Source organism: Misgurnus anguillicaudatus, chromosome 7 (assembly GCF_027580225.2).
Source record: "Misgurnus anguillicaudatus chromosome 7, ASM2758022v2, whole genome shotgun sequence".
NCBI lineage: Eukaryota > Metazoa > Chordata > Actinopteri > Cypriniformes > Cobitidae > Misgurnus > Misgurnus anguillicaudatus.
The window spans coordinates 18,784,811-18,856,899 of NC_073343.2; the positions used below are offsets into that span (position 1 = coordinate 18,784,811).

The following is a 72,089-nucleotide window of genomic DNA, read 5'->3' on the forward strand; positions in this document are numbered from 1 at the left end:
CATGGTTATTTTGTGGTAACCATGGTTTTACTACAGTAAGCATGGTTTTTTGGTCTTAACTGTAGTAAAACCATGGTTTGCATTTATGGATTTCTTCATATAAAGTGATCGTATGGTTTCAGTTCGCAAGGTTTGCAAAATGAATTGCTTGTAATACGTTAATACTGTTGTTGTTTTTATGGTAAATTCATGCAATGAATACCTGTAACTGTACTTTTACTTGCATGTTGTGTTTTATTATCCCGAAGCAAATAATATAAATGTAATAGTTCACAAAAAATATGTCACCATTTACTTACACACAAGTTTGGTTCATTTACTTTTCACTTGGCTTTCTTTCCTCTATGGAACATAAAATGGACATAGGATAATGGGTGTATATACCATCAAGCAGTATATCATACATCATGCTGTAATGAAAGTATTATTATGAGAAAATGTTGATGTTGAACAAGAGTGCCACCTGTCTGTGTGTGATGTTTTAATAACTTATCAAGGAATGAGTTTTTGTGCTTCTGTAAGATCACTCTGCCACACTGTGTTGGCTTACCGCGCACAAATACAATGCATTGTCATTAGACTCCAGATTGTTCACGGTTAGAAATCCTTTATTATGAACCTTATGAATCACTGAATATTTATTGTTGTTGGGTTTTTCAAATTCTGGTGTACCCAAACTGGTTGTGTACACTATGAGTTCCATTGCTTTTCCATTGTGTTGTAGGAACCAGTACATGTTGTTGTAAGTAATATCTTTGTTGTGACTGCAGGTAAGTGTGGCATTTTTCTGAAGAGGTAACATAATGGTTGGAGACTGTGTGATATCATTTACATCTGCAAAACCTGACATAAAACAAAAGATAACATAGAGCAAAGAGGTATGTACTGAAATATATTGTATACATTGAATATTTATAATATACACTTAATAAATATTCTATGAAAAGTACATTGCCTGTTTTATCATTTAAATGTCAGAGTTTGTGAAATTGTCAAATACCTGCGGTCCACTGAAGCAGTACTATTAAGAAAACAAAAGTTAGATTCATGTCCGCTTTTGGTTTCCAGCCAAACTTCTAGTATGATTTCTTTCGGCTGTTTCAACACAACATGTGACATCACATTAAAATCACAGATCCTATTTGTTGTCAAATTAACAGAAGAGGAGTGACTTACAAAGTACATCTGGGGTTTTCTAAGAGGTATTGCTTAATGCTTGTAAATATGGTAGTTTAGGAGACAACTGGCGCCGTCCCATGAGATCTGCGTTTACTTCAATATTTCGCATAAAATTTTACATACAGTACTATATCCTAATGTCACTGTCCCCCAACCTTTACTTCAGTGTTTTGTGTATGAATTCTTCATTAATCAAGACAAACTATATCGATTGAAAGCTTGTAGTTTTAATTTCTCTTCAATTATATACAGTTTGTAAAGATTTTTTGGGTTTAGGGTTTCACAAGTTCACACTTACAAATAAGTTGGATAGATTAAATTTGTAAACGTATTTGGCGTGCTGTCCGGGGGCTCTGAGCTCGGAAATTGGCCCGAACACAGAATACCCCCAGGTTTAGGGAGTAACCTGGTGAGTGAGAGGAAATGGGGTGGTGGAGGGATTTTGAAGACTGTAGAGAATTCTTAGGTGAGTTCGACATTGGCTGCGGCTGGATGTAACCGATCAGCGAGATTAGCCACGTGCAGGCGGGGTGGAGCTGAAAACGGAGACGCGAAGTTGGACACGCTGTGGTTGCATTTACGTCAGGCATGGCTGATCACGTGGCGTTTGCTTGCTTTAATTAAACATGATTTGTAAGATGTTAACAACATAAAAAGTTAATGATACTGTTTTGAATGTTCGTGTATGAGCATGAGTGAAACTAAAGAGGCTTATGGCATCTGTTTTTACAGGAATAAAGTTTAACATAAGCATATATTAATTAAATACCAATGTAGTGGGGTCTAAGTTTTTTATCAATTTTTTTTTATGAACATGACACAATATAACAACACGACTACATGAAAAGTGCTTTAACTGTTATCAAAATACAGATTTGTGAGCACTCGTGGAACTGGGCGTGAAAATAAACACAAAACACATGCGATTGTTGTCATGAGGGGAATCCTGTGTTGTCATTACAGTCCGTGCAGCTCCTCTTCGCGAACTGCACTTGCTGACTCAGGCGGCTGATCTCGAATCGCTCTCGCGGTTCTTTAAAACCATATGAGACAGTCACCTGCCTGCAGCGCCAGCTTAAGTCGGACAAAATTAATAACCGGCATGCACTGCTTTAAGTCAGCCGCCAATCTGCACAGCGCCACATGAAGTCGAACACACCTTTTGAATGTGATTATATATGGGCTTGCATTCATGCTGATTGGGTAGATATGTTGATTGCTGATTGTAGACAGCTGATTACTGATTGTCCCGAACTACGTTAATAAAACATCTTAATGTGACAAAATATGTAATAACAATGCCTGTGACATTCTTTTCCAAAAATGGTTGGAGCATAAAAAGATATCTATGCAGTTTTTTCTTTTCAAATCATATAATGACAAAAAAATGATAAAAGTTTGATAATTTTCTGGCAGTATATAGGATAATTGTTATATATCATCAAGCAGTATAATACATCATGCAGTAATTAAAGTATTGTTTTGAGAAAATGTTGGTGTCGAACAAGAGTGCCACCTGTGTGTGTGATGTTTTAATTACTTATCAAGGAAAGAGTTTTTGTACATCTGTCAAATGACTCTGCCACACTGTGTTCGCTCACCGCGCACAAGTACAATGCATTGTCATTTGACTCCAGATTGTTCACAGTTAGAAATCCTTTATCGTGATTCTTATAAATCACTGAATATTTGTTGCTGTCAGGTTTTTCAAAATCTGGTTTACCATAAGTGGTTGCGTACACAATGAGCTCCATAGCTTTTCCATTGTGTTGTAGGAACCAATACATTCTGTTGTAAGTAGCACTTTTTCTGTGACTGCATGTAAGTGTGGCATTTTCCTGAAGAGGTAACATAATGGTTGGAGACTGTGTGATATCATTTACATCTGCAAAACCTGACATAAAAAAAGGAAAACACATAAAGATATACACTGAATATAAAAACATATTCAATCAAAAGTACATGGCTTATTTTATAATTTAATTGCCTCAACGTTTGTGAATTTGCAAAAATACCTGAGGTCCACTGAAGTGAAACTATTAGGAAAACAAAAACTGGATTCATGTTGGCTTTAGTTTCCAAAATGGCAACTAGCACAAATATGATTTCTTTCTCATGTTTTAACACAACATGTGACATCACAAGCCTTACATCGCCGATCCCTATTTGTCCAACAGAAGAGGCGTGACTGATAAAGTGCATCTGGGGTAAGTATTGCTTAATGGTTGTTCATACCATAGCTCAGGAGGCATAAAGTCCACCTGAAAGTTTTATTCAAAGATCACCTTTTTTTCAGATTGTATGATTCCCTGATAATGATAAATCCACTATAAATGTATATTGTATAAATGTTTGTTTGAACAGCAATACTTTAAAACCACTAATTCCACCAAACAATCCAACTTTTAACTATGAAAGTAGTTAAGAACTGTGTGCATTATTGGTACTAAAACACAGATCCAGGTGTCAAATGAAAGTTTATACTCTCACTTATAAGCCTTAATGTCAAAGGAGGGTTATTGTACAAGACAGAGATTAATCTGATCACTGTGTAATATGCTGCACAGAAATACACTGCACTGTCACTGGATGTGAGTTTTTTGATATTGAGAATACAGCTCGTTCTTCCATCTCCAGTAAGATTGATAGTGTGTTTAAATTCAGACTCGATGTTCTCATATTGAATATTAAGGTATCCCATCAACTGAAGGTCCATGATGTTCTTGTTTTGTTTATACCATTGTATGACATCATAGCCTTGTATATTATGTGAACACGTTATTTGAACCAATTCATCTTCTTTCTTCAGGAGGTCGGAGGGAGTCTGAAGAACAGTTTTACTGAGAACTGTGGCTGCTTTGAAAAAGATAAAATGGCTCTGTAAATTCTTTTTATAGCAGTGATGGGTTTGCATAATTGTTTAAAAAAATCTACGATTTTAATATATTAGCAAAATACTAATAAATATATTTACCTACAAGAAGCAGAACAAAAACAGAAACACTTAGCCAGGGGAAATGTATCATGTTGTCTGTTCTCTGCGTAGGGACTCATCTGTGAGTTTAATGCATAGAGGTGGAGTGATGTCATAAAGGGTGGCAGCAACTGCAGAGGTAAATCATTTGTATTTATACTCTCAGTCTATAAAGTATATAGAGAACCAACAATACGGTAAACAATGTTTCCCAGTTCATGCAAAAAAAATATACTTTAAAGACCTCTCTTTTGTCTTGATTTCTTTTTAATGACTTTAATGATATTTCTGTGAATGCTATGCTGTTTGTTTGAATGCTGGTCAATCAAAATATAACAAAGGCTGACATTTCATTTTCATTTTAATTATGTTTTTTCACGTTGTGAATATTTAGCATTTACCAATTCGCACAGGTGGTGCAACAGACCAGTTGTGGGTTATTCTGCAACAGAGCTTTTTGTATTGTGGTTATGACTGCACATCACACTGTGTAAACTAGCTGCACAGTAATACACTGCATTGTCATTAGGTAAAAGATCATTGATGGTTAAGAAACATTCCTTGGCTCCATCACCCTTAAATTCAAATTTCTTAGAAGTCGTATTCTCTGAAAAAGAATTTTTATTCCATGTATATCCCAGTAATGTTAATTCATGGCCATGTGTTTGTCTGTACCAGAACATCATGGTGTATGATGCTATATTGTGTAGGCACACAAGGTCAGTTTTATCCCCATTAGTTTTAATTAGATTTAAGGGCTTCTGTTGAACGCTACCACTGGCAGCAGAAACTGTAAAAAACAAAAAACACTCAGCATAACACTTCCTAAATCCTAAATACTGAATTATTCGCATATATAGTTCATTAACCTATGTATAAAAACATTTTTACCTGTGAGCCACATAAGAGAGATGAGGAGAAATCTCAACATGCTGATATACACTAGCCAATTCGCTCTGAGAAGAGACCCCTTACATTTGAGCATAGCAACAACACCGGCCTAAAGGATTTTCAACATTCTAGAATGTAACTTAAGCGCCCCCAACCCACACAATGTATTACTACAATTTCCTGCCTTTGATTTAAGTCTTTTTATTGATGGCTTTTAAAAATGTATTTGTTGCTTACACATTTATCCTGGAAAATTATGTTATTAGAGTCATTCAATGCTGTGTGCTGGGTAAGATAATCACAAATTTGGTGTGGGTTAGAAGAAGAACAATTAACAGGATTTATGAAACTCTGTAAACAAATGTATGTTAATGATCATTGCTTACATTTGGATTAAAAGAACACTTCACCCATTTGCATAAAGCTTTATATAGTTAGAACCCCAGTCATGTTTTTGAATGGTCGTGCAGTATTTCCTCAGTTGCCGCTGAGACAGGAGAAATACAGATTTCAGCGTTGCACTTCCATCTTTCAATGATGTAAAAACCATCATTTTGCATCATTGAAATAAGGAAGTCCAATATCTTTGTTGAGGTAGTGAGACTACAAACACCCATTTTCTCGGTCAAATAGGCACCAAATTCTAAATGTATGTTACATTTCGACTACAAATATGACACACTTTCAATAAAGATTAATGTTTCTACGGGTGAAATGCTCCTTTAAACAAACATAAAGGAACTATAACCATTATAAGCTTAAATATTGTAGTAAATACATTTTTATTTGTTTTATATTATATTATACTATATTGTTCTATATCATTCCTCGGTACAATGATGTTTGGTGCTTGCTGTTATTAGCATACTTCTGAGATAACGTTGCCCTTTTAAACAAATGTTAAAGTATTAAATATATCAGGGGCGGGTTATCATTTGGGGGCCCTAAGCAAAGTCAGAACCTAAGGACACCATGCAACAACATTGCATACATTTTACTTTATCATCATGGCTGCCCATGCGTTAACGTCATCTAACAGTAGATGAACAATAAACATAATATTCTTTAAGAGTAATTTTTGAGGGGGACAAAAATAATGCAGCCAAAATTTAACTTGTGTATGTTTACAAAGAGGAAACTCTTACTGCTTTATACACTCTAAAAAAAAAGGTTCCTTGAGGTTCTATATAGAACCGTGGGGTTCTATACTTGGCCAGTAGAACCTTTTACCAAAAAACGGGTTCCATATAGAACCCTTGGAAGGCAAAGAACCATTTTTATTAAAATGGTTCTATAATTCACGTTTTGTGACTGAAGTGTAAACTAAAGATTACACAATAATTGCAGACCTACACAACTCATTTACAAACCTACACAACTCATTCACACACCTTTTTGTGTCAATAGGTTGTGGTCAAATAAAGAGAGAGTCAACAAATAGGCTACTAATATTTAGTGTACACTGTAAAAAATCCAACTAATGAAATTTTGGACGGGCAAAAATATATAAGTTAAACCAATTTTTTTGTTTGAGCTAGTTGAGAAGATCTGTGTTTAAAATATTAAATGAATGGTTATTTTCAAATCCAGTCAAAATTCAGAATGGCTAGTGTTGACTGAACTGATTAAGACAAATCAGGTAAATATGTGGACAGCTATGTTTCCTGACAACAAAATGCTCATAATATTACTGTTATTTGGTCACAAAATGTAATTGTAAGAGTTGTTCAGGCGTGAATGTATGTGCTTAAAGTTTAAATATGCGGTCGGTTAATAAAGATAGCGTCTATTTAAAAATGTGCTCGGACACTTTCGGACGTAGATGAGCTCCATATGAGCTCCAGAAAATCACAGACACTTAAGCGCTCGCACCCCGCCCAGCGCAGCCTCGCCTCGGCAAGCCCATCAGACTGCTGGCTCTGATATCTCTGTGGCGTTTAAACATGTGATTTAATTTATTTTGATTTCTCATACTTAACAATGAAAGGGTTATGTTTAAATCATATTTTAGGATTGCACTTAATTGATATTGCTGTTGAGTGATGTTTCATATCTTTTACATTTGTTATAACCGGACTGCATGCGAATTTGAACTTCAGAGCTGAGGAAGCGGGTGGAGAAATAGTCCCAATATCATAACAATCTTAAATAAAACTTCTAAATATGCCCGTGTGTGTACCCGTGTGCGCGCGCGTGCGCGCGACCCGCTCACGCGCGCGTGTGTATGTACAGTATGTGCGTGAGTTTTTAATTTAAAATGTCTTAACTTAACTCGGAAGGATCTGAATGACAGGTCATTTCATCTGAGATCATTCCGCATGTAACAGCCGGAATCACTCACTGTTTCCCACAATGACACGAGTCATCAGCCGTTTCCTCAAGGTCATGTCAGGTAAGTGTTTGTAAATAAATGTTAATTTTAGACTATATTAATTGGCAAAGACGCAAATACTCGACGTTTTTGTAAACATATAAGTTATATAAAGGTGTGTTATGTTATGTGACCGACTTAAAGTGTGTGTTACGTTATGTGTCCGAGTTAAAGTGGAGCTATTTTAGACCCCCGTCAAGTGAGCCGTCATCTGCAAATGCATGGTCAAACCAGCCGCAGCCTAAACTGTGTTGCACGTCACTTAGTAAAATTACGGTACGGATACTTACAGCAGCCAAAAAACTGAAATAGACCAACGCGATTCGACTTCGCGCTCGCGCCGAAAGAATTGACGGCCGCATGACGTCAAAGTACCGCGAGAGCGGGTCGAGAAATAATACGGAGGCTAATTTCGACTCGCTCTCGCAGTGTTTGATGTCATCCGCCTGTCATTTTTTTTGCTATTTAATCGGTTCATTTACCCAATAACAAGATAAACGTATTAACAACTTCTTTTATATTACACATTACAAATAAATTGTCTAATCACAGTATGAGACATTTCACTTTCAATTCTTGACAAAAATATAGGTTTTTTTAAGTGTTTCCAAATGTATTGTAACATTAATTTCTTGTTCATTACTTTAATTACTTTGCCTACAGGATTTATCTATTAACAAGATCTTCTTCAGCATGACCCCACTCTGTTTGTTACTTATCAAAATAAATTACAGCAGATTAACAAAGAAAACTGTACACAAAGACTGTCCACATGAACATGCATTCATTTTTGCCCTGGTATTATTCAAAATTCATAACGTGTAACAAGAACATTTTAAGAATATCTTTTTTAGGATGACCCACACTCTGTTCATGTCACTTTTCAAACTGTTTCACTGGACATTTATAAAGAAAACTATAGGCAAAGTCTGTCAACTATACATCAACCATACATCAACATGCAGCATTTTTACATTGCTATGATTCAAAATCCTTAACGTGTAACAAGAGTATTTTACGAATATCTTATTTAGGATGACCCACACTCTGTTCATGTCAATTTTCAAACGGTTTCACTGGACATTTATAAAGAAATCTATAGGCAAAGTCTGTCAACCATACATCAACATGTTGCATTTTTACATTGCTATGATTCAAAATCCTTAACGTGTAACAACAACATTTTACGAATATCTTCTTTAGGATGACCCACACTCTGTTCATGTCACTTTTCAAACTGTTTCACTGGACATTTATAAAGAAATCTATAGGCAAAGTCTGTCAACCATACATCAACCATACATCAACATGCAGCGTTTTTACATTGCTATGATTCAAAATCCTTAACGTGTAACAAGAATATTTCAGGAATATCTTTTTTAGGATGACCCACACTCTGTTCATGTCACTTTTCAAACCGTTTCACTGGACATCCACAAAGAAAACCACAGGCAAAGTCCGCCAAATACACATCAACCATACATCAACATGCAGCATTTTTGCATTGCTATGATTCAAAATCCTTAACGTGTAACAAGAACATTTTAAGAATATCTTCTTTAGGATGACCCACACTCTGTTCATGTCACTTTTCAAACTGTTTCACTGGACATTTATAAAGAAATCTATAGGCAAAGTCTGTCAACCATACATCAACATGTTGCATTTTTACATTGCTATGATTCAAAATCCTTAACGTGTAACAACAACATTTTAAGAATAACTTCTTTAGGATGACCCACACTCTGTTCATGTCAATTTTCAAACTGTTTCACTGGACATTTATAAAGAAATCTATAGGCAAAGTCTGTCAACTATACATCAACATGTTGCATTTTTACATTGCTATGATTCAAAAACCTTAACGTGTAACAAGAATATTTTATGAATATCTTATTTAGGATGACCCACACTCTGTTCATGTCAATTTTCAAACGGTTTCACTGGACATTTATAAAGAAATCTATAGGCAAAGTCTGTCAACCATACATCAACATACAGCATTTTTACATTGCTATGATTCAAAATCCTTAACGTGTAACAAGAATATTTTATGAATATCTTATTTAGGATGACCCACACTCTGTTCATGTCACTTTTCAAACTGTTTCACTGGACATTTATAAAGAAATCTATAGGCAAAGTCTGTCAACCATACATCAACATACAGCATTTTTACATTGCTATGATTCAAAATCCTTAACGTGTAACAACAACATTTCAGGAATATCTTCTTTAGGATGACCCACACTCTGTTCATGTCAATTTTCAAACGGTTTCACTGGACATTTATAAAGAAATCTATAGGCAAAGTCTGTCAACCATACATCAACATACAGCATTTTTACATTGCTATGATTCAAAATCCTTAACGTGTAACAACAACATTTCAGGAATATCTTCTTTAGGATGACCCACATTCTGTTCATGTCAGTTTTCAAACTGTTTCACTGGACATTTATAAAGAAAACTATAGGCAAAGTCTGTCAAATATACATCAACCATACATCAACATGTTGCATTTTTACATTGCTATGATTCAAAATCCTTAACGTGTAACAAGAATATTTTATGAATATCTTATTTAGGATGACCCACACTCTGTTCATGTCAATTTTCAAACGGTTTCACTGGACATTTATAAAGAAATCTATAGGCAAAGTCTGTCAACCATACATCAACATACAGCATTTTTACATTGCTATGATTCAAAATCCTTAACGTGTAACAACAACATTTCAGGAATATCTTCTTTAGGATGACCCACATTCTGTTCATGTCACTTTTCAAACTGTTTCACTGGACATTTATAAAGAAAACTATAGGCAAAGTCTGTCAAATATACATCAACCATACATCAACATGCAGCATTTTTACATTGCTATGATTCAAAATCCTTAACGTGTAACAAGAATATTTTATGAATATCTTATTTAGGATGACCCACACTCTGTTCATGTCAATTTTCAAACGGTTTCACTGGACATTTATAAAGAAATCTATAGGCAAAGTCTGTCAACCATACATCAACATACAGCATTTTTACATTGCTATGATTCAAAATCCTTAACGTTTAACAACAACATTTCAGGAATATCTTCTTTAGGATGACCCACATTCTGTTCATGTCACTTTTCAAACTGTTTCACTGGACATTTATAAAGAAAACTATAGGCAAAGTCTGTCAAATATACATCAACCATACATCAACATGCAGCATTTTTACATTGCTATGATTCAAAATCCTTAACGTGTAACAAGAATATTTTATGAATATCTTATTTAGGATGACCCACACTCTGTTCATGTCAATTTTCAAGCGGTTTCACTGGACATTTATAAAGAAATCTATAGGCAAAGTCTGTCAACCATACATCAACATGCAGCATTTTTACATTGCTATGATTCAAAATCCTTAACGTGTAACAACAACATTTCAGGAATATCTTCTTTAGGATGACCCACACTCTGTTCATGTCACTTTTCAAACTGTTTCACTGGACATTTATAAAGAAATCTATAGGCAAAGTCTGTCAACCATACATCAACCATACATCAACATGTAGCATTTTTTGCCCTGATATTATTCAAAATTCTTAACGTGTAACAAGAACAGCAACTTGCTGTGTATCACTATGAAAATCCTGCGGACAGAGGCACCTAGATTTGATGCCAGGAGTAGGGACTCTCCAGGCCTACACATACAAGAATTTTACATACATACACACAGGGCCGCTGCTGGTCAAATGGTTGCCCTAAGCGGACTTTTACTGTTGTGCCCCTTTTAGTTAAAAAACAACAACAAAATTGCATGCAACTTTATTAGAATGCTATTGATATCATGTATACTTGCATTTTGACAGCAGCTCAAACTACATTTATACAAATATGCCATTAGATATATATTATAGTCTATATTTCTGCATCTTTACCTGTGTAGCTAATGGACTTTACCTTAATCTAATGTGACAACGCTAATCTTACATGTCCGCTATTTTTTGGGATTACTAAATGTCTTTCATGCAATTACCATTAAAGTCAGCTTTAAGAAAACAGCATATGTCTCTTACAGTTTTTCTCATTTGCTAAAACCCATTGGCTGAACAAAGTTCTCAGTTGCATGAACTGATGTATCTAATTGTACAATCTGTTGTCAATACCTTAAACCATTTCACATCATAAACCACATTTTGCAGATCTCACTTAGACTTTTTAGCAAGACCTCACACCCATATTCATTCTCAAAACACATTCTGCACTCTAATACACATATCATGCATACTGCTAAACACAAGCACACATGTCATTGATTACTGTAAACACAACCACTCAAAATGGATTGAACCAGTTTCAAATAAGGTGACACAACCAATATAAGCCAGTTCACTGTTGTATACTGTAGTAAGTATCATGGATGTCCTGCAAAAGTTTGTTCAAAATCATAATTTCATCTCACAAAAGTACATTTTTACATCATCAAATTTGCTAGTCTGTATGTATGTCATTGTTCATGAACAAGACATTCAAAATGTTTACCCATGTTGTCAATATAACTAGTGTACACAATTATATGTGTCAATATTTTTGGATGTAAACTGTAGATGAATTTACATTTTCACATTATTTCTGTACATTTTCACATTACAGTTCTTCTGAAATTCTAAAACACATTTTTTGAAACCATCACTCATTTTCTCAAAACCTTAAACACAAATCCCAATTTCAAACAAAATTTACAGAACCCTTGACTCTTCCAGCAAAATCAAACAATTCCTTCAAAACCATTTCACTTGTACTCAAAATCAAACTTAGCTTTCAAATCATACACACATAAATCTATAAAACACTACAAAGCAGCCATTAGACACTACCTTAAAAAATGGAAAAAACAACATCCAGGAGATCTGCTTACAGAAAAATACATGTTTATTGTACATTGTAACAACACACTTAAAAATCTATATTACTGTAATCACAAGTTTAGTTCAGTGAATATAGCGAATACTTTACTGTAAGTACTGCAAGTAATAGTAAGTTTTCAATATTACTGTAAGCAGCACTTGTGTTTTGTGAAAAGTCAGCAATCCAACTGCAAATTTTCGTCTCTGGTGTTCTGTTCTACCTCATACTCTTCATCTGCGCCTCAGACTGTTTCCAATCCACACAATTGGTAAAAAATACCATTAGATAAAAGTGTGTAGAATTTTGAGTTGTTGTGTTTGCTCGATGATAATGGCTGTGGTGTGGTGGTGTTCGGCTTTTGCCTGCCTGTGTTTGGCATTTGTAGAGCGGGTGCATTGCGGTGTGAAATGTGTGTTTCAGTGAGAAGTTTGTGTTTAGAATTTTGCAAAAAGAGTGCATGATTTGAAAGATGTGTTTAGGCCACTATGAATTTGGTTCAGAGATTGGGGTTTAGTGTTTTAGCAATTCAGAAAAACTGTATTTCTTCAAATTACAAACATTGTGATTTAGAAATATGTTTTAGAGTACAGTGTAAATGTCAAAATTTTTGTAAAATCCAAATTTCAGGATTCACTTGACAGGAACTTATTAATTCTTTTTACATAAAAAAAAAAAACAATAGAATACATGCTTCATGCTTAGAGTCAGTGGCGGTCCTGGCTAGATTTACGCCCTGGGCGAACCATCCCTTGGCCGCCCCCAGAAAAAAAAGAATTACCCTCAAATCCCGCCACCAACATGTATTATTTTATTATATATAATCTTAAATACAAAAAGGTAACAAGAACAGAGAAAAACAAGATAAATAAATGTAATACAGTATATAAACACACACACACTCCTCATCAGACTCCACAACCATGTCTGTGGCTGCTGTTGAAGTGTCTGACTCCTCATTTTTGTCAGTGGGTGCTCTAACTTCAAAATATTTCAGAAATGCCCCTGAATTTACAATTAAGATCCAATATGTAAGTTAGATACACTTACATCACACATGCATCAGTTACCCAATTAAAATGACCATAACTCACATTAGTTTATAGGATGTTAACAAATGCTAATCATACACTACAAATTATTTAAAAAGCTATATGACTGTGTAGCTTACAAAATGGCTTGTCAATTTATATTAGAAGTTATTTAAGTTCACATATAGCGTATAGCAATAAAAAATGACACAGTCAGGAGGTCTGTGTGAGCTTGCACTTGTTGTGTTGCAAACACAAACTAGACTGTGTGTTGCCTATGGGTGAATTTAGTTGCATGACATGGTGCCTCAATTCTAATAGTTGCTAGTTCAGCAAAACTAAAACAAAACAAAAAAACAGTCGTGTTCTGTGGCTAATAGCAACATATTAGCAAGAGAGCGAGGCTAATATAAATAACATTAGCTCGTAGAAATCGGCATACCTTTATCTTTTGCCCATTTTTCCTCATCTTCTTTTCTTATTTTTCTGATCTGGGCAACTTATGGCTTCTTTGGTCTTTTAATTTGATCCATGATGATGAAGACTCGACATCATTAACTTTGCATTACATTTTGCCAACAACAAAGTCCGTTCGCCCGTCAATCAACCGGTGTCACGTGACGTGAGTCACGTAGATGACTGACTCTACAGATTTTTTTTCTCACAAAATCCAATTGATAACATGTTCGTAGGTATATGGGTCTATGTTAATTTTAGGAATGAAAAATAAAATGATTTTGGAAGCAGACGCAGCAGTTTGTGTTGTATGGCCTCTGGTCTGGGATCAGTCTATCCCTCACTCGCCCCCCTTAAGGCGAGCGAGCGTTTTGCAGTCGCAAGCTGTTTCCCCGCCCCTTTCTCCCGTGCCTCTTCTGACACGCACACAACCTGTGTATGACTCTTAGCACTAACTTGAGATGGAAATGAGCGTTTGTCTAAAAAACCGCTTGGATTTTTTTTTTTTTTTTTTTGAGTGCGCTCGTGCGCCCTCACATAGATTGCGCACTGGGCGTTCGCCCACATTGCCCATAGCAAAAACCGGCCCTGCTTAGAGTAACAGATGGTCACCAATTTTGCATTACTTGCACAATGAACTAATTACTAAATGTTGATGTATAGTTGATGTATATTTGACAGATTTTGCCTATAGTTTTCTTTATAAATGTCCAGTGAAACAGCCTGAAAAGCGACATGAACAGAGCCCGGGTCATCCAAAAGAAGATATTCCTGAAATGTTGTTGTTACACGTTAAGGATTTTGAACCATAGCAATGTAAAAATGCTGCATGTTGATGTATGGTTGATGTATGGTTGACAGACTTTGCCTATAGTTTTCTTTATAAATGTCCAGTGAAACAGTTTGAAAAGTGACATGAACAGAGTGTGGGTCATCCTAAAGAAGATATTCCTGAAATGTTGTTGTTACACGTAAAGGATTTTGAATCATAGCGATGTAAAAATGCAACATGTTGATGTATAGTTGACAGACTTTGCCTATAGATTTCTTTATAAATGTCCAGTGAAACAGTTTGAAAAGTGACATGAACAGAGTGTGGGTCATCCTAAATAAGATATTCATAAAATATTCTTGTTACACGTTAAGGATTTTGAATCATAGCAATGTAAAAATGCTACATGTTGATGTATGGTTGACAGACTTTGCCTATAGATTTCTTTATAAATATCCAGTGAAACAGTTTGAAAAGTGACATGAACAGAGCGTGGGTCATCCTAAAAAAGATATTCTTAAAATGTTGTTGTTACATGTTAAGGATTTTGAATCATAGCAATGTAAAAATGCAACATGTTGATGTATAGTTGACAGACTTTGCCTATAGATTTCTTTATAAATATCCAGTGAAACAGTTTGAAAAGTGACATGAACAGAGTGTGGGTCATCCTAAATAAGATATTCATAAAATATTCTTGTTACACGTTAAGGATTTTGAATCATAGCAATGTAAAAATGCTACATGTTGATGTATGGTTGACAGACTTTGCCTATAGATTTCTTTATAAATATCCAGTGAAACAGCTCGAAAAGTGACATGAACAGAGCGTGGGTCATCCTAAAAAAGATATTCTTAAAATGTTGTTGTTACACGTTAAGGATTTTGAATCATAGCAATGTAAAAATGCTACATGTTGATGTATGGTTGACAGACTTTGCCTATAGATTTCTTTATAAATATCCAGTGAAACAGTTTGAAAAGTGACATGAACAGAGTGTGGGTCATCCTAAAAAAGATATTCTTAAAATGTTGTTGTTACATGTTAAGGATTTTGAATCATAGCAATGTAAAAATGCAACATGTTGATGTATAGTTGACAGACTTTGCCTATAGTTTTCTTTATAAATGTCCAGTGAAACAGTTTGAAAATTGACATGAACAGAGTGTGGGTCATCCTAAAAAAGATATTCTTAAAATGTTGTTGTTACACGTTAAGGATTTTGAATCATAGCAATGTAAAAATGCAACATGTTGATGTATAGTTGACATACTTTGCCTATATTTTCTTTATAAATGTCCAGTGAAACAGTTTGAAAAGTGACATGAACAGAGTTTGGGTCATCATGAAGAAGATATTCCTAAAATGTTGTTGTTACACGTTAAGGATTTTGAATCATAGCAATGTAAAAATGCTACATGTTGATGTATGGTTGACAGACTTTGCCTATAGATTTCTTTATAAATATCCAGTGAAACAGTTTGAAAAGTGACATGAACAGAGTGTGGGTCATTCTTAAAAAAGATGTTCTTAAAATGTTGTTGTTACATGTTAAGGATTTTGAATCATAGCAATGTAAAAATGCAACATGTTGATGTATGGTTGATGTATAGTTGACAGACTTTGCCTATAGTTTTCTTTATAAATGTCCAGTGAAACAGTTTGAAAAGTGACATGAACAGAGTGTGGGTCATCCAAAATAAGATATTATTAAAATGTTGTTGTTACACGTTAAGGATTTTGAATCATAGCAATGTAAAAATGCAACATGTTGATGTATAGTTGACAGACTTTGCCTATAGATTTCTTTATATATGTCCAGTGAAACAGTTTGAAAAGTGACATGAACAGAGTGTGGGTCATCCTAAATAAGATATTCATAAAATATTCTTGTTACACGTTAAGGATTTTGAATCATAGCAATGTAAAAATGCTGCATGTTGATGTATGGTTGACAGACTTTGCCTATAGATTTCTTTATAAATATCCAGTGAAACAGTTTGAAAAGTGACATGAACAGAGTGTGGGTCATCATGAAGAAGATCCTGTTAATAGATCAACTAAACCCTGTAGGCAAAGCAAGAAAGTAATGTTACAAGACATTTGGAAACATTTAAAAAAACTATATTTTTGTCAACAATTGAAAGTGAAATGTCTCATACTGTGATTAGACAATTTTTTGTAATGTGTAATATAAAATACGTTGTAAGTACGTTTATCTTGTTATTGGGTAAATGAACCGATTAAATAGCAAAAAATGACAGGCGGATGACGTCAAACACAGCGAGAGCGAGTCGAAATTAGCCTCCGTATTATTTCTCGAGCCGCCCTCGCGGTACTTTGACGTCATGCGTTCGTCAAATCTTTCAGCGCGCGCGCGCGAAGTCGAATCGCGTAGGTCTATGACAGTTTTCTGGCCGCTGCAAGTATCCGTACCGTAATGTTACAAAATGACGTGCATCACAATTTAGGCGCCGGCTGGCTTGACCATGCATTTGCAGATGACGGCTCACTTGACGGGGGTTATTTTAGTTACGATAATACCGGACAGGGTTTAGGACTCCGTCTTAATTATAATTGGGACATTTTTACAAACAAACCTTATAAAATACAATACTAGTGTGCATTTTGAGACAAAACAATAGCACTCATATGTTAACAGATGTCAGTATTTTAGTCAGTGATAAGTCCTGTCCGAGAAAACCGCCCAATAGTGTTTAATTCAATTATGTGTGATCTCTGAGGGAAACTTGGCAATTTTAGGGTATAAAATCTTTCACCGTCAAGCTTTATTATATTAAACATGTTATTTATGTATGTGTGTGTGTTTATATTCCTCTGTTTATTAAACCAGAGGGGTGGTGATGTGGAGAGGCAGACCAGACCACCACCATACGCGAAGATGAGCCTCGAGGCTTGACAGTTATTTTTTCAAACTGAGGAGTTCGGACTCCGGACCGTCATTTCCGCTTGTTTGTACCCTGAGGTAAGTAAACTTTCTACATTTTTTAAACGATATTACTGAAATATTTAGTATAATTAGTTAATTTATTTTGTTAGAGTAGGTCTTGTGCTAAATAGTGATACTAGAAGCTACATTTTTAATATTTACCTCAGTTAAAAAATACTGCTGGTAACGTTAAAGCACTGACGGGCTTCGTCAACCGTCAGTTATAAAAGCTCTGTTAAATACATTTTGTTCCTGGTTTTAATGAATTACGTTACAGTCCTGCTTTATTTCTTTGTCATTTTCAATTAAATTGCCAAGCACAATAAGACAGCTGTGTTGTAAGGAGACGAAATTCGAGACAGGGGTGTTATTTCAATGAAGCGCGTGGTCAAAGGAACCGGGTGGAAGACGGTGGAAGGGAAATTATATGTAAATGTTTGTCGCAGTTTTACACATATTCCGTGAGTATTTTTTGCTTGTTCACGAGTGTTTTATCAGGGTTGGAGCTAAACCTTGAAGGAAAGTGGAAACTGCTGGCCACAGTTAAGAACTTTCTGCTGGTCTTTATTATAAATGCACGATTGCAGTGCAGCGTTTGTATCCGCAAGTCTAGATATGCATGTTTTCTGTGATGCACACCATTAATTAATGTGATGGTAGCTGTTAAGACACTTACATTTAACATTCAAATGTTTTAAAAACCAAACGTGTTCAGGTTTTTATGTGTATTTGGTTTGTGAAGTGTAATTTTTTTTCCTCTCCCTCACAGATAACCATGGTTAATAAATGGTCAGACACGTCACTGGCTTTAAAATATAAACCCCATTGATGCAAAAAGGTAAGGTGCTTAAAAGGACCTTGTAAGACTTCGTCACTAATGTTCATTAAAGAGAAAATAAAAAGAAATCTGTGTTTTGTAGCTTTAATGATAATTCTTACTGTATGTATTTCATTTAGAATTTAACATTAAAGACTGTAAAGTGTTTGAGGATTTAATTTAAATTCTGTATATTTCACACTATTTTTTTATTGAACATTGTGTTTTGAAAAATACATCACTAGTCAATTGCAACCTCAAGTTAATGTAGACTTTAAGGAACTTGTTTGTCTGAAAGTGGATATATAAAGATTTTTTGTTTTAAGATGCTGCATGGAATGACAATGTGGTTTGGAACAGACTTGGTGAAGAACATGGAAACATCTCTTAATAAAATGGCCCCAAACATCATCAGGAGTGCAAAAGAAGGAAGTAAAAAACATCTCTACGTCAATCTCATTGGAGAGGAAACCACAGAAGGTGCTTGTTCTTTGTCCAGTGTAAAGTAGCCTTATATGCATAGTCAATGTAAAGGTTCTAGCACCTATAAATTGTATAAGTGAAAATATGAAAATAATGTTAGTATAAACTTTTTCCTTGCCATTGAAGAGTAAACTTGTTAATTAAGAGACGCTGGCTGAGAAAGAGTTAAAGTTTACCCACAAATTAAAATTGTCTTCACTTTCTTCAGCAGAACACAACAGAAGAAATTTTGAAAAAGTATGGTAATCGAACAACAATGGTGCCCATTGACCTGCATTGGTTTTGTGTCCAGTTGTTCGGTTACAGACATTCTTCAAAATCTTTTTGTGTTAGTGTTCTGCTGAAGAAAGAAAGCTGTGAATGTTTGAAATAACGAGTGAGTGAATGAGTTTTCTTTTTTGAGTAAAATGTCCCTGTAATTGATATCTGTACCTAATGTACAATAATTTGTATCTTTGTAGGTCTGGTGAGGAATGCTGCACTTATGTTATTGCAAGCATTATTTCAAGAAAATCCCAGCTTCCTTACTGTGTAAATAGTGTAAGTATAGTCTTCTGTAATTTAGTTAGCATTTGAGGCACTTTATTTAAAGTAACATTCAATGCAAATATAAAACTATTACTCTGTTTACCCTTAAATAGCATACAGCTCTACATCAATTATTATGAGTCTTCTTGGTTCGTGAGTGTCGCTTGCCTAGTTGTCATACTTTATTTGTGTTATTATGGGATAATTTTAAGTCTATTTGATGGCTTCTGTTAATTGGTAAAAAGCACTTAAAAGGTGAAATGTTTGTTTTACAGGAACCCAAAGGTCCCACACCAACCATAGTGTTCAACGGCTCTCCTGATCTTTTCAAATCTGAATATATCAACTTTATAATGGACAATGTGAACTTAATATGTGGAAGACATTGACATCACAGGCTGTGGAATGACTGTGTCACAGGTCGGAGAAGCGGACCGCCCCTGTCGCGGATCACGCTCCTCCTAGTTCCACCTTGAGGAGGTCCCAAAGCACCCCAATGACCAGACAAACCAGAGGTAAGTAAAATATAGAAATAGAAACTTTATTTAAATTATTTAAAACTAAAGTGGGGAATGGGAAAGGGAATCTAAAAATCTCGCTTCTCGCCCTCAGGGGGAGTATTACGGGGCCAGGGACGTTGGAGGGGTTTCCACGTGACTCCAGCTGGAACACCGCTACAGAGCGTATCTGGGTGGGTTGGGCAGCCCCTGATGGCATCCACAAAGGTCCAAGACCCTCCAAAGGTGAGTACGGACGACAAGGACACAGCACAACACTTCAAGAAAGCTTTGTGTATTTCCGTTTCAAGAGGTTCTTACTTGACTGTTGAACAGTGTTTCTTCTCTCTCCACAGCTCCTAGCCGTAGCAGAACTCAGCACCCGAAGGACTAACAACCCAGCCGGCATCTGCAGCGTATATCCAACGCGATCAAACTTCACTCTGACAAGTAACTTCCTATACACAACCATGCCGTCCTTTCGCCCGGACCAGCCCCGCACTCTTTCCGCCCGCTACCTAGCGGTCGCCGGATCAGCAGAGCCTGCGGACTCTTCGGAGGCTGGTCTTCGTTGTGCTGCCCAAGGCGGAAGTTGACTCGCCCGAAAATCGACCCTTCCAGTAACTTCTACCTTCTCTCTTTATATCCTCCTCCCAGGCGTGGCTCGCCCAACCATCGCTCGCCACGTCACTCACACAGCTGTGCCTTGTTTCAGCGAGTGCGGGGATTCCCGGGGAACCCTGAAGTGCCGGTGTCTGTACAAACCGGTCCGGGCGGAATCCTTTTGGTTCCGCCCCGCATAGTCACTCCGTGACAACTGTTTGCGTTTTTTTTCTCCTCAATGTTCAATACCCTTTTGCCATTAAGCACACAGTGACTTTAATTTATAAAATATATGCTTAAGTTTTAATACCTGTACAAAACAAATGTAAAATCAACTTGTGTAAATTGTCATTCTATTTAATAGATTGTTCATGAATTGTCTTTAAATGCATTGTGATTTCGGTAACACTTTACAATAAAGTTCATTAGTTAATGTATTAACTAACTTGAACAAACCATAAGCAATACATTTGTTACAGTATTTATTCATCTTTGTTAATGTTAGTTAATAAAAATTTAAGCTTTAATTGCTTGTTCATGTTAGTTCTGTAATGATACAATAAAGTGGAGGAGGCAAGCGCAGACGATCAACACAGTTTTATTAATAATGATGGTAAATATAATGAAACAACAGAGTGAATGACTGAGTCCAGAATGTTGGCAATGGTGAACGAAGGTCTACGGTGGTGTGAAGAGTGTTGAATGGTGAAGTCGGTGATGAGTGTGATGATGGCCAGTGGATAGAACCAGGAACAAACCAAACACTCACACGGAGACGACAACACGAACACAAATCCAACACGACGACGAGAGACGATAATCCAAGTGATGCAGCAACATGAAATGAGGATCTGACAACAGGGAGAGAACAGGGTGAGTATTTGTAGCTGATGGGTGATGAGGATCAGCTGGAGCGAGGCAATCATACACAGGTGACAACACTTAATCAAACGAGCACATGGCAGAGGTAAGTGAACAAACATACACACACACATGACACGGAGGAAACAGGATTTCCTACCGTGACAGTACCCCCTCCCCTAGGAACGCCCCTTGGCGTTCCCAGCCTGCTTTACCTGAAGATTGTAATCATCAATAAGGCGGTGATCCAGTATGTCCCGAGCAGGAACCCACCTTCTCTCCTCCGGACCGTAACCTTCCCAATCCACCAAGTACTGAAAACCGCGTCCCCTCCGTCTAGAGTCCAGAATACGATTGACCGAATACGTGGTTTCCCCATTAACGATACGAGGCGGGGGGGGAACCGGGGCAGGCGGATTAAGACGGGAAAAAAATCACCGGTTTAATTTTGGACACATGAAAGACGGGGTGAACCCTCCTGTACGCAGGAGGAAGGCTAAGACGCACTGTTACCGGATTAATGATTTTGGTAACAGAAAACGGGCCAATAAATTTGGGCGCAAGCTTATTCGAAACGGAACGCATCAGAATGTTCTGGGTTGAAAGCCACACTCTTTGACCGACGACGTAACGGGGAGGCTTCGACCGGTGGCGATCGGCCTTAGCCTTGGTGCGCGACCTTGCCTGGAGTAGAGCTCTACGAGCTCTGGTCCAGGTGCGGTGACACCTCTGGACTAGTGCGTTTGCGGAGGGGACCGACACCTCGGATTCAGTACTAACAAAATTATGTGGTTGGTACCCTAAACTACACTTAAATGGAGACATGCCCGTAGATGACACTGGCAGAGAATTGTGTGCGTACTCCACAATTGAGAGTTGTTGACACCAGGATGAAGGATTGTTGGATGCCAAACACCGCAATGTCCTTTCGACATCCTGATTGGCTCGCTCGGTTTGACCATTGCTCTGGGGATGGAACCCGGAAGAAAGACTAACAGTCGCTCCTAACAATTTACAAAACTCTCGCCAGAATTTGGACACAAATTGGGGACCCCTGTCAGAAACCACGTCTGTCGGAAGGCCATGTATACGGAAGACGTGGTCAATGACAGTTACCGCTGTTTCCTTGGCTGATGGCAATTTGGGCAAGGGGATGAAATGAGCCGCCTTCGAGAACCGGTCCACTACGGTTAAAATCACTGTATTACCCTTGGAGGGTGGGAGGGCGGTAATAAAATCTAACGAGATGTGGGACCAGGGTCTCGAAGGGACAGACAGCGGTAAGAGTAACCCATCTGGAGGTCGATTGGAAGTCTTACCAACAGCACAAACCGAGCAAGCCAAGACGAAGTCGTGGACATCATGAGCCATACCAGGCCACCAAAATCGTTGCTTGACTAGAAATCTAGTTCTACTAACCCCTGGGTGACAAGCAACACTGGAACAATGACCCCACTGGAGAACGTCTGACCGTAACCCCTCCGGCACAAATAAACGGTTCGGTGGGCAACGAGCCGGGGGCGTTACCCCTTCTAAGGCAGTCAACACCTTCGATTCGACCTCCCATCTGAGCGCGGAGATAATGATGGTCTCCGGTAAAATGGGCTCGGGAGTAGCAGTACAATCGGAACGCTCAAAAAGACGGGATAAAGCATCGGGTTTGATGTTTTTGGAACCCGGCCGGTAAGAAAGTGTAAAATCGAAACGACCAAAAAACAATGCCCACCGAGCCTGCCTGGAGTTAAGTCTTTTAGCAGTTCTAATGTATTCGAGATTCTTATGGTCCGTCCATACAATGAAGGGTACACCCGACCCTTCAAGCCAGTGACGCCACTCCTCCAGTGCTAATTTGACGGCCAACAACTCCCGATTGCCAATGTCATAGTTAACTTCCGCAGGAGATAAACGATGAGAATAATACGCGCAAGGATGAACCTTTCCGTCTGAGGATGCGCGCTGGGATAACACTGCTCCTACCCCCACCTCTGACGCGTCGACCTCCACTATGAATTGACGTGAGCGATCAGGGGTGACAAGAATAGGAGCTGAAACAAAGCAGCTTTTCAGTTTGGCAAACGCAGCCTCAGCTGCGTCTGACCACCTGAACGTCAAACTAGGGGAGGTCAAAGCGGTCAGAGGCGCGGCTAGTTGGCTGAAATTGCGAATAAAACGCCGATAAAAATTGGCGAACCCCAGAAATCTCTGCAGGGCCTTGCGAGACTCTGGGGATGGCCAATCTACCACAGCCTTAACCTTCTCAGGATCCATGCGAACACCCTCAGTCGAAATGATGTGTCCTAGAAAAGAAACAGACTGTGCATGAAAAACGCATTTCTCCGCCTTGACAAACAATCCATTCTCTAGCAACCGCAGAAGCACTCGTCGTACGTGTTGCACGTGTTCCTGGAGAGACGAAGAAAAAATCTATATGTCATCCAGGTAAACATATATGAACTGATCGACCATGTCTCGCAACACGTCATTAACGAGTGCTTGGAAGACTGCCGGCGAGTTAGATAGACCGAAAGGCATCACGCAGTACTCAAAATGGCCACGAGGGGTGTTAAAAGCAGTCTTCCATTCGTCCCCCTCCCTAATGCGGACCAAATGATAAGCGTTACGTAAGTCCAATTTAGTTAAAACGGCCGCTCCCTGCAACCTCTCAAAAGCTGAAGACATAAGCGGCAAAGGATAAGTATTCTTTACCGTTATGTTGTTCAACCCTCGGTAGTCAATACAAGGTCGCAGAGATCCGTCCTTCTTTCCCACAAAAAAGAACCCCGCCCCCGCTGGAGAAGAGGAAGGGCGAATGAACCCCGTTGCTAGAGAACTGGATATATATATTTCTCCATGGCCGCCGTCTCAGGAATAGACAAGGAATATAACTTGCCCTTAGGCGGAGAGGTACCTGGCAATAACTCTATCGCACAGTCATAGGGACGATGAGGAGGAAGAGAATCAGCCCGCGACTTACTGAACACCTCCTTCAGGTCGTGGTACTCCGCGGGCACGTTAGTCAAATCCACTGCTTCCCCCTGAAACACAGACTCAGAAACATTAACACCAGCAGACAAAAGACAAGACAAATGACACTCCTCGCTCCAGCTAACCACAGATCCGAGACGCCAATCGATCCTGGGGTTGTGTTTATGGAGCCAAGTGTGACCGAGAACAATGGGAGTCTGAGGTGAGTCTGTGATGAGGAATGAAATCTTCTCCGTATGGTTACCAGATGTGATGAGTGAAACAGGAATGGTGGTCTGAGTGATGACTGGAAACTTGTGTCCATCAAGTGCAAAAGGTGCAATGGGGTGTTTGAGAGAGGTGAGAGGAATCTTGGTCTTACATGCGAAATTAAAGTCCATGAAACTGCCCTCGGCCCCAGAATCCACCAAAGCGTGTTGATCCAGTGTGTGAGTAGACCACCGTAGTCTCACCGGAAGGAGTGTCGATGTAGATGAGGTCTTCCTGGCAGAGATCCCACCCGATAGTAGCCTCAGATTTACTATCGGGCTTGATCTTTTACTGGGCAGCGCTGGATGTGATGTTCTGGACTGCCACAGTATAAACACAGTCCATGGGATCTCCGCCTGTTCCTCTCCTCCCGGGAGAGCCGAGCTCGCCCCACCTGCATGGGTTCCAGATCTCCAGGTGGGCTGACCGCAACCTCTGGCCGCCGATGCTTAACCTCGGGACTGGTTGTGCGAGTGGTTCTCCCCCTCCGTCTGGCGGCTTGGTCTAGCTGGTTGTCAATACGGATAGTGAGATCGATTAATCCATTGAGTGAAGATGGAAGTTCCACTGCTCGAATCTCCTGTTGGATGCGGTCAGCCAACCCATGCAGGAAATGATCCCACTGCGCCTCTTCGTTCCACTTACACTCCGCCGCCAGGGTGCGGAACTCGATGGAGTAATCAGATACGGACCTCTCTTCCTGACGTAGGTCCGCTAACAGTCTGGCCACCTCTCTCCCGGCGACGGAGCGGTCGAAGACCCGTTTCATCTCCTCCGAGAGGGCGTGGAACGAAGAACAGCAGCTGTCGTGGTTCTCCCACACCGCCGTCCCCCAGAGGGCAGCCTTCCCCGTGAGCAAGGAGAGCACGAACGCCACTTTCACTTCCTCGGTGGTAAACGTGCGGGGCTGCAATGCGAAATGCAAAGAACAATGAGAGAGAAATGATCGACAAAATTTCGGCTCACCTGCATACTTCTCCGGAATCGGAAGGCGTGGTTCGGACTGGGGAATACCCCCGGTGGCGATCGGCGGTGTGGGTGGCGTGGGGGGCGCAATGGGTGGCGATGGATGTTGTTGTTGAGCCTGAAGGGCGAGCTCGGAAACCTTCGTCACCATTGCTTGGAAGGCTCGACCCATCTCATCTATCGCCTTGTCCTGGCGATCCATACGACCCACAGCTCTCTGTAAAAACTCTTCTAGATGAGATGGGGAGCGATCGCCTGCTGCCTCCATGATGGTCAGATCCTTCTGTAATGATACAATAAAGTGGAGGAGGCAAGCGCAGACGATCAACACAGTTTTATTAATAATGATGGTAAATATAATGAAACAACAGAGTGAATGACTGAGTCCAGAATGTTGGCAATGGTGAACGAAGGTCTACGGTGGTGTGAAGAGTGTTGAATGGTGAAGTCGGTGATGAGTGTGATGATGGCCAGTGGATAGAACCAGGAACAAACCAAACACTCACACGGAGACGACAACACGAACACAAATCCAACACGACGACGAGAGACGATAATCCAAGTGATGCAGCAACATGAAATGAGGATCTGACAACAGGGAGAGAACAGGGTGAGTATTTGTAGCTGATGGGTGATGAGGATCAGCTGGAGCGAGGCAATCATACACAGGTGACAACACTTAATCAAACGAGCACATGGCAGAGGTGAGTGAACAAACAAACATACACACACACATGACATGGAGGAAACAGAGGATTTCCTACCGTGACAAGTTCAGAGTGCATTAACTAATGTTAACAAGATTTTAATAAAGTAATTGTTGAAATTAACATTAACAAAGATTAATAAAGGCTGTATAAGTGCAGTTCATTATTAGTTCATGTTGACTAATGTAGCTGACTAGTGTTGACTAATGAACCTTATTGTAAAGTGTTACCGTGATTTCTTTTCATCATTTCAGACACATGTAAAAGTTACTAAAAATTAATACTGCATATACTGTACAGTATCTATGCGTAAGGGAAATAACTTAAACAAAATTTTTAATGTATAGTGTAATTAAGAGTTTAGCTGTTTAATACAGAGATGCAATTTATTTATATATATTATTTATATATAAACGTATGTATGTTTATTAAAAAGTGAAAATGCTTAATGGAAATAATGAAATAACTAAATGGTTGAATGTAATGAGACATTTTAAATGTAAACTAAAGTTTTGCTGTCTAATACAGAATAAAGAGATGTGATTTTAAGTAATTTTTATAGATTTATATTTCTGTATAATACAATTAATAAATAGTAAACTTTTATAATTTTCTAGATCGGTTATAATTTCTTATCAATAATAAATTACTCATAATAATAAAGAACCTTTAATGGTTCTAAATAGAACCATCTAACTTTGATTCAAAGAACCATTTGGGGTTCTTTTTAATGAACCTATTAAAGTGGTTCTATATTGAACCATTTAGGGGTTCCATATATGAAGCGGGTGATAGAACCATTTCTGGTTCGATATAGAACCATTTTTTTTAAGAGTGTACCGTATTTCCAAACTATAAGCTGCACCGGAGTATAAGCCGCATCATTCAAAAATGCGTCATGAAGACAAAATAACATAAGTCACAGTGGGCTATACGTCACGTTTATTTAGAAAAATATTTTAAAAAATCCAAGCCGAAAAACAGACATTTAGGGCCCTATTTTAACGATCTAAGCGCATTGTCTAAAGCGCACAGCGCAACGTCTAAATGGACGTGTCCGAATCCACTTTTGCTAATTTAACGACAGGAAAAATGGTCTGTGCGCCGAGTGCATGGTCGAAAAAGGTTCGTCCTATTGTAATGGGAGTATTTTGGGCGTAACGTGCAGTAAACCAATGAGAGTCTCAGCTCTCATCCCCTTTAAAAGCCTGTTGTGCTGGCGCTATGTCTAATCTCTATTTAGATGACGAACTTTGTAAACTGAAAAACTAAGCGGAGGAAGAAGATCCCCAGTTTAAGATTAATGTTAAATAATTGTGTTGTTTTTCACTTGTATTGAAATTGTAATTTTTTTATTAAAACCTTTAAAACCCGTTTTCTTTTAGTCATTGAAGTAAAAAAGCAGGCTTGTAATTGCTTTAAATGTATGGCTATCCAATATAATCACAAATAATTTACAAGTATGTAAGATAAGGTTTGTACTTGTAAAAATACTTTATTTGTAACAAACAGGAGATAAAGAATTTACAAACGTCTCTCCTCACGTTTCAGCACTTTGGAGAGCGTTTTTTTTTTAAGCATTACTTAAAAATGTTTCTCATCTCACCATATCCGCAGGTACAGAGTCATCATATACAATAAATCCGCAAGGTAGCATTTAAAAAAAAAAAAACATTAAAAAACAGATGCATTTGTTTAAAGCAAAGCATTTATTTACTTACCAGGCTACAGGTGAAAGCAGCTCTTTGTGCCTTTTAACGTCTCATAATTAGTCCTCATTTATGTCTAAGAGACTCAATAATAATCTTTTACTTTCAATCCTTTAATCTTTCATATTTAAAAGCATTTTTGTGCTGCTGCGCATTCATGTACTTTGTGATAAGAAACCCGCGTTGTCGTCCCGTTTATAGGCGCATATTACTAATGCGCTCTTTAAATAACATAAAACACATTAGCTGCCTCAAAATAGCAACGCGCCAACAATGCGCCTGAACACACCTCGTTTTCAGACCAGAACGCCCATGGGCGCAAAAGGGGGTGCAAATGCATTTGCTATTTAAACAACGCGGCGCTAAACGCTGCATTGCACCGGGTGTAAGATAGAGCCCTAATCTGGAAAGGCAAGTTATTTAAACGATAAACCATAGCATACAGAATTTACCTGGAAGCTTGATTAACCGAACAAGCCAACTAGTGTGAAGTTCGCATACTCGTCATTCCGCGTCACTGAATCCATTGAATTACATAAATACAGAAGCAGCATATGGCGGACTCTCACGGCTGTAGACGGTAATGTTGTCTCTTGCCTCATATATGTCAAGATTAATTCATATTGACTTACAAGGCGCACCTGACTATAAGACGCACCACCAGCCAAGAAAAAAACGCGGCTTATAGAACAAAAAATACGGTATAAACAAGATGGGGAAACAGGAGATCATAATTCACTGGCATATTTGCCCTTTCTAACTGATTTCAATTATTTATGATTTACATGATGTACAAATTTTTTTTTGCCTCTACTTATAATCTCAGTGGTAAAAAATTATTCAATATATAATTACATTTTTTGCTTAATGTAATTGTGCATTTTTAATTATTGTTACTGTATCAAACCCTACAGTTCCAGGTGCATAATAGATGTATCAGTTAATGAAAAGCTGTTTCACACAAAGGAGGGTTTTTGTAATAGACAGAGGTGATGGTGATCATTGTGTTATATGCTGCACAGAAATACATTGCACTGTCATTAGATAAGGTGTTATCGATAGTTATGGTCCCGTTTTTTCTTCCATCTCCCTTTAGTTTGATCTTGTCTTTAAATTCAGGTTCTGGGTTTTCATATTGAAGATTAAGGAATCACATAAAACTAAATCATGTAGTTTCCTGTTTATACCAAAGAATGCGATCATAATTTGGTACATTATGACTACACGTGATTACAGCGGTTTCATCTTGCTTCTTTAAGAGATCACCAGGAGTTTGGAAAACATCAGCAAGACAGGAAGCTGTAAGAGAAAAACTGTGTAAATGTAATGCATAAAACAATGCAGATGTTAGCTAAAATATTAAATTAGACAGAATTACCTGAAAGGTAAAACAGAGAAATTAAAAAACTTAAAGAAATGCCCGTCATGGTTGTTTTTTGTGCCGAGTGTCACTACTATGAGTGACACTACTATGAAAGGCAATCCGAGGGACATGTGCGGAAGGAAATGATGTGATATTTTGGAGCACTGGTTAGTTGTAATGTACAAACGGAAGGATTCGAGAGAGAAAGCAGAATGATGATTTGGTTTAGCATACCATTAATCTTTTTTTTCACATTTTTCATAGTTTGGATTTAATAATGATGGAGATATAGCTCCCTCTACTGTTTTGAAACGGAGTTCATCAGTTCATCAAATGCTGGGAGCAAATCAAACTTTGTACCCTTCTGCAGGTGATACATAGTGGATGTGTTGAACTGTGTAATAGTGTTAGAGAGCACAGACTATTTGTATTGATGTTTTGACTATATCTACCACTGTGCATACTAGCTGCACAGAAATACACTCCACTGTCATTATCAGACAGATCTTTTATGACTAGTTGACCATACTGGGATGCATCTCCTTTTATATCAATTTTGTTTTTAAAATCCTCCTCTGGTTGACTAGCCTTATATAGCAGATGTCCCAATAATGTTAACCCATGGCTGGGGGTTTGTTTGTACCAAAGTATCACATTGTAGCTCGATATGCTGTGTTTGCACTCAAGCTGGCCATCAGCTCCATTTGTTTTAAATAAATCTGAAGGACTCTGAGTGACTGTGTTACTACAGACAGAACCTGTAATAAAAGATAGAGTATGTAAATCATCACCACAACAAAATTGTTTATATAGGCTGAAAAATAGCATTAGCCATTTAGTTTGTACATAAATGAAATAATACCTGTTAGCCAGAGCACTGTAACAGCAACAATAAGACAAACTCTGATCATCTTGATTTGTGCTAGTCAGAGAAAGTCTACTACAAAGATGTCACACTACTAAACATCATTTGCTTTGTAAGGTGTTTCATGAACTGCCGCCACCTGGATGTGAAGTTAAAATGACACCTGCTTCTTAGCTTGATTTCAGGTTTTAGTGGTTAATGCGTAAGCTAACAGTTAACAGTGAACTTGGGTCATGTGACATTCTAAGCCTATAGTGTAATAGCCCTGTGTTTATTGACTTGCTAGATAACATGCTGCATCCCAATTTGCATACTTTCCATCCTAAATAGTCTTCAGAGTCTGAGTTAGGGGTTGTGCACACCAAAACGGAAAAACTGCCGAGTGCCGGTTTTCAGCATGGAAAAAACCCGCTAGCTGATGGCTTATTTGAAAAACGCCAAGCTTCTATTGGAAACAATTGAATATGCGCCTGCTGCGGGCGTAAAAGCTTTGGTGTGCACACCCCCTTAGTGTGTCTCAAATCCTCTTGTAGGCTACACTCTCAGAAAGGATGTGTTAATTTTTTACACATCTTTGTGCGTTAAGCTTTTAACACATTATGTGTCATTTTAACACATTATGTGTCATTTTATGTTGATTTTGTGTTAAAATATAACACATTTTGTGTTAAAAGTGTTGATTCAATAACACAGTGATGGGTGAAATCTGGGACAACGCATTTAGTGTGTCGTCCCACAATCAACACTAATGTGTCACATATGTTCTAACAGTGTACCTGCTACTGGTCTGCAATTTCCATTGAAATTTTGAAGTGCAAATTTATGTATACACTGCATTGGCTGATATTGCACACAACTCTTGATGAATGGCTGGAGCCTATAGTGTGCTGTAATGAATATATACATTTTATTATATAATAAAGTTGCATAAGAAATGTTACCAAAGGATAAAACATTCAATTTGATTAGTCAGTGTGATTGTTCATACAATGGTAACAATAAACAATTCTTTGCAACATTTATTATTCTAAATCTGTTTTAATTGGGATTATGATCCTGTCTCATTTTTTATCAGGCCTAGATATAGTGCGTTAATTTACTGGAACTGAATCAAAAACCACAGGTGTTGAGAGGGTAGTAAATATGCTTCAAACAAAACTTTTGAAAGAGACGTTTTTGTACAAGACAGAAACGATTTTGAGCACTGTGTAATATGCTGCACAGAAATACACTGCACTGTCTAACAGTTTGATAGATTTGATAGTCAGAGTGCCTTTATCCCTTGCATCTCCATCCAGTTTAATAGTTTTATCAAATTCAGGCTCTTTATTCTCATCCTTAAAATTGAGATATCCCATGAGTTTGAATCCCAGCATATCTTGACTTTGTTTATACCACAGCAGTCGGTTATAGTTCTGTATTTTGTGTTCACATTTGATTACAGCAGATTCATCTTGTTTCTTTATTAGGTCACCAGGACTCTGGTCAACAGTATTACCTAGACAGACAACTGCAGAAAAAGGAGTATATAGTAATGTTTAGGTTATAATAATCTGTATAAAATCTAATTATATTTAAAGTAAATCCAAATTTGTTTACCTGTTAATCCCAGCAGGTATGCAGATATGCTAAGGAAAGAGTTCATTGTTGGCTCTTTGTGCTATGTGTCTCTGCTATGAATTAAGAGCAGGAGGAAGTGATGTAATCTGAAGCAGTAAACAGGTGGGTCACAAGTCGGTTCTGATATGGTCAAGCATGGCAAAGAGAAAAGAAAACTAAGTTTTAGTTGAGATTCAAAATCTAAGTGCCTCTTACATTCTTGTAAATTAGCATTTTTATCAGACTCATAATTTCATTGTTATTTAACAAAGTGACTGTATTAATCTGCAAAACCCTCTACATCAGGGATGGGCAACTTTGATAATGACGAGGACCAGCATTTTTCTCCTTTATACCAAGGGGACCAGAACCACACGCAAAAATTAAATCATTCTTAATTTTCTTTATTAAGAAACCACAATACACAAAGAACTGGTCTTTAAAGATTTTAACTATAAAACTTAGCAATTATGCTAATTCTAAATCATAACTTTATTTTCAGTGCGCAAAGCATTTTTAGATAAAACTTCTTAACTGCATTGCTTTAACATCTGTAACAAGCAGGGCACTTCTATATTAGTATAGAGGAGTTTCTCCGGCCCTCAAAGAACAAAATTATTTAAAATAAATAATACATAAATTCAAAACAAAATATATAAAAAATGTATATTACAATGTATTTTACCTTTCAAATCTGAGAGCAATTATGGCCCGAGTCCGACCCGTCACCCAAACCAGTGGCATTGTTTTTAACCCGACTGGACTCAAATGTAAACTTACGTGTGCAGTCTGCAGCCCGGTGGCCTCGCAAGCAATTTGGCGAGCTGCTCCATTTGTTTACATGACGGTGACACCCAGGTAACTGCTAAAACGTACATTTAAAATAATCTGACATGTCTGTCTCAATGAAAATTTACCTATCGCCAGCCACACAATGTCCAAGCGCTCTTGGCAGAGGAGAGGTTTGAAAAGGACATTAACACATTGTTACATTCATTTTAAATAACCGAGACCCGATTACTGTACCCGACCCGTGTCCGAGGCACGCACGAAACTTTTAGACCCGAACCTGATCGGATCTCGGGTCGGACCTCGGGTTTTCGGACTAGTGATGAGCGAGTCACTCGAAACTCGGATCATTTAACCCGATCCCTAAAATGACTTGAGAACCATGAGTCCTTAGTGACCATTAACCCGAGTCAGTTGAGTCCTCTCAGATTTTGCTTTAAAAATGAGAAATTGGATCAAACACAAAGCTCTTCAAATGTTTACAACAGAATTACAACACATAACTCTACATAAGCTGCCATATGTTCTATAACTTGCAACAACGAGTTCATTTACATCACCAAATGTCGACTGGGGGTACCGAGTGAGCCAAAAGCTCACTCGTAATTTTCTGCAGCTCCGAGTCCGAGTACAAAGGGATGGGTGCGCGCGACAATGAGTTGGTCGGCGGCTCGGGGATTCACACAGAGAGTGACTCAACTCATAGAGCTTGAATCCGACGAGCCTTGCTCGTGTTATTAACCCACTGACTCATGTAGGCTAATCTGTTGCAATATTTGACTGGCACAATGTTTTGGGTAGAAGCTGCAAATGTTTAAACATTTTAAATACGAGGACTGTTGCAGCAGTGCTGCTGTAAAGACCCGCCACCGACGGACGTAATTCGGACCCGTGAAGACCTCTTCTTCACATAAGCACAAACACGGGACTATGCTTACTGTGACAATCCGCGGGACCTAGCGCCCTCTCCTGGTTGGGAGGTTTTACGTCCTAATACAAAAATCATCATTTTAAAAGTGTTTGATTAAGTATAATATGGTCCAGCGGGCCGTATTAAAATTTACCCCAGGCCAGTTGCCCATCCCTGCACTGAAAAAAATGGACTTGGTGGGTCTTTGAATTTAAATAAAATAAACATGTATATGCAAAACAAAATATTTATATTCCTTGTGTAAACATAATTTAATTGATTAGGATGAAAATGTTTTGTTTGAATGTAAAATGAACACATTATTCTCACATTGATTAAAATTGATTGAATTGAATAGTTAAAGCAATAAAATTGAGTAAGCAAATAAAACGGCACCTCCTGAGCAGAAGGTGGCAGTAACGCTCAATGAAAAGGATGTCAACTGCCATAAAAGAAGAATAAACATCGTTTGTTTTGGGCGCCAAAATGAAGACTCAGCAGCAGTCAGTCAGAAGAACTCTCTCAGACGGACACCACGTTATTAAAGTAAGTTCTATTATTTATTTATGTTCACTTTATACGTGATACATCTTCACTAGATAGACAGTTTTTTTTTACAAGATGTAGTCATTGCAATGACTTGTAGTAAAAATTAGTTTGGAGGAGGTTGGTGGAGTAAGTTAACGTTACAGTCAGTCAGTAAGTCAGTCAGTAAGTCAGTCAGTCAGTAAGTGTAAGGCTCATAAAGAAAAACAGCGTTTTAAAAATGTCAGCTGTATAACGTTATTTCTTGTTTGGTAGTTTTATCCGAGTTGAAAACTGTCAGCTTTGAGTTGACTTTTGAGGCACTTTTTACTCAGCTGTTCTATGGAAACGGTTCAGGACAAATAAAACCCTAACCAAACGTTTTTATTCTGTCCAGAGTAACGTTATCCATGTAAGTAATTTACCAGATGATGTAAATTGACTACATTAATAATGACATTGCGTATTAAAAAAACTGTCTGCTTAATCAGATTATCAGACCCGCGTCAGTTATTCATGACTTCGCTACGCCACGAGCAACACTTGATTCAATTAGAAAAAGCTTTTTTAAATGTCTCGCGTGAGGTCTGGTATATTAACTGAAAAAATTGCTTTATAGTGCCACACCTTAAAGCTGACATTTTCAGAAGAGAACCTTGTTGTTTTAAGATCTAATTTTGTCCAAAATTGCGTCCTATGACAGATATAATACTTATTTCATTATTGCTCTGTGTATGTGTGACCTTCATCATTTGAGGTTATGTGTTGATTTCACCTCTGAATATTTTCTCTTATAGGTCCATCATCCTTTCATACGCTACACACTCAAAAGCATTGGTAAGTCATCAAAAAAAATCTTTTTTTTGTAACTAATATACATGTATTATTTTTTGACTCGCAGTACTCAAATAAACAATGGTTGGTTAATTTGTTTTCAGATAAATGCTGAATTTAAAAGAATCACTACTGTCTAATGTTCCTGCGTGTCACCTGGACCTCCAATCCAAAAACCTGACGAAACTCTTCTATCAGAAAGGAGGACAGCTAGCAAAAAGACTTGGAACAATCAATGATAAAATGACAGAAGTAAGTAATATAGATTCATAGACATAAAAATGTGTAAACCTTGTTGGAAGTACAGAACATTTAGTATGTTTTAGTTACATCTTTTGGCACAAGGGTCATTAAAACACCTGGGAAGATTTAAATGGGTAGTTCACCCAAAAATAAAAATTCTCATCACTTACTCCCTATCATGTTGTTACAAACCTTTATAAATGTCTTTGTTCTGATGAACACTAAGGGGCCAGTCACACCAAAAGCGCTTTAAACGCTTGCAAACGCAAGGCGCGACGCACTGCCTTTTTTAAAAAAGAGCAGTGCGGCGCAGCTTTTCATATTGCTAAGCAACCACCGAGTCAGCTGTCTTGTCAATCAAATATTGAAGCGTGAGCGCTCTTTTGCTGTTAACTGTCATATTAGCAGAAACTTTAAAAAGAGGACGCTTGCTCTGACCTTGTTTGAGGGTGAGAGGTGCACAAACACGCAGGAGAGAGTGAGCGAGTGGAGTCCGGTTCTTTAAAGCAACTGTAAACTTCCCTCACCACAACGTAAGGCCCGCCTCTCCCCTCATTCGATTGGACAATGGAAGACGCAAATGACGTCAGGCGCTTCTCCACTCTCAGCGCTCCTTCAAAAACGCGTGCGCGGCAGGCGGCAGAAAACCGCAAGGCGCTCGGCGCGCAAACGTGCCCTGCCCATAGAATATCATTCAAAAAAGGCGCCTGCAACTGCCTGCAAACGCTTTTGATGTGACTGAGCCCTTAGGAAGATTTTTTTTAAGGAATGTTTGTACCCAAACCAATCATAAGCCCCATTCACTTCCATAGTGGGGAAATATAATACTATGGAAGTGAATGGGGCTCATGAACAGTTTGGTTGCAAACATTCCTCAAAATAAATGTCTTCCTTCGTGTTCATCAGAACAAAGACATTTATACAGGTCTGTAACAACATGAGAGTGAGAAAATGAGATAATTTTGCTGTGATTGTCAGGTATGGTAGCACACACTTGAAATGTGGCCTCTTTATTTAACACACACACACACACGTACACCTGGAGCAGTGGACAGTGCAGCTGCCTTGCTTTGTAACCCATATATTTGTAACCAATTGTAACATGCTGTGGCAATGCACATGGGTCTGTATACACTGTAAAAAGATTGACTGTAAATTCACAGTAAATTACTGGCAACCAGTTGCATTACTTTCACAGGAAGGTACAGTATGTAACTTCACAGTAAATTACTGTCATGCAGGTACTGTACTTTCACAGTATGTTACTGTGTCATTTTTACAGTAAATACTTGTGAAATGACAGCTGTATACCGTGATCTTACAGTAGTTAGTCCTCCATATTACTGTGATTTAGCAGTATGTTACTGTAATATTACGCTATTTTACTGTGAAATTACAAGTAATGTATTTTAGATTACTGTGATATAGCAGCATTATCCCATAGAATAAATGTATTTAGTCATTAAATTACAGTTCATGGACTGCTATTTAGCAGTAGTCTGCTGTAGAATTACAGTGTTCACTGTAATGTTACTGGCTATATCAATATATTAAAATTAAAAAGATGTTAAATTCAAATAAACACAAAAACAATCGATTTCATACTTTTATTTTGTACATAACATATTATTACATATTATTATTACATATTATTAATTGACTATCTCAGATAGTATAAATAACATCAGAATAATAACTACACAGAATAATATTTCCTTTCGTGCATTGGAACACTGCTTACACTCTACAGCAGGGGTGGTCATTCCTGGTCCTTGAAGGCCACTGTCCTGCAAAGTTTAGCTACAACCCTAATCAAACACACCTGAAAATCTCAATCAAAGGCTTCAGTATGACTTGGAAATGACATTGAGGTGTGTTTGATTAGGGTTGGAGCTAAACTTTGCAGGACAGTGGCCCTCAAAGACCAGGACTGCCCACCCCGCTATACACTGTAAAAAACGGAACTTACATTTTTAAATTTAATCAGCTTAAATTTATAATTCATTTAACTTTTTTGACTAATGAAGAGTTGCTATAAATGATAAAATTAAAGTAGTTAGCTTAAGTTATTTCAACTTTATTTTTTATAATTAATAGCAACTCCTCACTAGTCAAGAAAGTTGAAATAAATTGTAATTTAGAGTAAATTAAACTTAAAAAATAAGTGCAACAAATATTTTATTTTTACAATGTAGACTGACATTCACTAATTTCTTCATATTTCTTTATTTAACAGACACAATATAGAACAGGGGTCTCCAACCTTTTTGTGAGCAAGGGCTACCACAATGGATAAAACATTCTGGAGGGCTAACTTTTGATATAGTCTACTCAAAACTTTTTTTGTTTTACTTGTTGATTTTATTTCATTGTACTTTTTGATATGTTTTTGTATTGTTTAAAATTGTAACATATGTAAACCAAGCCAAGTCAATATAAAAAATATGTAATCAACAAATATTACAATTGAGACTATTAATAGAATATGATTTGGTGGGCACCTCACAGACTCTGTGCGGGCTACCTGCCGCCCATGGGCACCATGTTGGAGACTCCTGATATAGAACATTGTAAGAGTACAAAGTGTACAATCGCCTCTAGCTAAACAAAGAACTAGTATTTGTGACACACTAGACTGACTATTCAAGTCATAAGTTTTCTAATCAGTGTACAGACTTGCAGCTTGTTGTTTCTGTCCTTTCTGCCTGTCTGTCTCCGAATTAATGCCCAAGAAGCACCTATAAACAAAAAGGCAGAGAGAAAAGCTGTTAGTTTTTTTCAAGTGGGATGCAGTACAGAGCAAACTAAAGTTAGCTCAGTTTGGACAAGGTGGTCCAACAAAGCTGGTCAAAGACTTTTGCACAGTAGTGTGTATGTATGTATGTATATATACAGTATATTACAGCTGTTAACGGTGACAGTATTTTACCACCGCGATGGTAATGCACCAATTTACTGCGGTGCGGTGGTTATAGAATGTTTGTATGTTTGTCCACACGCGCATTGATAAATATAGGCTTATATATAATATAGGCTTTTAATATAAAAATGTAAATGAGGATCAGATATACGTTTCTTAACAAACATATGTGTTAATAGCCTATTTCTTTTTCAATCGGTGGGTGGTCTTCACAACGTCAAGTAATAGGGGATTATCATGCTTCCGTGTTTTTTGGGCGGGACTTGTCAACTTTGTGCATGTCCACTTTTGGTGCAGTTAGGATAGGTATCTAACATCCTGTTAGGCAGTGGTAAAATGTAAGGCCGCTGACACACTGGCGCGCTACAGCTGCAGTAGGTGACATAGAGGGATGTCGCCGACAGACCAGGCATAAATATAATGCCTACTGATAAAGGACACCGTTAACAGGTGCAATATTTGAAAATCGATATATATATATAAATTTAAATTACACTTATATCTGAATTTATGTCAATCTATAGACTTTCAAACATCAAAATGTCATTAATTATTATGTATTTGTGTACAAAATGAAATTTAAACATATTTTCCTATTCTATTTTGCCAGGAAACGCTTCCAACCGGCTTGCGTGTCACATGAAAAAAGGCGTCGGTTCTATTTCTAGCATGCACTCGTTTTCCGCGCAGCTCGAGCCGCGCCTGAGACGCACATCTCAAGCAGGCACTCTGCAAGCTCTAACCTGTTAACATGGGAGCCGAAATAAAAACGGATACGCCACGCAGCTGAGACGCTTATGCCACGCTTCCAGTGTGTCACCGGCCTAAGTTAATGAAGTACTGTATTTTAAGTAAATTTTCCATGTATTTGTACTTTACTTAAAGGAATAGTCTACTCATTTTCAATATTACAATATGTTATTACCTTAACTAAGAAGAGTTGATACATCCCTCTATCATCTTAGTGCGTGCACGTAAGCGCTGGAGCGCGCTGCGACGCTTCGATAGCATTTAGCTTAGCCCCATTCATTCAATGGTACCACTCAGAGATAAAGTTAGAAGTGACCAAACACATCAACGTTTTTCCTATTTAAGACGAGTAGTTATACGAGCAAGTTTGGTGGTACAAAATAAAATGTAGCGCTTTTCTAAGCGGATTTAAAAGAGGAACTATATTGTATGGCGTAATGGCACTTTTGTGAGTCCTTCGACTCGGCGCAGTAACACTCTCCCTCTCCCATTATGAGAGGGAGAAGGGGAGCGGATTTTTCAGGCGAGTTGAAGTACTCCCAAAAGTGCTATTACGCCATAAAATATAGTTACTCTTTTAAATCCGCTTAGAAAAGTGCTACATTTTATTTTGTACCACCAAACTTGCTCGTATAACTACTCGTCTTAAATAGGAAAAACGTTGATGTGTTTGGTCACTTCTAACTTTATCTCTAAATGGTACCATTGAATGAATGGGGCTAAGCTAAATGCTATCGAAGCGTCGCAGCGCGCTCCAGCGCTTACGTGCACGCACTAAGATTATAGAGGGATGTATCAACTCTTCTTAGTTAAGGTAATAACATATTTTAATATTGAAAATGAGTAGACTATTCCTTTAAGTATAATCTATAGTACATACTTTTGACTTTTACTTTGTTACATTTTGCAACAAATTATCTGTACTTTTACTTTACTACATTTCTACAACACCATCGTTTCTTTACGTACCTATTCTTGTTATAATGTTATGCGATCTGACGAGCGTAGGCTACGCGTCAGTTTTCATATGTACTTTTGCGTGCCAAAGAAGTAGCAGCTTGCTCAGTTAACCCACAAATGAAGAAGAAACAGCAGCTTGTTGTGTATGTTTTGAGAAGACTAGCAGTGATGGAAATAAAAAGCCAGTGACTTTTTTTGCAGTTTGAGTTAAATCACTCCTCAACTTGACCCTTCTTTGTTCTCACCATCGCAAACGGATATAGAATGTTTCAGCAGTAACAACATAAACAAGCGGCTGTCGCGGTCCGCACGTAACTTCCGGTAAACTCCGCTAAGAACAAATAACAACAAAGTTCTTTAAACGTAGTTTATTTATATTACAAGCAAAAAAACAACAACACATAGATTACATAGGAAACCAAAACATTTGTCATTTTTGACGAGGCATTTGTTCAAGAGATCAGTTTAGCAACTAGTCAGACCATTAAAAAAACAAAACCGGAAGTAAAGGTCGGATCCAGACGCGTATTTTGTGCGTCCGATGAAACCGTCTATACCTATGACGCACGATAAATCGCATGTGATTGTCACGCGCCTCTGTTCAGTGAAGCCGGTTCCTTGATTAGTAGTAAATCACTATTAGCTGCTTTTAGATGGAGCGATATTAACTACATAGAGCCGTAGTTCACTGAAAAGTTGACAATATTACATTCATAATCGCATGCAGTATATCGTGCAGCCCTAAATTTTTACCTCTAATACAACACTATACCCAAAGCAATACCCACATACATATCACCGTCTGATTCTTGTAATGTTTAATGGCGGGATGCGAAACAACTTCATAGGTGCATACCGCCACCTACTGTATTGGGTGCACGGCATGAGGGCCCATATACACTATACGGGGCTCCCGATACAGTAGGTGGGGGTATGCACCTATGAAGTTGTTTCGCAACCCGCCATTAAACATTACAGGAATCAGACAGTGATGTGTACGCACGTATTGCTTTGGGTATAGTGTTGTATTAGAGGTAAAAAATTATATAAATAGTGTTCGGTTTCTCGCACAAACCAATCATTTTGTGTCTTAGGACATCAATGTGTCTGCATGAGCCGCAGAGTTTAATTTGGATTTGTCTGTGTATGTTTTTTTTTCTCTCAGATTTTGTTACCATTCACTCGCATTATACAACTTACAGACTGAAACGATTGGAGTTAAAAATCTATATTTGTGTTCTACTGAAAAAACAAAGTCACCTTCATCTTGGATGGCCTGGGGGTATGCTTATAAACAAAAATTTTATTTTAAGATGAACTATCCATTTAAGCCCATGTTATAGCTATGCTGTAGGTTATCCGTAGCCTGAGCATAGCTTTGGGTAGCCTGACGTGCCCTCGCCAAATTATTAAAGGAATAGTCTACTCATTTTCAATATTAAAATATGTTATTACCTTAACTAAGAATTGTTGATACATCCCTCTATCATCTGTGTGCGTGCACGTAAGCGCTGGAGCGCGCTGCGACGCTTCGATAGCATTTAGCTTAGCCCCATTCATTCAATGGTACCATTTAGAGATAAAGATAGAAGTGACCAAACACATCAACGTTTTTCCTATTTAAGACGAGTAGTTATACAAGCAAGTTTGGTGGTACAAAATAAAACGTAGCGCTTTTCTAAGCGGATTTAAAAGAGGAACTATATTGTATGGCGTAATAGCACTTTTGGGAGTACTTCGACTCGCCTGAAAAGTCCGCTCCCCTTCTCACTCTCATAATGGGAGAGGGAGGGTGTTACTGAGGCGAGTCGAAGTACTCCCAAAAGTGCTATTACGCCATAAAATGTAGCTCCTCTTTTAAATCCGCTTAGAAAAGCGCTACGTTTTATTTTGTACCACCAAACTTGCTCGTATAACTACTCGTCTTAAATAGGAAAAACGTTGATGTGTTTTGTCACTTCTAACTTTATCTCTAAATGGTACCATTGAATGAATGGAGCTAAGCTAAATGCTATCGAAGCGTCGCAGCGCGCTCCAGCGCTTACGTGCACGCATACAGATGATAGAGGGATGTATCAACAATTCCTAGTCAAGGCAACAACACATTTCAACATTGAAAATGAGTAGACCACTCCTTTAACAGCACGTCAGTTCTACACGGACAGCAAGCACTGTGACTGGTCAACTAGAACCTTTCCTGTCTGGTAAAAAAACTGTGTCATAGGTATTTCTGTTAGCGCCAGTGAGAACAAAGATGGGCCAAGTTGAGGAGTGTTTATTTACTTCCATCATTGCTGGTCTTCTCAAAACATACACAAGTTGCTGTTCTTCTTCGTTTGTGGGTTAACTGGGCAAGCTGCTTATTCTTTGGCGGTTGAGCTTCTACTGTGGTTACACGCGTGGATACTGACTACCAGCGGTCTGCATGTGTATTTGCATGTTGACGCAGGCGACTACGCAGAAGTGCATACGAAAACCGACATGTTACCTATACCATTGCGGCTAAGCTGTAGGACCTACACACAACTATAATGAACCCTTTACGCACAACTATTACACTCTTATATTTTACGTCTAGCTGGTGCAACCGGACCCAGAAGACTAGAAAGGCAATATACAAGTACAGTGCATTTACCCAAAAATAATAGACTTAATGCTAATTTAAGGGTAAAATATATATATACATTAAAGGAACACGCTCACATTTTGGGAATTTAGCTTATTTACTGTATCCCCCAGGTGAAAAAGAAGTACACTTCCATAGTGTACTTAAAGTGCTCTATTTTCGTGCACTAATTTTGTACTTAATATACTAAAAGATTTTCTTTAGTACTTAAGATAATCTTAAGAACATCTAAGTGTACTTCACTGTGCTATTTTGAGACACCATAAATATGAACTAAAATGTATTTTAAAAATGTATTTAGGTACCACTTGTAGTAAACTTCAACAGATCTTTGTATGAAAGTTGGGTTCAAGTTTAATACAGGTGTTAAATAAATTCATTTTTAATACAGAGATAGTATGTTAAAAGTGCATTTTAGTTTAAATTCATGGTGTCTCAAAATAGCACAGTGAAGTACACTTAGATAATCTTAAGAACATCTTAAAAAGTAGTAAAAACGAACTTTTAGTAGGTACAAAATTAGTGTGCGAAAATAGAGCACTTTAAGTATATTATGAAAGTGTACTACTTTTTCACCTGGGCCAGAGTTAGATAAGTCCATACATATCTTTCCCGTCTCCGTGCGTGCTGTAACTATGTCTGACGCAGCCCCCGCTAGCTTAGCACAAAAACTGGAAGTAAATGGCTCCAGCTAGCAAACTGCTCCCAATAAGTGACAAAATAACGAGAACATTTTCCTATTTATATGTTGTGATTTGTATAGTAACACCGTGTACAAATAACGGGGTCATGTGAGACACAGCCGTCTTTGGCAGTGTACATACTGGGTACTGTGTTCTCGGAGGGCGAGGCGCTGCTACTTGGGCGGAGTGATTTGCTCGCAGCACCCGAGAAGCCCCCCGGTGAGGAGCAGAGAGTTTGGTCAGAGTTGTGCGGGTCACTCCGCCCGAGTGGCGGTGCTTCGCCTTCGGAGAGTGTAGTTCCCAGTATGTATACTGTTAAAAGATCGCTGTGTCTCATATGACCTTGTTATTTGTACACACTGCAAAATCCCTGGGGCCTGTACCATGAAAATGGTTAAACAAACTCAGGGTTACAGGATTAGTTTCAAGTTGACAAAACTAAGCCAATGTGCATGCCTTGTTGGTACAAGCTATTTTCATGGTACCCGAAACCCAGGATTTGCACAAACTAATCTTAAACAAACCTGGCTAACCAACTAAACCGGCTTCATGGTATAGGCCCAAGGTGTTAAATTAACACCGGCTCGGTGTTTATATGGGTACCACCAGCAGGGTGTTAAAAGTAACACTGAAGCAGTGTTAGAGTTAATTAGATACTTTAGCAATCATTTGAGTGATTATTTGATTATTGAAGACACCTGGTGACAATGAGCAGAACCACAACCACAACCCCCAGTCACCGCCTTAGATAAAATCAACTGAAAAGACATCTCTCTTATTCCAAACCAGACTGACTTTTGTCTACTTTGAAATTGTTTGGTCACCATTATGCTGATCTGTGGTGCCTTTAGTTGGGTGGGTTGACTCTTGTTTTCTTTTTGATGTCTTTGCAACAGTGTTTACTGAACACATTATTTGTTGTAAAGGTTGTTAAAGCAAAGTTTATATAGTTTTTTTATACCAGTGATTGTAGATTTAAGTAAGCTGTTCACACAGTCAAAAAATTCAGCGTTCATAGAAAATCAGATGTTGATCAAATATATATTCTCTATTGGACTTCAGTAACAGCTTTCCTCGGATCAAGTTTTTCAAATTTTATTGTTAAATACCTGCCGGAAATACTTTCTTGCCTCACGTGCAGACATCACGAATCACCCCACCAATCGAAACCATGGCGACAAACATAATGTTGCAAAGCATGCTGGGATCCACCATAGTATAAAACTCATGACTCCCATCATGCATCGCAACATAAATTATGTCACCCTTGTTGCGATTAATGGGGTGATTCATGATATCTGCACATGAGGAACAATATAAACTTTCCGGCAAGTATTGTAAACAATAAAATTTGAAAAGCTCTGTAAGTTAAAACCAATAGAGAATATATATTTGGTCAACATTTTATTTTCCATGAATACTGAATTTTTTGACTGTGTAAACAATTTACTTCAATCTACAATCTCTGTTATAAAAACTTAATTAACTTTGCTTTAACAACCTTTACAACAAATAATGTGTTCAGTAAACACTGTTGCAAAGACATCAAAAGGAAAACAAGAGTCAAACTGCCCAACTAAAGGAACCACTGATCACCATAATGGTGACCAAACAATTTCAAAGTATACAAAAGTCAGTCTGGTTTGTAATAAGAGAGATGTCTTTCAGTTGATTTTATCTAAGGCAGTGACTGGAAGTTGTAGTTGTAGTTCTGCTCATTATCACCAGGTGTCTTCAATAATCAAATAATCACTCAAATGATTGCTAAAGTATCTAATTAACTCTAACACTGCTTCGGTGTTACTTTTAACACCCTGCTGGTGGTACCCATATAAACACCGGGGATTTTGCAGTGCATGGTGTGATTATATAAATAAATAGGAAATTGTTCGCGTTAACTTATTTTGTCAATTATAGGGAGCAGTTTGCTAGCTGGGGCCATTCACTTCCAGTCTTTGTGCTAAGCTAAGCTAGCGTGGGCTGCGTTAGACAGAGTTACAGCACGCACGGAGAAGAGAAAGGTATGTATGGACTTCTCTTACTCTGGGGGATACGGTGAATAAGCTAAATTCCCAAAATGTGTGCATGCTCCTTTAACATTAAGCACAATGGTATCATTGGGCTCGTTGAAGTTTGCCATCAGAAAGAGAAGAATGAATGCAACCTAGACAAAACATCTTTACCCCATTGATGATAGTTGACTCCTTGGACGAACCTCAGAATGTTATTGTAGTTGTTATCCAGGGCTTCTCGAAACTTCACTCTTCTGAGTGATGTCCCCATCCTTGTGAAGTGTGGAAAAAATACCTGGAAACAATGAAGAAGGCTTCACTTTTCATGTTGTATATGTTAATGCAGGTTCACACACATGAAAGTTACTAAGCACTACTGAACAATGTATACAGATTAGTTAAAATGTGAAACTATAGGGCAGGACAACTAGGGTGTCAACCTTAAAATGAACTGTGTGTGTAGTTAGAAATCTCCCCACCATGTAGTCAGTTCTGCTCATAAATAAAAACAACATCACAAGATAATGATTAAAACGTATGAATTAACTACAGCTGGAAATCACATTAACGTTCGTGTAAGTTACTTGCAAAAACACAGATGACTCTGAAAAGTTGAAATGTTTTTAAATCAATGCGTTGCGGTCCGGACGCGCCGGAAAAAACGAGCAGATAGCAATGAGTCAGCGGACCACCGGCGGTGCTCTGGCGGCAGTAAGCGTCATCGTAATCGCAAACAGGTCTGACGGCGGACCGCCGCGGCAGCCGCTTTTGCATAAATTAAGCAGTCGGTCCGCCGGCTGCATGCTGGCGGCATCTCGCAACAAATGAGAGTGACGTATTCGGCGGCAAAAGTTTCATCCCCGCCAGCGGAACGCACCTATAGCCGACAGCTTGGGGCTGGCGGCATAAAGAAGCCATGCGGATATTTTTAGCTATCATGCGTCGCTTCGCCTATATTTGAAATAACGAACTTGAGCGCGCAAAAGACGCGATATGAATCACCCCTTAAAATGTCTTAAAACAGTGACATACGCACTTTATTTTTAAGGTAACGCGGCAGATAACCGCTGCTTCGTATCTCTCTCACACACCTCTATGTTAACGTTAAGTTATATTTTGAAATGAATTTACGTCTGCCCTAATCCACGACACCATGACCTGGTTTCACTGAAACCGGGCATATAAATTAAGTTAATTTTTCTATCTGATAATAACGGCCATAATGTTCGTATAAGCCACAGTTTACCTCATAACTTTACTCCCCAGTGGATACCGCAGAAAGATGCTGTGTAGGAAGAAAAAGAGAGAAAGCTGTTAGCTTAGCACTAAGAAAAGCTCAAGTTAACAAATAATGTTTTATTTTTAATAAAGCTCCTAAAAGGTCTCACAGTAACACTACCAACATCTGTTCATTGCTTTATTTTTAAATTCAGCGGTTCAACCCACGCGAAACCTACAAATAACGACATTTGGATAATACTCCATGCACTATGACATATATTTTGAAAATAAATCAATCATTTATTTGACAGAATTTGACATTTTAACACTTACCACAGAATCCGTTGGATGAGACCGCAGAGATGAGAGAACCCAAACAGATAGCGCGCGTCGGAACTTACAGCCGTTCCCTGTGATTTCGCCAATGGCATTGTTTTCACAATAAAAGTCTGAATACTGTACTATATTGTGAAATGTCACAGCTAAAGCCTGTGACATGCTAATAATGTAATTTACTGCGAAATATCACAGTTACATCTTGTGAAATCCCGGAAATTTTTTACAGTGTACTTAAATTTATATTTGTTTGCATTGTACTAATTTCCAATGACACTTTTATTGTAACAGTAACTTTTTTTCTGTTTCTTTAACTAAATTGGTCTGTTTTGTACAGGGCATGGATGAAGTCAGCATCAGTGTGGTCATTTGAAGACACCACTGTTGGGATTTGTGCTCTCAAACAACATGCTTCTTGTGATGAAGAAGAGGATCTTTGTATAGTCCTGGAAGGCATGAAGGTGCTGCAACATTGTGCCATGTTGTTTGAGCTGATGTATGCCTTAAACCCGAGCTATCCTGATCTCCGCTTTATTTTTGAGGAAATCCAAAAGATTTTAATGGAACTGCATTGAGAGTAACTTTAACGAACAGTTTCTTTCAGTGAAAGGATCAGAAAGACTGTGCTGCTCATTTATGTTCTTTTTATTTATCTGTTTTAAGTGTTTTCTCTTATTAAAACATTAACAGTTAGCTGCTCAGAGTTGATTTTGGAAATGGTTGTTGTATTTTGTTTTTGTTGAATCTTTGATTATCAGTTTATACAAATGCTGTAGCTCTGACTTTCTGAAGGAGTGATATTTTCCAGTTTGTAAATCCATTTAAAAAATAATAGTACTTACTCTTTTGCATGTCTCTTTGGAATGCAGTGTTTGTGTTTTAGCACTTCTAAATCTACTGTGATAGTAACTATTTTAAACATTTGGGTCAGTTTTACAGATGGGTCTTTTCCTAGTCCCACACTTTTGCAATGCCTTAATTTGAAAACATATTGCACTGACATATCTTGACATATATCAGTGCCATTGTTTTGTCTCAAGATGTATTCCAGTGTTGTTTTTGTAAGGTAGGTTTGTTTGTAAACTTTATTTTATTAAAAATATCCTAATAACTAGGGCCTAGTCATGGCTTAATCTACAACCTTTCTGGGAAATTGCCCCTTTATGTATGTACTGCATGTGCTGATTGTTGTAATAGTTATTGACTGTTAATGAATTAATGTGTAGTGATTTACTGTAAATGAATTGATGATCTGAAAGCAGTGGTTTGCCTAAATATCACTAAACATTTGTTCAAAACTCTTTGCTTTTTATGCCAATGCAAATGTATTTTGTATTTAAAAAAGAAATAAATAACATTTGGATAATTATGAGTGATTATTCTGGTGCCAGAGACATAATGAAGTTGCTTTAGAGTTACATAATCCCATAATATAAGCATTAAAAAAGCATGTTGGAATTAGAGATGAAAATCTAGTCCCCTTACATAATAAAATTACTTAAACATTGCAAAATAAATGTGTTATAGTAAAGAGAAATAGCACTTTGAGTCAATATATTTATATTAGACTACTTAAAACAATTAAAATGTTTTGGTCTGACACATAAAAATTATATGAGGAAAATTATTTTGGTTTTACACAATCGGATTATGTGGGACCGATGTACACATTAAAATTACGTAAATTGAAAGGATTTTTTTTTTCAGTGTGCTCTACATGCATGCAACGCTTTTTGGCAAAACCTGCACTTCTAAAAAATTCACTTGGACAAGACATGTTAAACAGTTGTGAAATTATTAAAGATGCCACTAGAAACATTGCAAATGATACAAGTCAGAGTGTAAAAATGAAGAAACTGAAGGACACATTGGGGGTGTGTGCTGTGATCCATGTCACTGCTACATTTAGGTCGCATTTAGGTCCAAGTTACGAGGGACATACATTTAAAGAGTAACTAAACCCTAAACCAACTTTTTTTTGTTAATGATCTGTAAGAATGGGGCTTCATTAGTGCTGTTAATTGATTTTAGTAACTTTTTTGACATTTGGATATAAAGTGTTTCAATACTACAATATGTAAAAACGTCTGAGTGCTGCCCTCTTCAGATTGAATGGTAGCTACTGCAGTTGAATTTTCCTATTGGATGTTGGGTCCAAAAAATATGTCATGACGTAAGCAGGTTCAAGCTCACCACGCCTTGTTACGATCTCACCACACACTTGGTTGTAAGAGCTTAGTTCGTCCCCTCTATCTCCATTGGGATCTGCCCACTTTTCTTGCATTTTTCAAATATTGCCAGTGGGTGGAGTCAGGCTAAAGGTAATCCACAATAGTTTCATGCACTGTCGTTCATCGACTTCATCTTTTGTGCACTTAAAGCTACAATATTGAAGTTGTTTGTAATAAAATATCCAAAAAAACACTTCACACTGTGATATATTTAATGCAGTTGTGTACTTTATCCAACAATTTCTTAATGATTTGTAAATTCAGAGAAATTCCTGTTTTAAACAATGTCTCGTCCATTGTCTCCCTTGTCAGTGTTGCCCTTTTATAGTTTTCGGTTGAAGAAAGAAACTATGGCAACATGAATGAACAAATGAGGTGAAGTGGTGGTTGTCTAACACGCAGCTGTTGTGCCTTGCAGCTACTTTATTATGATGGCATAAAACAAAGTGATCAAATGTGCAGGTTAAAAAAACATTAATTGATTACATCATGCATGAACATGATTAGCAAATTCCATACATCTCTGGATGCTGAAAACAACATATTTGCACTCTCCTTCATAACGTCATTAAGCTTCACCTTTGTTGTTGTTATTGTGTAGTAGTGCCCTCTGCAGGTAAAAATCCTATATAGTGTCCCTTTAATGACTTTGCTGAAAAATCAATGTAAGGTTAGCAGATTTTGGCAACAAAGCTGTATTTCTGAATGGCCTTAAATCGGGATTACAGTTTGTGTAATATTAGGTGTGTTCGACTTCATGCGGCGCTGCACAGACCGATCGGTGGCTGACTAGAAGCAGTGCATTCCGGTTAGTATTTTTGTCCGACTTCAGCTGGCGCTGCAGGCACGTAACAGTGTCATATGGTTTTAAAGTACCGCGAGAGCGTTTCGAGAGTAGCCGGCTAGCTCAGCCGGTGCAGCCTCTCCAGAGCGGCTGCACGGAGTTGTGATGACGACACAGCTTTTCGTGATTGGTCGCCTCACTGATGACAACGATCTCGTGCGTTTCAAGTTTAATCCAACCTTTAGTTCCACTAATAAACATTATAAATTCATGTTTTAAAACAGGAAAAAATACGTTAATATGCATAAATATGTTATATTGTGTTGTGTAATAAAATAAAAATGAAAATAACAAACTCTATTGGTATTTTAATAATATAGGCTTGTTTCCCAGTATTTTCGGGTATACAGTATAAGCAGCAATTAAAATATTCGATATAAAATGTTTCTGGTTGCAACTTTTTATTAAAAGGTTTGTTTTATCAAATTCAGCATCTAATTCACTTCATTCGCAATTAAAAACAAGAAAACACGGCGCACACGTCACTACGGCAAGCAGCAGGTGTCCGGCTTGACGGCTCCGTCTTCAGTTCCTCCCTCAACTGCAAGCGGCAAACCTCGAACCTGATCTCGAACACACCTAATCATTTCTTTTGGACTGAACAAAGAAAGACATCAACATTTTGGATGACATGGTGGTGAGTAAATTATCTGGATTTTTATTTTAAGAAAATGGACTATTCCTTTAATTAACAGGCTGCAAAAAATTTGGAATCAGAGTGCCCCATTGATCAGTGTTTTTTTGTAATTGTTTAAGGCAGTTCTATGCATAAGCATTAGTTAATACATTGGTAACAATGAACAACATCTTAACAGCATTTATTATTTTGAATCTGGTTTATTAATTAGTCTGGCTTATAATCCTTTCTCATTTTTTTTTATCAGGCCTAGACATACCGTATTAATTACTGGAACAAAACCCACAGGTGTTAAGAAGGTGGTAAATTTGCTTCAAAAGGTTTTTGTACTATAGACAGAAACGATTTTGAGCACTGTGCAGACTAGCTGCACAGAAATACACTCCACTGTCATTATCTGACAGATCTTTTATGACTAGATGACCGTACTGGGTTGCATCTCCTTTTAAATCAATTTTGTTTTTAAAATCTTCCTCTGGTTGTTTAGATCTAATTAAGAGATATCCCAATAATGTTAATCCATGGCTGGGGGTTTGTTTGTACCAAAGTATCACATTGTAGCTCGATATGCTGTGATTGCATTCAAGCTGGGCATCAGCTCCATTTGTTTTAAATAAATCTGAAGGACTTTGAGTGACTGTGTTACCACAGACAGAGCCTGTAATGAAAGATAAAGAGTACAGTATGTAAAAACAACAAATCATCAACAAAATTGTTTAGGGTGAAAAAATAGCATTAGCCATTTAGTTTGTTAGCCAGAGCACTGTGACAGCAACAATAAGACAATTTCTGATCATCTTGACTTGTGCTGGTCAGAGAAATTCTAAGAAAGATCTCACACCACTAAACATCCTGTGCTTTGTAAGGTGTCTCATGAACTGCCCCCAACTAAATGTGAAGTTAAAATGACACCTGCTTCTTAGTTTGATTTCAGGTTTTAGTGGTTAATGCGTCAGCTAACAGTTAACAGTCAGCTTGGGTCATGTGACCTTCTAAGCCTACAGTATAATGTAATGTGCCACTATGACTTGCTTATATGACGGTCATGCCGCATCACAATTTGCATACTTTTTATTCTAAATAGTCCAGAATATGAGTTAGTATATATCAAATCCTTATCTAGCCTACCTGCTACTAGTCGACTTACACTGCACATTTTTGATGTCTACCTTAACAGACATAAACAACTCAGATTTTGAAGCCTTAACTAATAGGCTGAGTAAGATGAGGGAGATATCCAAATATGCAGTGCTGGGGAATCCTCACTGACACAGGACTGGGCCAAAAACCTTTAATTAGGAAGGGTTTTTACCTAGGAAACTGTAGGTAACAGCATTACTTCATGAGAGATGGCGGCGAACATGTGGAAATAACATGGAATCAGATTGCCCCCTGTTGATCAGTTTTCTGTAACTGTTTAAGGCAGTTCTATATTTGTTAATGCAATGGTAACAATAAACAGGTGTTGAATAGGTGATAAACTTTAAACAAAACTTTTGAAAGAGACGTTTTTGTAATAGACAGAAACGATTTAGTGCACTGTGTAATAAGCTGCACAGAAATACACTGCACTGTCTAACAGTGTGATCGATTTGATAGTCAGAGTGCCTTTTTCCCTTGCATCTCCATCCAGTTTAATAGTTTTATCAAATTCAGGCTCTTTATTCTCAGCGTTATAATTTAGATATCCCATGAGTTTGAATCCCAACATATCTTGACTTTGTTTATACCACAGTAGTCGGTCACAGCTTGGTATTTTGTGTTCACATTTGATTACAGCAGATTCATCTTGTTTCTTTATCAGATCACCAGGGCTCTGGTCAACAGTATTACAAAGACAGACAACTGCAGAGAAAGGAGTATATAGTAATGTTTAGGTTACAATAATCTGTATAAAATCAAAGTAGCCTATATTTAAAGTAAATCAATTTTATTTGTTTACCTGTTAATCCCAGCAGATATGCAGATATGTTAAGGAAAGAGTTCATTGTTGGCTCTGTGTACTATGTCTCTGCTATGAATTACATAGGCACAAGCAGGAGGAAGTGATGTAACCTGAAGCAGTAAACAGGTGGGTCACAAGTCAGTCCTTATATGTCAAGCATGGCAAAGAAAAAAAATTTGTTTTATTTGTATTTAACAAATTTGATAGACTTTTCGCTGCAAAACCCTCTACATGCAAGTTTTTTGGGCACAATTTGAGTCAATTTGACATAACTTATAAAACACGTTGAAATTGTTTAACTTAATAATAATAATACGTTTTATTTATATAGCGCCTTTCCAGAGCTCAAGGACGCTTTACATAAAAAAATAAATAAATAACAAGATGACAATGATAAGGGACACTGAAGTACAGGGTGGCATATAGAGACAGAGACAAGTCCAAAAATATGAAACAGAAATTAAGAGACATAACATAACATTCAGGGAGATATTGGAATAAATACATCGTTATCAAATCAATAGGAATGGCATTCAGAAAACAGGTGGGTTTTGAGTAATGATTTAAATTCAGTTATATTATTTACACTGCAGAGAGAGCGAGGAAGAGAATTCCAATGTTTGGGTGCAAAAGTAGAGAAAGATGTGCCCCCATTGAAGAAAGGCGATACCGAGGGATAACAAGAAGACTAGAGTCAGAGGAACGTAGTGAGCGAGTTGGGGTGTAGGGAACGAGCATATTAAGGGGCAGCCAAACCATGCAAAGATTTAAAAGTAAGCAGTAGGATTTTGAATTTAATACGATAGACTACCGGAAGCCAGTGGAGATCTTTCAAAATTGGAGTGATGTGAGCAGAACGCTTAAGGTGATTGCACACCGGCCGCGCAGCTCAGCGCCGCGCAGCTCCGCGTTGCGTCGAGTCGCGTCTAGGACAACTCGGAGTTATTGTAAACCGGAAGTGCACATTAAATAGCGCGAGCTTCGTCAGATAGCATCTACTTCGAAATGCAAAATATACGTTAGCAGCCAATGTTAATCGTTAATGATTTGGGACAAATATGATGTTATTTAATGTTAAACTATGTGAGTGGCGCTCTGGCGCAACAGGGATTTTAACAACTTCCTGAGTCACAGCTGGGTGGCGCGGACAGGCGCCACCTGGCGGCGCCGGTGTGCGTATACTCATAGAAAACAATGTGTTACATTTTTTTAGAACGGCGCGGCACTGAGCTGCGCGGACGGTGTGCTATCCCCTTTAGTGTGAGTGAGTAGTCTAGCAGCTGAGTTTTGGATATATTGTAACCTGGAGATGGAACTGACAATTAGACCAATGAAAAGGGCATGGCAGTAATCGAAACGTGATGATACAAATGCATGGATGACAGTTTCATTGTCTTTAGTACTGATGAATGGGGGGAGTTGGGCAATGTGACGGAGGTGAAAAAATGCTGATTTTGCAATGGAATTAATATGGGACTGAAAGGAAAGTGTTGAGTCAATGATTACATCTAGGGTTTTAACAGTATTGGATATTGTTGCACCACAACAATACAGATACATGATATATTGAGAACCAGTAATTTCACAGGTGAAATTTGAAGAAATATTGGTGGTTAGTGACGGAGTTCCAATAAAAATTATCTCAGTTTTATCCATGTTAAGTTTAAGAAAATTTGAATTAAGCCAATCTTTTATGTCCTTTACACAAGCGGAAATTTTGTCAATTTGGGGAGGTAGGGTGGGTGTGCAGATAGAGTATAATTGAATATCATCAGCGTAAAAGTGATAGTTGAGACCATGGCGTTGTAAAATCTGACCAAGTGGTATGTATGATATAGATTACGAATAATAGGGGCCCAAGAACGGATCCCTGGGGAACGCCTCGCTTCAGGGGGACAGTAGGTGACTAGGAGTCAATCTTTTATGTCCTTTACACAAGCTGAAATTTTGTCAATTTGGGGAGGTAGGGTGGGTGTGCAGATAGAGTATAATTGAATATCATCAGCGTAAAAGTGATAGTTGAGACCATGGCGTTGTAAAATCTGACCAAGTGGTATGTATGATATAGATTACGAATAATAGGGGCCCAAGAACGGATCCCTGGGGAACGCCTCGCTTCAGGGGGACAGTAGGTGACTAGGAGTCCTTAACTGAGATGAAAAACTGTCTGTCTGTGAGATAGGAAGAAAACCAGGAAAGAGCAGAACCAGAAATACCCAAATTAGAGAGACGAGTAATGAGTAATTCATGAGAGACGGTGTCGAAGGCAGAGCTAAGATCAAGTAGCAGAAGTATGGATAGAGAGCCAGAATCAGCGGACAGCAGTAGATCAGTTATCAGACATTGATGTACAAATCAGATCAAGAGTATGGCCACGAGTATGTGTAGGAAAATTAACATGCTGAGTCAAATTAAAACATTCAAAAACTGACATTAATTGATTAGTGTTAGAACAAACAGTATCAACATGAATATTAAAGTCACCAAGCAGGACAATGGGAAATGACAATGAACACACAAGGGTTAATAGTTCACTGAGTTCAGAAAAGAAGCTCGACAGAGTTTTAGGAGGACGATAGAGCAGGATAATTATAAGAGAGTGAGCCTTCAACACCATATATTCAAATGAATTAATGTCGTAAAAATAGAGTTGCGTTAGTTGGAGATTGCCAGAAGTTAAGCCACCGCCCTATGCACCGCCCACTGCCCAGGCCTCCCTCAATCCATGCCCTCCCTCTACCATGCACACAATCATCCCTCCCTTCACCACTCTCTCTGAAAGTCACCCTCCCTTCACTGCTCTCACTCCAGCCCCAACCACCCCTGTTGCTTCACCAAATGCTAGTACACTGTATCCAGTTATTAAAGGAACTATGCAGCTTAAAGGGGAATTAGAAGTTGAGGGAAATTTGGAACTGTATGATGAGATAAATAGAGGAAAGGAAGAATCAATCAGTGAACAAAGTCAGGCAGCAGGAGGAGCTAGTCAGTATACCAGGACTCAGCTAGAACATCTGGATCGACTAATTGAACAGAGAGCAAAGGAAATAACAGAATTATCTAAAGATGTGAAGTATTTGGGTTTAGCAGGGCTATCGCAGGACAGAGAGCTGGGTAAAAGATTACAAGAGGAAGAAAGGATGATTTTGGAGCAAGAAAGGCAGGATAGAGAGAGAGCAAAAGAAAGGGTGCTTAAACAACAAAAGGTTAGGGCAGTGCATGCTATGGAACAGAGAAAGCGAGAAACTGACGAATGGCTAAATATGAAAATGACACAAGAGTACCCAGCCTCTAAAGGTGGTATAGATATGACAAAAATGTCAGGACCTGATGGATTAAGAACTTACAGAGCTAAGATGTTGGTAGAGGAGAGAAACAGAGATTTGGAGTATAGGGACATATTAGCTTTAGACTTTGACCCAATGGAGGACAGATCCCCATTATTGAAAAGTACCCATAGAGGTGAAATGAATGAGCCAGGTGTAAGTGTATTTCCATTGCGTATTGAAGGAAAAACAGCTGTGTATGTTCCATGGGCTCATAGGGATTTAGAGACTATAATAAATTTGTTGCCAAGTTTAAGAGACGGTGCTGGTCCCTGGATTGCTGCGTTGGAGAAAGAGACGCAAGGTACAAGATTGGCGGTGGGTGACATAAAAGCATTACTGGCAAAAATTACTACGTAGTTTAAGAGAAATGGAGGATGTGTTGTGGTTAGCAGGTATGGGACAGAGTGTGGTTTCGTCTGATTTTGGCGGCCAGGCTATTGACTGTTACAGAGGCAGACTTTGGGGTGCCTTGAGAACTGAGTTTCCTGTCAAGTTTGACAGCACCAAACTGACCCCCGCTGCACTGGGTCAGGAGGACTGTGCACTGTGGATTGCTAAAAACATGCAAATTTGGAGAGGGCAGGGGCTGAGAAAAGATCCTACTGACCCAAGAGACTTTGAAACCAGACTTTTCAGAAAGGAACTGCTGGACGCACTGCCAGTGTCTGTGCAAAACAAACTGAGTGACACCCCAGGGCTAGATGCAATGCCACACAGCCAGTGGGTGGAGACCCTGAAACACCATGCTTCCAAACACCAGAAATACGAAAGAGACTTAGAGCAACAAGCTAAAGAGACAGAACGAAAGCTGGCTCAAGTTAGTCTGGAGGAAAAGAAAAGAAACAAAGACATTAGTAAGGCCCCCAGGGGAACCTATGTAGTGGGATGGGCAGGGTCATATGAGTCAGCGAGCCACTCTCAGGACGAAAAGGTTGCAACACACCCTCCTAACAAGTCTGAACATGTAGCTGATCTGCCAAAACAAGCTGCGGATCAAACCCAAAATCGGAACCCATGGAAGCATCCCCATGGCGCAGCCCCGTCTCAACCAGTAGTTGTGAATGTGATGGCACCTAATGGACAGAGTAGAGGATTTAGTGTTCGAAAATGGTCAAGAGGTAGAGGAAGGGGATATTTTCAGAACAGGGCATCCGCTGATCTGGGTCCATATTTCGGGCAAAACAATGTTTGCTGGGGATGTGGGGAGAATACTCATGCTAGGCGTGACTGTCCAACAAACCCATGGAAGCAATAGGGGTGTTTGGAGGGTCCCATTAACCAACAGGTAGCATTATCCGAAAATGATTGGGAAGAACCTAAATTAACATGCATAATTAATGGAGTAAAAATTGAATGTTTAATTGACACCGGAGCTACATGCAGCTCAATTGATCCAAAATTGGTACCTGGGGTTGTTGCATCACAATCATCTATTAGAACAATGGGATTCTCTGGAAAACCTATGGAAATGTGTCTGTCAGAACCAATTAAGGTTCAGATAGAAGGAAAAACTGTTGTAAATCAATTTCTGATGGCACCTCAGGTTCCGATCACATTAATTGGAAGGGACATTTTGTGTAAATTAGATGCTACCATCAAAACCACACCACAGGGATTAACATTGCAGTGTCTAACCAAAATAACTAAACAGGAGTTAACCCCTTTAATTAGACCAGAAGTATATTGGATTGGGAAATTGGATGAAATGATGGCGGCTGCCAGGAAAAAAACTAAAGATTTCCAGGGACGAAAGCCAAGATTTGAGGGTCACTGTACAATGAAATATTGCCTCAAAGGAGAGGATTTACAGTTTGAACAAAGATTCAAATTAGGAGAAGAAATTGAGTTGAGAAGTGAAGGAGTGCTGGTTTGCGAGGCTGGAGTAGCAGTGAGGATCAGCGGTTGTAAGTTAGATAATTTTGCTGTGGAAGGAAGTCACCCCCATCTGACTGTGTGGGTGTGGGGAAATCATAGGGCTAGGGACCTAGGACCTTATGTGAAAAAGTCATATTCCATTGAATGGGAAGAAGGAGAGGAAGGCTGGATGGAGAACAGGGAGCTAGGCTGGTATCTAATTCCATTAGAAATGACTGAGACAGGAATACAGCAGAAGCAAATAATTTTACAGGACAGCAGCACAAAGGAGCAGGTAATTGAGATGTTACCTCAGGAGTTATGGGCGACAGGTGAGTTTGATGTGGGTGAGATGACCAATGTTGAACCAGTAGTAATTGACATTAAAGCAGGAAGCAGAAGACCATTCAAACGACAGTACAGGTTGTCAGATGAGGCCAGAGAAGGGATCAGGCCAGTAATTGAGGGAATGTTGCATGCAGGAGTCCTGGTTGAAAGTAAGTCAGAGTGTAATACACCGATTCTTCCAGTTAGGAAGCAAAATGGGAAATGGAGATTAGTACATGATTTACGAGCAGTAAATGAGATCACTAAGCCTATTGAGGCTGTAGTACCAAATCCATATGTTATTTTAAACAACATTGACCCAAGCAAAAAATGGTTTAGCACCATTGATCTGACTTCTGCATTTTTTACTGTTCCATTGAGCAACGCGAGCAGGGATCTGTTTGCATTCACATTTGAGGGTAGAAAATACTCTTTTAAACGTCTTCCCATGGGCTTTGTCCATTCGCCTCATTTGTTTAACCAATTGCTAAAAGATAACCTAGTTATCCCCAGAGATGAGAGAGGAGTGTGTTTGCAATATGTAGATGACATCCTAATTGCACATGACACAAAAGAGGGTTGTATAGAGCTAACAAAAGCAGTTCTGGAAGAACTGAACCGGATAGGGATGAAAGTATCAAAAGAAAAGCTAATGGTTGCCGAAACTAGTGTACAATACCTAGGAAGAGTAATCTCAGAAGGGCAAAAAGAAATTTGTGACAAACACCACAGAACCATGCTTGACTATCCAAAGCCGAACACAGTGAAGCAAATGATGGCATTTTTGGGAGCTACAGGGTACTGTAGTGAGTTCATACCAGAATATGCCAGTAAGGCAAAGTCATTGAGAGAAATGATGAAGGCTACTGGTGTAAAAAACCTGTCAGGATTGTTGAATTGGACAGAAACAGAACATAGAGACTTTGTGGAATTGAAAAAGGCGGTAGCTCTTGTAGGAAAATTAGGGATGCCTGATTACAAACAGCCATTTTTGGTAGATGTGGCAGTATTCAAAGATGGCCTAGCCATGGCAGTAATGCATCAAAAGCAGGGAACAGTAGACAGGCCTTTAGCATGGTACTCAACCTATTTAGAAGACATGCCTGATGCCAGTGTGTGTGAGAAGGGGCTAGAGGCATTACACTGGGCATACAAAAAAGCTTCACAGATAGCACTAAGTGCTGAAATAGAGTTAAGATCAACACATGAAGTGGTGGGAATCCTAGAGCAGGAAAGGTTTAATTTGTCTCCAAACAGGAGAATGAGATATTGGATGCTACTGGAAAAAGGAAACTTAAAGGTAAGAACACTGAAAACCAAAAATGAGGCTGAAGCATTATTGTACTGTAGAGAGGGTTTGCCACACAGTTGTATGACAGAAGGCCTTAAAGACATGAAACTGAGAGCAGACTTGGGTTACGAAGGGGATCCAGGTTACAAGCATTTGTTTGTAAATGGTTCATGCTATAAAAATGAGATAGGTCAGAGTTGCATGGGATATAGTGTGATCCTAGGAGATCCAGCGACTGACAAATTTAAAGTATTGAGGCGTGAGAGGGTGTGTCATGGGCACATGTCTGCCCAGCGAGCAGAGTTAATGGCTTTAATTGAAGCATGTGAAATTGGAAATGTTCAGGAAATCAATGTACATACTGACTCCGCCTACGGGCATGGTGTGGTGCATTATTTTGGGGGAATATGGCGTGAAATGGGTTTAAGCGAAGTAACGGCCACCCAATTAAACATCTTACAGAGATCACACAACTATTTGAGGCAATACAAAAACCAGCTAAAGTAAATGTAATTAAGTGTGCAGCGCACACAAAAGGAGATTCATTCATAGACAAAGGAAATGAAAAAGCAGATGAGGAAGCAAAATTAGGCGCGGCAAAACCAGAGCAAGCTGAAACCATGACCATGGTAGTGACAAGGTCAGGTAAAAAGACTGACAGTGAACAGGTGAGCATTTTTGCAGATGTATCTGTAGATGAAATCAGAGACATGCAAAATACAGCGTCACAAATTGAAAAGATGGAGTGGCAAAGTAGAGGTGTTGTCAATGTACAAGGTTTGTGGAGAACAGAGCAACAACAATTAGTAATACCATCTAGAATGGAGAAAATGGTAATGATGAACGCGCATGGTAGTGAACATTGCGCGAGGGGGGAGATGGTAGATACGATTTTGAGACAACAGGGTTTCTGGTTTATCAATATGCAAAACAAGATAAGCCAATTTTTGTCAGAGTGCAACATATGTATGAAAAGAAATGTCAAACCAGCAGTACACCCAATGCGTCTGTTTCCAAGTGTGGAAGGACCATTTGTGCATCTAGTGATGGATTTTGTAGACATGATCCAACCAATTGAAGGGAAACATTATCTTCTAGTTATCACAGATAAGTTTTCTCGTTGGACTGAGGCTTTTCCAGTAAGAAAGCAGAGTGCGGAAGCAGTGGCTGGAGCACTTATGAGGGAAGTGGTCCCAAGATTTGGGCTTCCCAAGGTATTACAGTCAGATAATGGACCAGGATTTCAGGCCAACCTGTTGAGAAAAGCACTTGCTAGGGTAGGAATAACCCAAAAATTTGGATCAGTGTATCATCCACAGTCTCAAGGGGCGGTTGAGAGGTGTAACGGTATACTTAAATCAAAAATAGCCAAAATCTGTGCACAGACTAAACTAAATTGGGTTCAGGCCTTACCAATAGCGCTCATGGCCATAAGATCTAGTACTAACAGGGAAACGCGTTTATCTCCTCATGAAATGGTAACCGGGAGACCAATGTTTAAAGCCAATCAAAAAGAAATTAATTTGGAGCATGTGGAAGATTTAAAAAATGAAATGAATGAATATATTGCTGCACTGATGAGAAACCATAAAGCTATTTTACAGATTGAAAGCAGGCCCAGAGAGACACCTGGTGACGAGGAGACTGCAACACCATTTCCTGTGGGAACGTGGGTGTACATCAAAGTCTACCAGCGTAAGTGGAGTGACCCCAGAAGGGAGGGGCCCTATGAGGTGACTGCTGCTAGTCCAACAGCTGTACAGGTAAAAGGCTCAAAGCTGTGGTACCACAACACTCATTGCATATCTGCACAATCTCAAAGGCCACCTGAAACTGTATCTCATAACTGAACTGATGAATATCATATAAATGAATTCTGAAGCTTTTTCCTTAGATCCAGACGTGTGGATAGTGCCAACAAACCAATACGAAATTGAGGCACTCTGCGGGACATTACCTGTGGGTAAACGTAAGAATTGTGAAAAAGTATTAAAAGAAGACTCGAGTATAATTGCTGTAGGATGTACAATCATACAAAAGTATATGTTTTCTGAGAGAATAAGAGTATTTTTTCATTGTGTAAAAGAATTCTATCCAAGCATCCAAAAAGGGAAAAATAAATATCAACAGGTAATTTTTAAAGAAACACCAAAATCATGGAGCCAAACAGAGATGCAGGAATGGTGGGTAATAGAAACTCATCCCAGGTTATTAATTGCAGAGTAAAAGAAACAGGATGGTCAGTACAGGAGCTATGTGAAATCATGTAAAAAAAATAAGAATGACTGTGGTTGTAATTCTGGGGTTGTGTGTGTAAGGAATGATGGTGTTAATGATTACAGAAGATACAATTGAGAGAGCAAGAAATGGTAAGTTGGTGATTATCAAAGGTGAGAACCCAGGGAAGACATACAGACCTGTTACTTCAGTATATCAAGACAATGATACCTGGTGGAAAAGGGTAGATGAAGGAGATAGAACCAGACGTAGACGATCAGTGGCTAGACATTCAAGTGGAACACCAATCTTAAGGTTTCAGGTAGGGGAAACTAAAACTTACAAAGTGGATTTTTGTCATGTGGCACATTGCACAGGGGATCATAAGAGTTATCAAGGGAGTGACAAATATATTTGTGTTACTGTTGAGGGAATTTCTTACTTGCAGTGGTGTCCAGAATGGAAGTATGTAGGTTGGAACACTAGCCCACAATCATGGGGTTACACTCCTTGGGCGGCACAGAAAAGAATTACAGAAACTGGGAACTTGCTAGAAAGATTGAGCATTATTAAAGGAAGCAGCCCAGAAAATTGTAGGGAAGGGGAATGTAATCCATTAATAATCACGCTAAAAGATGCGGGTGCATCAGATGGAGGACTGTTTGTGTTAGGAGCAGATATGTCTGGAAAAGACCCAAAGGGTCAGTTTCTTATAGATATTTGGCAGAATTCAGAGCCAATGCCAGAAGAAACAGAAAAATCGGAGGAGGCAGATCCATCAACCGATTATGTATTGACCCCAATTGTTATTAATGTTACAACTGTAGAAGAGAAATTAGCAATAGAAACTGGGTTTGGAGATCATAATGAATGGTTTGAATGGGTAATGTATACAGCAAGGCAAGTGGGTGTGTCTGATTGCATTGCATGTGCTACGGCAAGACCAAGTCTGGCCACCACACCATTTCGGTTGAATGAAGAAAATGATAAACAAGGTTTAATGTGTATGATCAAAGCATTTAAGGGTGTAGAGGATGAAGAGTGCATGACTGTTTCTTATTTGTTTCCAAAGATGAAAATGTATATTCCACCAAATATACAGGCTTATAAGGGTAATTATACATGTTTTAAAAGAACCATGGGACACGACAATGTTAAACATTTTACAGATGGGTGGTGCTACAGTGAAATTGATGTTACAAATGACAAGGAGGGATACAAGGCAAGCTGGTTTATAGGCCAGACCACCGGAAGGGCAGACGTATGGTGGATGTGTGGTGACATGAAGTTAAGGCCAAGTTTGAGAGTAAATTGGAAGGGAACCTGTACCCTTGTACAATTAATAATGCCATTTCAAATGTTTTCATTACCTGATTTTGGGAACCTACATGATAAAATAAGTGGTAAGAGTATTAACAGGGAGAAAAGAAACTTGCCTGGTGGGTCTTATGATAATAGAGTGTATATTGATGCCATTGGGGTTCCGAGGGGGGTGCCAGATGAATACAAAGCAAGAAATCAAATCGCTGCGGGTTTTGAGTCCATCATTTTCTGGTGGTCAACGTTGAACAAAAATGTAGATTGGATTAATTACTTATACTATAACCAACAAAGATTTGTAAATTATACCCGTTATGCCGTTAAGGGGATAGCTGAACAATTGGGACCAACTTCACTAATGGCACAACAAAACAGGTTAGCGCTAGATATGTTGTTAGCGGAAAGGGGCGGAGTTTGCCGGATGATATCGGCCGCGTGGTGTTGTACATTCGTTACTAACAATACTGCCCCCGATGGCAGCATTACCAGGGCATTAGAAGGTTTGACCACCTTGTCAAATGAATTGGCTGAGAATGCTGGAATCGATGACCCATTTACAAAAATGATGGAAAAGTGGTTTCGGAAGTGGAGTACACTGATAACTTCTATACTGATGTCAGCTGCTGTAGCTGTTGCTATCATTGCATTGTGTGGTTGTTGTTGCATACCATGTATCAGGGGTTTGATTGAGAAAACTATTGATAAAGGAATGGGTAAGATAATGTACCAACGGGTACAAATTAGAGAGGACGACGAGGGAGATAAATTTGAGGACCATATCCATGTGTGATGGGGAAACAACGAGGCTCTAGTACCCTCCTCCCTCACACGGCCCTCTACGCGTGCAAAGCGCATGGGTTGAAGACCGTCGAAAGCTGGAAGATGCACCCTACACATATACATATAGAATTCATGTTTCTTAGAAAGACTCTGTGTGGACTGCCCACCAGAGCAAAACACACTCATGTGAGAATCATTATGTTACTGGTCATGTTAAACTGGACATAGTGTGTCACTTATATTAATGCATTTATTATTTTTTATTAACATTTATAATTTTTTGCATGTGTTATCATTTATTAACAAGGTATTATTGTTTGCATTTATTATTTTTATTATAAGTTATAATCTTTTATTAGTAATGCAAGTTGCAAACCTGAAGTGTGTGTAAAATAGGGAAAGGGATGGTTTTAAGCATCACTGTCCACGGTGTGATGACAGTGTAACAAGCCTGGTAAGTGACTGATGGTCCAGGAATCTCCTGGGGGTGGAGGTAAAACATCCACCTAGCACGGCTTACCAGAAAGTGAAAATAATTTTTTGGAAAGATGATATGCTTGCTTTTGATCTAAAATTAAATGTTATGTTATTTTTTACATGTTGTTAATCGTTACTCTTTTTTACGGGTGGTTCATTATCATTTAAAGGATGACCCATGTAAAATGAATGTTGAAATTAGAAAAGTGACTGAGGGTCTGGCCCGAACTGTCAGGGGTATTTTATTATTTTATATGTTTTCTTTCTTTAAAGTACCTAGCCCGGCTTCTCTGGTATCAGCAGTCGTATTTGCAGGGTGGTTATCGAAAACGTTTAGTTTCCGAAGGGGGGATATATGGTGGAGAAATTTTGAGTGTTTTATCTTACAGATTAGTATTATGTTTTATATGGTATGCTTTTAATGTGTTTCATGGTTAAGGTCTACATGAATTAAGTTTTAAGTTGTCTCTCTGTTGCTTGAACATGAATGTGTAGGTCCACAGCTGGGCCTGGAGGAGATAAGGGTGTCCATGGTAAGGATAGCAAACAGTTGTATGATGTGTTAGAGAACAAAGACACTGAGCTTTACCACCCATGGGAGGATTTATGTACTTGGAATGTTATAGAGATAAAGCCACAGCATCACCAAGTTGTCATGAGTTATGAGAAGGAGCTAAGGGGCCTAAAGGTTTTGAGTGCTGGGCATTGGGACAGTACAGAGTGAAAGAAAGGCAGGACTACTGGACCACTATATAATATACTGAAAAACTCAGAACGGGGTCATTGTCATTATCATTTTACCAGGTGTACACCCTATGACCAGTATTGTGTTTCAAGCTGTCTGATACAATTCTTTAATAAAATACTTTGAAGAGAATTTTACATCTCAACCGTCTCTGATTCTCCTGAAAAAATCCACAACACCCCTTTACCATGGAGACGAGGTCTGGACAGATATTTATATCCAACAGGTGTAAGGAGATTCAACTGCAGAAAATCATCCGGGGCTTGCCAAGTTTCAGTGAGAAGAAAAATGTCAACCTTTTTGTCAGTGATAATTTTGTTAAGATAAGAGGCTTTGTCCGTTATTGCCCGACAGCTCAGTAGCGCAAAGTGACGATGCAGGGAATTGAAATTGGTGATACGTTGCTCGGCATCAGTGAGATTAATTAAACAGCGATGTAAAGTATTGACGGTGGGTTCTTGTCTGCTCATGGACAAAAATCTACAATTAGTCCAGAAGCATGGCGGGGTATCAGGCTTAGAGCAAAAGGTACTACTGAAGACACGCCGAGAGCAGTGTATGTACCAAGGGTGACAGAGAATCCCTAGACTCCAGCAGCATTCATACATCACTGAATCGAGACGCGGGTGGCGGTTCAAGGCCCTTAACTGAGATGGTAAGTATCTAAAATCCATTATGAAAGTGAGAAAAATGAGGCAGAACAGAGCAGAAAAAAGAAAAAGGAAAAGTTTTCCCCGAGACATGTTAGTGCTGAGCAAAAACAAGCCGATCACAGGCAAAGACCACGTTAGCCAAACCCTGAACGCCACTACACCAGAAACAGCAGACTAAATAGGAGACGACACACCTAGATAGCAAGCTATTAAACGAGCAGCGCAACCGACAGAGAGAGCGGTAACTCACCCGTCCGAAGAGTCATACGTGGTTGAGACATTTAACAGGTAGAGAGCTCGCAGCAGCCCGGCGGCAAGTTTGCAGACAACAATTCAAAAATTATAATAGTCCGGTTCAAAAATCAGTAGTAAGGAGCTGTCTTGATAATCAGATGTATATATCCAAACAGAAAGGAGACAAACAAACAAACAATCCAGGTGCGAAGCGGCAGCACAGACGCACACAGCGTTCTCGACCCGGAAACGGAAATTTAAACAAAGTTTAAAAAACTTCATTTGTTAAGTTAAAGTAACATGAAAATATATGTTGTTTTGACATATTTTTTTTACAGTGTAGGTAAAGTCATTGTTGAGGCATTACTTCATGAGAGATAGTTGCATATAACCAAAAATGTGGAATCAGATTGCCCCCTATTGATCAGTGTTTTTTGTTATAGTTTAGGGCAGTTCTATGCACAACCATTAATTAATACAATGGTAACAATGAACAATGGTTACAGCATTTATTTATTTATTTTTAATCTAGTTTATAAATTAATCTGGTTTATGCTCCTTTCTTTTTATTTTTTTATAAGGCTTGACATACTGTGTTTATTACTGGAACTGAATCAAAACCCACAGGTGTGGAGATGGTGGTAAATATGCTTTTAAACAAGACTTTAGAAAGAGACGTTTTTGTATTAGACAGAAATGATTTAGTGCACTGTGTAATATGCTGCACAGAAATACATTGCACTGTCTAACAGTTTGACTGATTTGATAGTCAGCGTGCCTTTATCCCTTGCATCTCCGTCCAGTTTAATCGTTTTATCAAATTCAGGCTCTTTATTCTCATCCTTATTAAAGAGATATCCCATAAATTTGAATCCCAACATATCTTGGCTTTGTTTATACCACAGCAGTCGGTTATAGTTCTGTATTTTGTGTTCACATTTGATTACAGCAGATTCATCTTGTTTCTTTATTAGGTCACCAGGACTCTGGTCAACAGTGTTACATAGACAGACAACTGCAGAGAAAGGAGTAAAGTAATGTTTAGGTTAAAATAATCTGTATAAAATCAAAGAATATTTAGAGTAAATCCATATTTGTCTATTATTACCTGTTAACCCCAGCAGAGATGCAGATATGCTAAGGAAAGAGTTCATTGTTGGCTCTGTGTACTATTTGTCTCTGCTATGAATTACATATAGGCACAAGCAGGAGGAAGTGATGTAAACGAAACAGTAAACAGGTGGGTCACAGGTCCGTTCTAATATGTCAAGCTTGGCAAAGAGAAAAGGAAAACTAAAACTAAAGAATTCCGTCTAAAATGTTTTCTTGTAAATTAGCATTTTTTTTATCAGGCTCTTATGTTTAGGTGGAGCAATTTCTGTTTAATAGCAATGAAAATTTTATTAGTCAGCTAATGAAATGCCTTAATTTCACAAATGTCACTTTAGTCATTTTATTGGTATTTAACCAATTTGATGGTCTTTTTGATGCAAAACCCTCTACAAGCCTCTTTTTATGGGGGGGGGGTACAACTTGAATCCATTTAACTTACTATTTTAAGTTATGACTTGTGATAAGTTGAAGTGTAGGTAAAGACGTGGCTGAGTAATTACTTCATGAAAGATAAGTTGCATATAATAGGCTGCAAAAATGTGGAATCAGATTGCCCCCTGTTGATCAGTGTTTTTTGTTATAGTTTAGGGCAGTTCTATGCACAACCATTAGTTAATACAATGGTAACAATGAATAATGGTTACAGCATTTATTTATTTTTTTAATCTAGATTATAAATTAATCTGGTTTAAGATCATTTGTTATATTTTTATCCAGGCATTGACATACTGTGTTTATTACTGGAACTGAATCAAAACCCACAGGTGTGGAGAAGGCGGTAAATATGCTTCAAACAAGACTTTAGAAAGAGACGTTTTTGTATTAGACAGAAATGATTTAGAGCACTGTGTAATATGCTGCACAGAAATACATTGCACTGTCTAACAGTTTGACTGATTTGATAGTCAGCGTGCCTTTATCCCTTGCATCTCCGTCCAGTTTGATCGTTTTATCAAATTCAGGCTCTTTATTCTCATCCTTAAAATAGAGATATCCCATAAGTTTGAATCCCACCACATCTTGGCTTTGTTTATACCACAGTATTCGGTCATAGTTCTGTATTTTGTGTTCACATTTGATTACAGCAGATTCATCTTGTTTCTTTATTAGGTCACCAGGACTCTGGTCAACAGTATTACCTAGACAGACCATTGCAGAGAAATAAAGAAGTGCGTAGTAATGTTTAGATTAAAATAATCTGTATAATACAAAAGTATATTCAAAGAAAATCCAAATGTGTCTACCTGTTAACCACAGCAGTGATGCAGATATGCTAAAGAAATAGTTCATTGTTAGCTCTGTGTACTATGTGTCTCTGCTATGAATTAAGAGCACAAGCAGGAGGAAGTGATGTAAACTGAAGCCGTAAATGGGTGGGTCACAAGTGTGTTCTGATATGTCAAGCATGGCAAAATGCTAATAAATAATAAAGTGCAATAAACCACAGTTTACATTGCAAAACAAATGGGCGTTATATGATAAAGTGCAATTTGCCATAGTATATAAAGATCAATATAAATGAAAGAAGTAACAATCTTTATCTTGAGCTGATACAACTGCAAGCTGTATTTTCTTCATTAGATTTTGTATAATTCTTCGGTAGCTAATCTGTTTGATCTTGTAAATAAAATTCAGGTTCTGGGTTGTCATACATTAGGCAGCTGTAAGAGAACATACTGTACATATTAATTATGTTAATGTAACACAAAAAAAATAGTGCTCACATCAAAAACTTTGTACAAACTAAAAGTTTTCTTTAGACAGATTTGTAAGGTAAATATAAAAATATAAATAATTAAAGAAATATCATTCATGTTTGTTTTATAAATGATACTATGAAATTCAGGAGACACTTGCAGAAGCAAATAATGTCATCTTTTGGCACTGACATCAAATGTTGGTTAGTTGCTGTAAGATAAAACTATGAAGATGCAGTTCACCATTACTTTGTATTTACATTTTATTCAGATTTATAAAAGATGAATTCTGAAAATAGATAAGATTTTTGCATTTTCATATTATTTTTTCTGAATGTTTCTAATCTAGAAACTAGTGTTTTATACACAAAACTGATAAAGGACTTTAATTTGTTCAAAATTAAAATGCAAGAGATGTGCATTTTCAATGCTGTTTTGACTTAATAATAATGGACATATAGCTCCCTCTACTGTTTTGTGATGAAGTTCATCAGTTCCTCAAATGCTGGCAGCAAATCAAACTTTGTACCCTTCTTTGTAGGTGATACGTAGTTGATGTGTTGAATCGTGTAATAGCATTAGAGATCACAGACTATTTGTATTGAGGTTTTGACTATCTATACCACTGTGCATACTAGCTGCACAGAAATACACTCCACTGTCATTATCAGACAGATCTTTTATGACTAGATGACCGTACTTGGTTGCATCTCCTTTCAAATCAATTTTGTTTTTAAAATCCTCCTCTGTTTGATTAGAACTAAGAAAGAGAAGTCCCATTAATGTTAATCCATGGTTGGGGGATTGTTTGTACCAGAGTATCACATTGTAGCTTGATATGCTGTGTTTGCACTCAAGCTGGACATTAACTCCTTTTTTCTCAAATAAATCTGAAGGACTTTGAGTGACTGTGTTACCACAGACAGAGCCTGTAATAAAAAATAAAGAGTATGTAAAAACAATAAATCATCACCACAACAAAATTGTATATATAGGCTGAACAATTGCATTAGCCATTTAGTTTGTACTCAAATGAAATAATACCTGTTAGCCAGAGCACTGTGACAGCAACAATAAGACAAACTCTGATCATCTTGACTTGTGCTGGTCAGAGAAAGTCTGCTAAAAAAGATGTCACACCACTAAACATCCTGTGCTTTGTAAGGTGTCTCATGAACTGCCCCCACCTGGATGTGAAGTTAAAATGACACCTGCTTCTAGTTTCATTTCAGGTTTTAGTGGTTAATGCGTCAGCCAACAGTTAACAGTCAGCTTGGGTCATGTGACCTTCTAAGCCTACTGTATAATGTAATGTGCCACTAGCGATATGGACTTGCTTATTTGACAGTCATTCTGCATCCCAATTTGCACTTTCCAAATGGTTATGAGTGTGTATCAAGTCCTCATCTAGCCTACCTGTCGACTACTTCCACTGCATATTTTGGATGTCTACCCTACCAGACATAACCAAATCGGATTTTGCCGCCTCTACTAATAGACTGATAAGATGAGGGAGATATCCAAAGGTGCAGTGCTGGGTAACGCTCACTGACACAGGACTGGGCCAAAAATCACAAGATAGCTTTAAAACTACAAAACTTTTTTGTAATTTCTAATTTTGAAGGTAAAATGATGACATGTGAATCTACTTGGTTACCTTTTTGAAAGCTCAGTATTGAAAGCTCAGTGGCAAATTATTTTTGCTCCTTAGTTATTCAAGTACAGTTTAGACACAATGAAAATGTCAATTTTACATAGAATTTGTTCTGGCTAATTCATGCAATACAATAATTCAAACGTAAAGTCCTAATTGCATTACTTAAAGGCGGAGTCCATGATGTTTGAAAGCCAATGTTGATATTTGAAATCACCTAAACAAACACGCCCCTACCCCAATAGAATCTGGACCTTCTGTTGATAGACCCGCCCCACACATACGCAACCCGGTTACTAGACACGCTCCTTACTGCTGATTGGCTATAAGTGTGTTTTGGTAGTCGGCCCGTCTCCTTTTCCAAAGTGTTTTTCAAACATCGTGGACTCCGCCTTTAATGGAAGACGGCTGCGAACATGTGGAAATAATGTGGAATCAGATTGCCCCCTGTTGATCAGTTTTCTGTAACTGTTTAAGTTCTATGCACATTGTTAATGCATTGTTAACAATAAAAAATATTTTACAACATTTATTATTTTAAATCGGGTTTTATCCAGTTTACAATCCCTTCTCTTTTTTTAATTGGGGTAGACATACTGTATTTTATTACTGGAACTGAATCAACAAACACAGGTGTTATATGCTTTAAACAAGACTTTTGAAAGAAACTGTTGACAGAAGTGATATTGAGCACTGTGTAATAAGCTGCACAGAAATACACAGCACTGTCTAACAGTGTGATAGATTTAAAAGTCAGAGTGCCTTTTTCCCTTGCATCTCCATCCAGTTTGATAGTTTTATTAAATTCAAGCTCTTTATTCTCATCCTTATAAAAGAGATATCCCATAAGTTTGAATCCCAATATATCTTGACTTTGTTTATACCACAGCAGTCGGTTATAGCTTGGTATTTTGTGTTCACATTTGATTACAGCAGATTCATTTTCTTTCTTTATTAGGTCACCAGGGCTCTGGTCAACAGTATTACCTAGACAGACAACTGTAGAGAAAAAATAAGTGCATAATAATGTTTAGATTAAGTAAGTTGTATAATATGTAGTTTTAAAGTAAGTCCAAATTTGTCTTTACCTGTTAACCACAGCAGAGGTGCAGATATGCTATAGAAAGAGTTCATTGTTTGCTCTGTGTACTATATGTCTCTGCTATGAATTACATATAGGCACAAGCAGGAGGAAGTGATGTAAACTGAAGCAGTAAACAGGTGGGTCACAAGTCAGTTCTGATATTGTCAAAATGTGCAATTAGGCATGTATTTTGGATATGACTTAACCCTGATAAGTCCCTTGGGGTCAGTCTTACCCCCAAGCCACTTTTTTTGTTAAAAAACATGGTTCCCTTCATCTCAGTGGAATAAGATTTTGTGACTTTTCTAGAATATCTATCAATATTCATATAAAAACACTGGGCTTGATTCTGTCATTCTAAAGGTGTGTAAAAATTTACCAAAAGACGCCCTTTGGGGGTAAAAATGACCCCAAATGAACATGAATGGAAAATGCAAAAAAACTTTTTATTTTAATTTGTCAAAATAAAATCAATGCATTTAGAATAAATCTGAAAATTTCAACACAGAAAATTAGGCCTGGTACTGGTAAGCGAAAATAGTAAGAAAATAGGACAAAACAGTTGAGTAACCAATACGTGACAATGACACATTAACAGAAATTTGTGATACGATCACGGAAAAACGCAGAAATTTGTGACAGTATCACGAAAAAGAATAAAAAAATTATGTGACTATAGGTACGTAATTTCGTGGTTTTATGAAAACTAAAGTTCATAATTTAGTCTTTAGATGTAAAGGTCTAACCATAAATTTAGTGTTAAATATGAAGCGCACCAAACTGTAAATTAATAATGAGACAAAGAGTAAATGCAAATGAAAATGATAGTAATAAGCAACACATTAATTTTGCAGACTGCAACAGGCTGAACATGTGTTGAGACACATTGCCCCCTGTTGATCAATGTTTTACTCTATTTGTTGATTTTTTAAGACACCTGTTTTTTGTAGACTCTCCCCAGACTTTGAAACACTGTGTGCTCACTCACTGAACAGAAATAGATGGCATCATCATCTGGCTCTAAATCCTTCACAGTTAGAGATCCACTCTCAGGTTCAGATTTATTGGCCTCTAGTTTATCTTGCTTAGAGT

The 72,089-nt window shown here is 38.2% G+C and overlaps 3 long non-coding RNA genes across 6 annotated transcripts; 2 read left to right on the forward strand and 1 right to left on the reverse strand.

Moving 5' to 3' along the window:
• The first annotated feature begins 7,026 nt into the window (after nt 1-7,026).
• On the forward strand, nt 7,027-19,350 carry LOC141365301 (uncharacterized). Of its 4 annotated transcripts, XR_012370540.1 has the most exons (5): nt 7,027-7,436; nt 17,429-17,560; nt 18,294-18,362; nt 18,668-18,821; nt 19,286-19,350. It is a non-coding gene; the product is annotated as an uncharacterized lncRNA (long non-coding RNA). The 4 variants fall into 4 exon arrangements; XR_012370538.1 differs by lacking the exon at nt 7,027-7,436 and having other exon boundaries at nt 17,117-17,560; XR_012370539.1 differs by lacking the exons at nt 7,027-7,436; nt 17,429-17,560 and adding an exon at nt 17,654-17,985.
• A 14,281-nt stretch (nt 19,351-33,631) lies between these two features.
• On the forward strand, nt 33,632-47,756 carry LOC129416832 (uncharacterized). The gene is made up of 4 exons (XR_012370362.1): nt 33,632-34,001; nt 34,778-34,817; nt 34,919-35,066; nt 46,903-47,756. It is a non-coding gene; the product is annotated as an uncharacterized lncRNA (long non-coding RNA).
• Nucleotides 36,533-46,543, reverse strand: LOC129451706 (uncharacterized). Its single transcript, XR_012370541.1, has 3 exons — nt 46,255-46,543; nt 45,180-45,303; nt 36,533-37,795 (listed from the first exon to the last, which is right to left on the reverse strand). It is a non-coding gene; the product is annotated as an uncharacterized lncRNA (long non-coding RNA).
• Nucleotides 47,757-72,089: the final 24,333 nt, after the last annotated feature.